At 48.5% G+C, this 72,089-nt stretch overlaps 1 protein-coding gene across 1 annotated transcript; it reads right to left on the bottom strand.

Moving 5' to 3' along the window:
• Window positions 1–9,299: 9,299 nt before the first annotated feature.
• Window positions 9,300–52,369, bottom strand: LOC140425224 (progranulin-like). The gene is made up of 6 exons (XM_072509289.1): window positions 52,047–52,369; window positions 47,379–47,519; window positions 20,273–20,491; window positions 18,259–18,513; window positions 15,099–15,350; window positions 9,300–9,782 (listed from the first exon to the last, which is right to left on the bottom strand). Exons 1-6 carry the CDS (start codon window positions 52,200–52,202, stop codon window positions 9,636–9,638), a joined length of 1,170 nt encoding a protein of 389 aa, XP_072365390.1. The 5' UTR covers window positions 52,203–52,369; the 3' UTR covers window positions 9,300–9,635.
• Between the last annotated feature and the right edge of the window lie 19,720 nt (window positions 52,370–72,089).

A 72,089-nucleotide genomic window follows, 5' to 3' on the forward strand; every position in this document is an offset into this window, starting at 1 on the left:
TCTTCCCCCAACAATGTGACAGGCTTCGATCTCATTGAGCCTGAAGCTGGAGAAGGACCCAGAACAATGCGGGTCAATCTCCTTACTAAATGTTGACCCCAAATTGCTGGCCAAAATTCTGGCCTTGAGAATAGAGTTTTGTGTACGGGGGTGATAGGGGAGGGCCAGACCGGATTTATCAAAGGCAGGCAGTTAACGGCTGTGGTAGTATGTATTGGGGGTCATGTGGGACTGGAAGCCCTAATGTCATTGGCTGACAGATCCTGGGTCCTGGTTGGCCGTTGACCTCATGCTCCGCCCTGAAGGCGAAGTATAAGAAGCCGGTGCCTTCCCCCGCAGGCCAGTTTACTATCGGGCTGCTGGGGAACAGACACGCTTAATAAAGCCTCATCGACTTCACTCTATTCGTCTCACGGAGTCTTTGTGCGCTAAAACGGCCAAAGTTAGAAGGCTCTTGAATGCAATCATGATGCCTTCCGAGGGGAGGGAGGTGGAGGTAGTGGTCACTATGGACACGGAGAAGGCCTTTGACCGGGTGGAGTGGAATTATTTGTGGGCGGTCCTGGGAAGGTTTGGGTTTGGGCAGGGCTTTGTTGACTGCGTCCGGTTGCTGTACCAGGCACCGGTGGCGAGTGTGCGGACGAACCGGGTGAGTTTGGACTACTTTAGACAGCATCGGGGGACAAGGAAGGGATGTCCACTCTCACCACTGTTGTTTGCCTTGGCTATAAAGCCATTGGCGATGGTGCTGAGAGTGTCAAAGGACTGGAAGGGTCTAGTCCGGGGTGTGTGGAGCAGAGGGTCTCATTGCATGTGGACAACCTACCCCTGTATATTTCTGACCCGTGAAGTGGGATGGGAGAGATTATGTGGATCTTAGGGGAATTTGGCCCGTTCTCGGGGTACAAATTGAATATGGAAAAAAGTGAGGTTTTTGTGATCCAGGCGAGGGGGCAGGAGAGGAGACTGGGGGAGTTGCCGTTTAAAGTGGTGGGAGGGAGTTTTCGATACTTGGGAATTCAGGTGGCACAGTAATGGGAGCAGTTGCATAAATTAAATCTGGTTCGGTTAGTTGAGCAAATGAAGAAGGATTTTCGGAGGTGGGACATGCTTCCGTTGTCACTGGCGGGGAGGGTTCAGACCGTAAAGGTGACGGTTCTCCCGAGAATTTTGTTTGTGTTCCAGTGTCTTCCTATTTTTATACCAAAAGCCTTTTTTAAGCGGGTTACTGCGGTGATCTCTGGGTTCGTGTGGGCGGGTAAAGCCCTGCGAATAAGGAAAGTGCTGCTGGAGCGGAACCGAGGTTGGATGGACGGGGAAGAGGATTGTTCCTACCGAACTTCAGGAACTATTATTGGGCGGCAAATATATCCATGATCAGGAAGTGGGTAGTCGGGGAGGGGTCGGTGTGGGGCGGGTAGAGGTGGCATCATGTAGGGGCACAAGTTTAGGAACACTGGTAACGGCACCTCTGCCATTCTCGCCAGTCCAGTAGTCTACAAGCAAGGTGGTAGTGGTGGCTCTGAGAGTTTGGGGGCAGTGGTGGAAGCATATGGGAGTGGAGGGAGCATCGGTGTGGGCTCCAAATTGAGGTAATCACCGGTTTGTCCGGGGAGGATTGATGTGGGGTTTTGGAGGTGTCAGAGATCAGGTATTGAGAGGCTGGGAGATCTGTTTAGTGATGGGAGCTTTCCTTGTTTGGAGGATCTGGAGGAGGAATTTGAACTGCCGGGAGGGAATGGGTTTCGGTATCTGCAGGTGAGGGACTTTGTAAGGAGGCAGGTTTCGACCTTTCCGCACCTACCGCCACAGGGGATACAGGACAAGGCAGTTTCTAGAACGGGGGTGGGGGAGGGGAAGGTATCAGAAATCTATAAAGAACTTATGGAGTGGCAGGGAACCCAGATAGTGGAGTTAAAATGTAAGTGGGAAGATGAGTTGGGAAAGGAGTTGGAGGCGGGTCTGTGGGAGGATTTTCTGAGCAGAGTCAACACGTCCTCATCATGTGCCAGGTTCAGCCTGATATAATTCAAGGTGGTTCACTGGGCACACATGACTGTGGCCCGGATGTGCAGGTTTTTTGGGGTAGAGGACAGGTGTGTGATGTGTGCGGGAGGACCCACAAATCATGCCCACATGGTTTGGGCATGTCCGAAGCTTAGGGGATTCTGGCAGGGATTTGCGGATGTCATGCCCACGGTGCTAAAAACGAGGGCGGCACCGAGTCCCAAGGTGTCGATCTTTGGAGTGTCGGAAGACCCAGCAGTCCAGGGGGCAAGAGAGACTGACGTTTTGGCTTTCGCCTCCTTGGTAGCCCGGAGACGGATCTTATTGACGTGGAGCCCCCGAAATCGGGGTTAAGTGTTAGCGACATGGCTGGCTTTCTCAGGCTTGAAAAAAATCAAGTTCGCCCTAAGGGGATCAGTGTTAGGGTTTGTTCGGAGGTGGCAGCCGTTTATCGACTTCTTAGGGGAAAGCTAAACTGTTAGCCAATATAATAACCGGAGGGTGGTAGGGAATAAGGGGGGTAGGGGGAGTTAGTTTAGTTTAGGCGGGTACAGTGAGAAGAGATGGACGGACTTGGGGGGCGTTATTCTCCCCCCCACCCCACGCCGGGTGGGAGAATCGCCGGGGCACCGCACGAATCGCGCCACTCCTCCCTGACCCCCGTACGCGATTCTCCCACCCCCCCGGAAACCAGCGGTGCGCGATTCGCACTGGACTGCTCGGAGAACTGACGAGCGGCGATTCTCCGGCCCGAATGGGCCGAGCGGCCGCTACAACACGATAGGTTCCGACGGCGCCGTCTGTCATGATATTTAGATCAGCATATCATGGTGCAATCAAACACACACTGATGGACATGCAATAGGACCAACCAACACAACACACATCGCAGCCAATCACCAGTGAGAGCACACGCACTATAAAAACAGGGGACACTACAGTTCCCGATCATTCCAGCAGCAGCCTGCTCAGAGCACCAAGCTCAGAGCCTGCCACTCAGACAGTCACCATGTGCTGAGTGCCTCACCCAGATAGTACTAGGACAGGGTCCACAGATTAGCTGGTAATGCACGGACCCAAGTTAGCAGTGTGCTGTTATAGTTAAGTGGTAAATAAAATTGAGTTACACCATCTCCAGCCGTGTTGGATCGTTTGTACACCAGAGCACCCAACACGACACCGTCCACCCCTGGTCGCTGCCGGCGGTAACTCTGCGGGAACGCTGGGGTGGGCGGCCTGTGGTGGGGGGGGGGGCTCCTTCATCGGGGTGGCCTCCGATGGGGTCTGGCCCGAGATCGGGGCCCACCAATCGGCGGGCCGGTCTCTCTCTTTCTCCCCCCCCCCCACCCCCCACCCCCACCCCCCACCGGCCTACCTCCTTCCGCGCACGGCCCCAGAACACTGGTGCTCTGACTGTGAGATGTGGCAGCTCCGGGAGGCTTCCAGCATCCCGGATGGCTTCATCTGCAGACAGTGCACCCAACTGGAGCTCCTCACAGACCGCATGGTTCGGTTGGAGCAGCAATTGGATGCACTTAGGAGCTTGCAGGTGGTGGAAAGCGTCATAGATCTCAGTTATATAAATGTGGTCACACCCAAGGTGCAGGCAGAGAAATGGGTGACCACCAGAAAGGGCAGGCAGTCAGTGCAGGAATCCCCTGTGGTTGTCCCCCTGTCAAACAGATATACCCCTTTGGATACTGTCGGGGGGGGGATAGCCTATCAGGGGAAAACAGCAGCAGCCAGAGCAGTGGCACCACGGCTGTCTCTGATGTTCAGAAGGGAGGGTCAAAGCGCAGAAGAGCAATAGTCATAGGGAACTCTATAGTCAGGGGCACAGATAGGCGCTTCTGTGGACGTGAAAGAGACTCCAGGATGGTATGTTGCCTCCCTGGTGCCAGGGTCCAGGATGTCTCCGAACGGGTAGAGGGCATCTTGAAGGGGGAGGGCAAACAGGCAGAGGTCGTTGTACATATTGGTACTAATGACATAGGCAGGAAGGAGCATGAGGTCCTGCAGCAGGAGTTCAGGGAGCTAGGCAGAAAGTTAAAAGACAGGACCTCTAGGGTTGTAATCTCGGGATTACTCCCTGTGCCACGTGCCAGTGAGGCTAGACATAAGAAGATAGAGCAGCTAAACACGTGGCTAAACAGCTGGTGTAGGAGGGAGGGTTTCCGTTATCTGGACCACTGGGAGCTCTTCCGGGGCAGGTGTGACCTATATAAGGACGGGTTGCATTTAAACTGGAGAGGCATAAATATCCTGGCCGCGAGGTTTGCTAGTGTCACACGGGAGGGTTTAAACTAGTATGGTAGGGGGGTGGGCACGGGAGCAATAGGTCAGAAGGTGAGAGCATTGAGGGAGAACTAGGGAATAGGGACAGTGTGGTTCTGAGGCAGAGCAGACAGGGAGAAGTTGCCGAACACAGTGGGTCTGGTGGCCTGAAGTGCATATGTTTTAATGCAAGAAGTATTACGGGTAAGGCAGATGAACTTAGAGCTTGAATTAGTACTTGGAACTATGATGTTGTTGCCATTACAGAGACCTGGTTGAGGGAAGGGCAGGATTGGCAGCTAAACGTTCCAGGGTTTAGATGTTTCATGCGGGATAGAGGGGGATGTAAAAGGGGTGGCGAAGTTGCGCTACTGGTTAGGGAGAATATCACAGCTGTACTACGGGAGGACACCCCAGAGGGCAGTGAGGCGATATGGGGAGAGATCTGGGGCGTCATTCTCCGACCCCCCGCCGGGTCGGAGAATTGCCGTTGGCCGCCGTGAATCCCGCCCCCGCCGAAGTCTCCGGTACCGGAGATTGGGCGGGGGCGGGAATCGGGTCGCGCCGGTTGGCGGGACCCTCCCGCACAATTCTCCGGCCCGGATGGGCCGAAGTCCCGCCCAGAAATTGCCTGTCCCGCCGGCGTAAATTAAAGCTGGTATTTACCGGCGGGACCAGGCGGCGTGGGCGGGCTCCGGGGTCCTGGGGGGGGCGCGGGCCGATCTGACCCCGGGGGGTGCCCCCACGGTGGCCTGGCCCGCGATCGGGGCCCACCGATCCTCGGGCGGGCCTGTGCCATGGGGGCACTCTTTCCCTTCAGCCTCCGCCACGGTCTCCACCATGGCGGAGGCAGACGTGACTCTCCCCACTGCGCATGCGCGGGAAACTGACAGCGGCCGCTGACGCTCCCGCACATGCGCCGCATTTCCGCGCCAGCTGGCGGGACAACAAACGCCATTTCCGCCAGCTGGCGGGGCGGAAATCCCTCCGGCGTCGGCCTAGCCCCTCAATGTTGGGGCTCGGCCCCCAAAGATGCGGAGCATTCCGCACCTTTGGGCCGGCGCGATGCCCGTCTGACTGGCGCCGTTTTTGCCGCCAGTCGGCCGACATCGCGCTGTTGGGGGAGAATTTTTCCCCCGGAATAAGAAGGGTGCAGTCACAATGTTGGGGGTTTACTACAGGCCTCCCAACAGCCAGCGGGAGATAGAGGAGCAGATAGGTAGACAGATTTTGGAAAAGAGTAAAAACAACAGGGTTGTGGTGATGGGAGACTTCAACTTCCCCAATATTGACTGGGACTCACTTAGTGCCAGGGGCTTAGACGGGGCGGAGTTTGTAAGGAGCATCCAGGAGGGCTTCTTAAAACAATATGTAGACAGTCCAACTAGGGAAGGGGCTGTACTGGACCTGGTATTGGGGAATGAGCCCGGCCAGGTGGTAGAAGTTTCAGTAGGGGAGCATTTCGGGAACAGTGACCACAATTCAGTAAGTTTTAAAGTGCTGGTGGACAAGGATAAGAGTGGCCCGAGGATGAATGTGCTAAATTGGGGGAAGGCTAATTATAACAATATTAGGCGGGAACTGAAGAACCTAGATTGGGGGCGGATGTTTGAGGGCAAATCAACATCTGACATGTGGGAGGCTTTCAAGTGTCAGTTGAAAGGAATTCAGGACCGGCATGTTCCTGTGAGGAAGAAGGATAAATATGGCAATTTTCGGGAACCTTGGATAACGAGAGATATTGTAGGCCTCGTCAAAAAGAAAAAGGAGGCATTTGTCAGGGCTAAAAGGCTGGGAACAGACGAAGCCTGTGTGGAATATAAGGAAAGTAGGAAGGAACCTAAGCAAGGAATCAGGAGGGCTAGAAGGGGTCACGAAAAGTAATTGGCAAATAGGGTTAAGGAAAATCCCAAGGCTTTTTACATGTACATAAAAGCAAGAGGGTAGCCAGGGAAAGGGTTGGCCCACTGAAGGATAGGCAAGGGAATCTATGTGTGGAGCCAGAGGAGATGGGCGAGGTACTAAATGAATACTTTGCATCAGTATTCACCAAAGAGAAGGAATTGGTAGATGTTGAGTCTGGAGAAGGGTGTGTAGATAGCCTGGATCAAATTGAGATCCAAAAGGACGAGGTGTTGGGCGTCTTAAAAAATATTAAGGTAGATAAGTCCCCAGGGCTTGATGGGATCTACCCCAGAATACTGAAGGAGGCTGGAGAGGAAATTGCTGAGGCCTTGACAGAAATCTTTGGATCCTCACTGTCTTCAGGTGATGTCCCGGAGGACTGGAGAATAGCCAATGTTTAAGAAGGGTTGCAAGGATAATCCAGGGAACTACAGGCCGGTGAGCCTTACTTCAGTGGTAGGGAAATTACTGGAGAGAATTCTTCGAGATCGGATCTACTCCCATTTGGAAGCAAATGGACATATTAGTGAGAGGCAGCTTTTTGTGAAGGGGAGGTCGTGTCTCACTAACTTGATAGAGTTTTTCGAGGAGGTCACAAAGATGCTTGATGCAGGTAGGGCAGAGGATGTTGTCTATATGGACTTCAGTAATGCCTTTGACAAGGTCCCTCATGGTAGACTAGTACAAAAGGTGAAGTCACACGGAATCAGGGGTGAGCTGGCAAGGTGGATACAGAACTGGCTAGGTCATAGAAGGCAGAGAGTAGCAATGGAAGGGTGCTTTTCTAATTGGAGGGCTGTGACCAGTGGTGTTCCGCAGGGATCAGTGCTGGGACCTTTGCTGTTTGTCGTATATATAAATGATTTGGAAGAAAATGTAACTGGTCTGATTAGTAAGTTTGCAGACGACACAAAGGTTGGTGGAAGTGCGGATAGCGATGAGGACTGTCAGAGGATACAGCAGGATTTAAATTGTTTGGAGACTTGGGCGGAGAGATGGCAGGTGGAGTTTAATCCGGACAAATGTGAGGTAATGCATTTTGGAAGGTCTAATGCAGGTAGGGAATAAACAGTGAATGGTAGAACCCTCAAGAGTATTGAAAGTCAGAGAGATCTAGGAGTGCAGGTCCACAGGTCACTGAAAGGGGCAACACAGGTGGAGAAGGTAGTCAAGAAGGCATACGGCATGCTTGCCTTCATTGGCCGGGGCATGGGGTATAAGAATTGGCAAGTCATGTTGCAGCTGTATAGAACCTTAGTTAGGCCACACTTGGAGTATAGTGTTCAATTCTGGTCGCCACACTACCAGAAGGATGTGGAGGCTTTAGAGTGGGTGCAGAAGAGATTTACCAGAATGTTGCCTGGTATGGGGGGGGCATTAGCTATGAGGAGCGGTTGAATAAACTCGGTTTGTTCTCACTGGAACGATGGAGGTTGAGGGGCGACCTGATAGAGGTCTACAAAATTATGAGGGGCATAGACAGAGTGGATAGTCAGAGGCTTTTCCCCAGGGTAGAGGGGTCAATTACTAGGGGGCATAGGGTTAAGATGAGAGGGGCAAGGTTTAGAGTAGATGTACGAGGCAAGTTTTTTACACAGAGGGTAGTGGGTGCCTGGAACTCACTCCCGGAGGAGGTGGTGGAAGCAGGGACGATAGGGACATTTAAGGGGCATCTTGACAAATACATGAATAGGATGGGAGTAGAGGGATATGGACCCAGGAAGTGTAGAAGATTGTCGTTTAGTCGGGCAACATGGTCGGCACAGGCTTGGAGGGCCGAAGGGCCTGTTCCTGTGCTGTACATTTCTTTGTTCTTTGTTCTTTTGTTCACTGGCTCCATGTTGGTGAGGGGCCGGCGTGCGTAAGATGTTACCCGCGCATGCGCAGGATGGCGCGGCCCACCTATGCATGCGCAGGATTGGGCTGCCTCAACTGCACATGTGCTGGTTGGTGCGGCGCCCATTTAGCACCACGTAAGAATGCTGGAGTGGCGTGAACCGCTCCAGTGCCGTGCTGGCCCCCTGTGGGAGCCAGAATAGGTTGTGGCCGGGCCCTGTTTGCACCGTTGTGAAACGCGACGGCGTTCACGACGGCGCGGACACTTGGCCTCAATATCGCAGAATCGCCCCCGGGGAGTGTGTGTTTCAATCAAGTTGACGAGATATGGTTGTTGGTTGGGAGGGTGTTACGCATTGAATTAGGTTTACATTTGTATTTGTATCTTTTGTTGTGATAAACCGTAAATGCCTTAATAAAATGTTTGTTGAAAAATAAAATCCCTTAACACCTATTTAAACAAGGTGGACCTTCTTATGGGATTTCAAACAGCAATATGGGAGTGGGAAAGTTGAAATTCTCACTGAATTCAATTATTGCCAACTCTGTTTGTGAGGCAGGGTGTGGGTACCACAGCGTAACCTGTGTTGGAACCCTGAGTGACAGACAGCAACGTCAGGATTTCCTAGCTAATCTCTTTTTGCCTGGAATCCTGAGGTTGTGGTCAATTTCAGAACATTACTGGCAGTGAACATTGATACATTGCGATCAACCCTCCCCCTGCCCACTGTCACAAAATCCAACCAGCATTTCTGCCACACAAACAGTGAAATTACAGCTACTACAACAGAATCAGTTCAAAGGAAATTTACCAGTCCATGTTTCTTTAAAAGTTGGATAAAAATGAGAGGAGCAATAAAGGGTATGATGCCCCGGGTCACTGTCCGTGTGGAGTTTGCACATTCTCCCCGTGTCTGTGTGGGTCTCAACCCCACAACCCAAAGATGTGCAGGGTAGGTGGATTATCCACGCTAAATTGCCTCTTAATTGGAAAAAATGAATTGAGCACTCTAAATTTCTAAAAGAAATTAAAGGATATGATGAGCAAACATGAGATTAGATGGACCACATGAAGAAAAACACTAATGGAGATTTGGTGGCATATTTCTGTGCTTTTGTCCTGGTTTTTTGTAATTTATTTGAAAGGGTTTAATCTCACTTTGGTGACCTTTATAATATAATGATTTATAGTATTTGTATGAATAAGAGAAGAGATAGAATATTTCAAATGAAGAAATGTAATGTTTTTCATTTAACATAATGAATTGCTCCTGCTATGTTTTGATGCTTGTTTAATAGCAATTAATAATGTGTATGTATTTTCTTCTTAAACCCTGAAAACAAGAAAAGAAAACCTTATATTTGACAAGCTGATTATATTCCTTTCATCAAATTCTAGTAAAGGAAAAATTTGGCCAATTTTCAGAAGTAGCCAAGTAAAGAATATCTTTTTTTTTAAAATTCTGATTACTGAAAAAGTCAAACAAAAATAAACAAGCAACAATCTAACAAAATCTATGCTGTTTCTACATTTAAAGCTGCAAAAGAGAACTAATAAAAGCATGCCTTCTCTGTGAACTTAAAATCAGTAGCATTACATGCCCTTGAAGGCTTTAAAAATTGTTAGATTCTTCAGCATTTTTGGCGGATGAGAGCTGGATCCAGTTGTAAAGAGGAAAATAACGATGGCAGATGTGTCTTTTCATATCGCAGTAGTGGTATCTGGGGCAGCAGTGTAGCCCGTCCCAGCAACAGTGAGCCTGGGAAGAAAATACAAGCAATATTAGTGGGACAAAATTACAGTTGAGTGATTAAAATAAAGTTTATAAATATATGGATTCTTTAATCAGATATGTTACATATACAATAAATAAACTTGAAGTAAACAGAGTGTAGTTTTGGTAAAACAGTTTTATATTTGTGACAAGGAAAACAGGAAAGATGGTCTTCAACACTTCCAAATTATTAAAAATATTTTTTTGAATTCAACCAGAAACCAATTGTTACCACACTTACTAGAACAACCAAACCAGCAAAACGTGGAAGTTGTGGACTTCTGAATGCATCAAGGGAATACCCAGCTATTCAGTAATTTTGCAAGCAGATTGTGGCAGATAGGGCCATTGGCAACAGCGATACACTAGAGCAAAGGCTGATGCACCTACAAGGAGCTGTGCACTTATCCAAACAGACTACACATAATGGGTACCTTCAAGCAATAAGAATAATCACCCATTATCCATTTAGAAACATATAAATGAAGTGACTGACAAACCTGAAAATTATGATGATGTACACAATGAGACAAAGGTACAATGAACACAATTTCACATGGTCAATCTCATGGAAAAAAATAGATGCCATCTCACCATCTAAAATGCTTGCGAAGATTCAAATGAGCTGCCCTAAGAAAGTTGGTAGCTAGTCATTATTGGTCAAGATTGATACGGGGTAAATGACAAGGTATTTGATACATGTAATGTGGGCAGCACGGTAGCATAGTGGTTAGCACAGTTGCTTCACAGCTCCAGGGTCCCAGGTTCTGTTCCCGGCTGGGTCACTGACTATGTGGAGTCTGCACGCTCTCCCTGTGTCTCCGGTTTCCTCCCACAGTCCAAAGATGTGCTGGTTAGGTGGATTGGCCATGCTAAATTGCCCTTAGTGTCCAAAAAGGTTAAGTGGGAGTTATGGGGATCGGGTAGATATGTGGGCTTGAGTAGGGTGCTCTTTGTAAGGGCCGGTGCAGACTTGATGGGCCGAATGGCCTTCTTCGGCACTGTAAATTCTATGATCTATACTGTCCCTGTGAATTCTAAATCCACAGGAAGGCCATGGCAAAACCTATTATTGTGAAACTTACAGCATTCACTAATTCCATTTCATAGTCCTGGGTGCAAATACAACCAATTCTCTTGGGTATCATGGATGTTCTACATCATTGCTACTAAAGACCCAGTCATTTCAGCTTTACTGGAATGCTGTGACCTTGCACTAGTCACAATCCAATAAATTAATCAGACTGCATAAGGCAGATCAACCTCCAAAATGACTTCTATTACCTCAGTTTACGATCTAATATTTTTTTTTGAAAAATATTTTAATTCAAATTTTCAACATTTTACAATGCACATCCCCCAACCACTCGACAACAACCAGGTCTCTAAAATGCGGAACAAACAAGTCTCATCTCTGGCGGAACCCCTCATCCGGCCCTCTCAGTGAACGTTTCACGTTCTCCAAATACAGGAACTCCATTCGGTTCCCCAGCCATGCTGAGGCATTGGAGGGAGAAGCTGACCTCCACCCCAACAGAACCTGCCTGCGAGCAATCAACAGGTCGAAGGCTAAAACATCTGCCCCCACTCCCGTCTGCTGGTTTGACACCCCGCATATGGCCTCGAAATCCACATGCAGAACCTCGGACATGGTGCTGAAAAACGACCCCCAGTATTTTGACAACTTCGTGCAGGACCAGAACATATGGACATGATTGGCTGGGGCCCTCCCACACACTTGCAACTATCTTCACCCCCGCCAATAGCCGGCTCATCCTTGCCTTCGTTAAGGTGCCCCATACACCACTTTTAAATGAATCAACCCCAGCCTGGCACACAAGGTCGAGGGGTGACCTTTTGCAGCACTTCACACCATAATCCTTCTTCCAGCCCCCACCCCAAACCTCCTCCCACTTAGCCTTAACCCCCTCCATAGACTCCTTGTCCTCCTCCATAATTCTGCTGTAGATCGTCAAAATGATCCCACTCTCCAGCCCTCTCCATCGACAGCACCTCCTCCAACAACGAGGAGGACGGTGCCAGAAAAATTCCGCACTTGTATATACCTGATGCCCTCCTCATGCTGGAGCCCATACTTCACGATCTGATATTGAAACATTAAGAATGTTTTGACAAAATTGGTAATTTTACTGCAACATTACACTTGCAGGGGAATGCAAGTCATCAATTGATCAGCCATTCAAATACAGCATTGACTTACAAGACAAATTGAAGATCAAACTAGATAAAATGAAGAAAGATGGAATCAAGATTACAAAAAGAACAAATCATAGAGAGTACGCCTCGAGCCACAACATTTAAACACAGCTTGGTAATGTTGTCCTTACAAAATACCCACATTTGAAGAATGAAATCCAAGATATGCAGGTGCAAAATTCTAATTAAGATTGATGTCAAATATTGCTATTTGTCAGTATATCACGCAGAGAAATCTCAAGAGCTTACTACATTCTGTACCCCATTCAGACAATTGCAGTTTTAAAAATCTTCCTTTTAAGCTATCTGTTGGGCTAGGATCTCTTTCAAGTTCGCATGGACCACTTTACATGAAAATGAAATGAAATGAAAATCGCTTATTGTCACAAGTAGGCTTCAATGAAGTTACTGTGAAAAGCTCCTAGTCGCCACATTCCGGCGCCTGTTCGGGGAGGCTGGTACGGGAATTGAACCGTGCTGCTGGCCTGCCTTGGTCTGCTTTCAAAGCCAGCGATTTAGCCCTGTGCTAAACCAGCCCCTTCTGTGCTAAACCAGCCCCATGTGATGAGCCGGGGTACATCTGCATTTCCAATGACACTGCTGTTGTGGGTAAAACGAAGCAAGAACATTGCCGTAATCTGCTCTTATTGGTGCAAATATGGCATGTTAGGAAGGATTGGTGTGTTACAGTCTGAAACGTGGCATCAATGTGCAGGTACATTTGCAGTGTACCACCATTTTGTTACGATGCATTTTAAACAGAAGCCATCAGTTCCTCTTCATGCAATTTAGGCCGATATCATTTCTAACTAAAGAGCATATGGAACAAGACATCAAAAAGTTGGTGACAGAAAAACAGTCAGGTGTCTGATGCAGATACATCAACTTAATAGTTAACATGATACATTTGTCATCTATTCTTTCTTTGGTAATTAAATTATTCTTTGATTTTATTTGATATTGTATTGCACGGTCACCGTTCATCAAAGTTCTTGTAACTGGAATATCTGGGTCTCATTAAATACATCTTTAATTTAATGCATATATATTTTTAAAAACAATTGATCTGGCCTGTTGCTACTTACATAGATGAAATTTGGCCCTTTAGATCATTTGAATTTGACACCCCGAGAAGTTAGTGGTCGTGGGTTTGGAAGGTGCTGCCTAAGGAGTCCTGGTGAGCTTCTGCATTACATTTTGTAGATGGTACACACTGCTGCTACTGTGTGACCCATGGTGGCGGGAGTGAATGTTTGTGGATGGTGTCGAGCTCTTGAGTATTGTTGTAGCTGCATTCACCAGGCAAGTAGAGTATTTCATCGCACTCTTAACTTGTGACTTGTAGATGGTGGACAGGCTGTGGGGAGTCAGAAGGTGAGTTAGTCACCTCAGGATTCCTAGTCTTTGACCTGATCTTGTAGCCACAGTATTTATATGGCTAGTCCAGTTAAGTTTCTGGTCAATGATAACCCCCAGAATGTTGATTGTGTGAGATTCAGTGATGATAATGCTATTGAATGTTAAGGGGCTATGGTTGGATTCTCCTTTATTGGAGATGGTCATTGTCTGGCACTTACATGGCATGAATATTACTTGTCACTTGTCAGTCAAGCCTTGATATTGTGCAGGCCTTGCTGCATTTGGATATGGACTGCTTCTGTGTCTAAAGAGTTGCAAATGGTGCTGAACATCATGCAATCATCAGCAAAAATCCCCACTTTTGACTTTAGAATGGAAGGAAGGATGAAGCAACAGCAGATAATTGGGCTTAAGACACTATCCCAAGGAACTCTGACTGTGCAGTCCTGGAAGTGAGGTGATTGACCTCCAACAACCACAACCATCTTCCTTTGTGCCAGGTTTGACTCCAACCACGAGATACTTTCCCCCCCGATTCCCATTGACTCTAGTTTTTCAAGAGCTCCATGATGCCACACTTTTTGTCAAAGATAGTCTTTCTCATCTCACATCTGGAGTTCAGATTTTTTTCCTGTGTTTGAACTAAGACTGCGATGAGGTCAGGTGCTTATAGACATACCAAGTAAGTCTACACTTCGCAATGCTACATTTGAGAGCGACATTTTAAAATGTGACAATGCATCACCACCAGAGCTTATGTTTGGCACACCAGCGTGTACCAATCTATCTATTCTTACCCTTTCTGTTCTTTTGGAAACCAGAGAGAAACTTCAAAAACCGCAAGAGAAGATTACCAATGTGCACAATAATAATGCAGGTAAAGAATTATCATGTTTACAGTTGGGCCTGTTTACATGACAACCAGACAAAGTGACAAGGAATTGTTTGGAACCAAGGTCTGTGAAGTCATTACAAACTAAAGTGCAAAAGGTGAAGTGTAACCAAGGACAAATCAGAACCATTCCAGATTCTCAACCATTGTTCAATCCTGTCGCATCTAGGGCAAGCTCTCGAATGAAACCAGGAACAACATCCAAGAATAACAACCCCATGGATCACTGTGAGCAATTAAAGACACCCCCAGACAAGGTCACCATTACAAGATCTGGGCCTACCAACTGGTTGCCTCGACACTTCAGAGGTTCATAGATTCATCTGTTCTATATACTTATGAAATGGTAACTAAACAGGAAAAAATACTTACCCTCTTTTGGGAGGAGGGAAAGTATCTTTAAAAAGAAAGGTGGATGTTATAAAATGCCATTAAGGGGTAGCAGCATGAAATCAGAAGAAGGGAAGAGGATCATGTGATCCGGTCTTAGTTTTACGTTTACCTTTGGGCAAAGCACATACTCACACCCAGCTCTGCTACTGATGTTTTCAAGTTTTCTACCTTCATAAGGCTGTTCTCATGTGCCTGATCTAAATAAATGAACTCACAACGTGTTTACCAAATCCCTTATGAGTGATTGGTGTCTCTACCATTAGAGCAACATGACAGATAGATTCATAATAAATGAGAATTGCATGGAGGCATATGAACATTGCAATTGCAATTTTCAGTTAAACTGTTTTATGATGTGGGCACTGAATGACTTCAAATTCAAATGACTGAGATAAGCAATCAGTGTTTTAACAAATACACAGTTCATGACAGTGACTTACTTGAGGGAATGGGCAACACCCCCATCCTTTGTGCCAGTTCTTGCAGCATGTGCTTCCAGCTTTACAAACATGTGTGTCATCACAATAAACCACTGGGTCACTGAGACTATTCTGGGGAACTTCTGATCCAATCTGTGCAGGTGTCTTGGTTAGCCATGGGATACTGGTACTGTCTGTTATACACCTTAACCTTTGAATATCGCATTTGGTGCCATGTGGGCAACAGTGAACACCATCTTTGCAACAAACGGCCTAATTGGAAATAAAGACCAAAGAGTTATTTTACAAGGAAGACAGGTACATTACACTTTCACTAGCTAACTGTTTGTAAAAACATGATGGCAATTATCGCAGAATGTTTACAGTGCAGAAGGAGGTAATTCGCTCACCGAGACTGCACTGGATTTTTGAAAGAGCATTTTATTTAGTGCCACTCCGTTGCTTTATCCCCATAATTTTGCATATTCTTTCTTTTCAGATAGCAATCCAAATCCCTTTTTTCCATGAATTTATAGTACTCAATTGCTTTTTTTTCCCAATTAAGGGATAATTTAGTCTGGTCAATCCACCTAACCTGCACATCTTTAGGTTGTGGGGATGAGACCCACGCAGGGACGGGGGGGTAATGTGCAAACTCCACATGGACAGTGACCCAGAGCCTGGATCGAACCCGGGCCACAGCGGCATGAAGTAGCAGTGCTAACCACTACTCCACCGTGCTACCCAGCAATCCAAATCCCTTTTTGAATACCTCGATTAAACCTATCTCCACTACACTTTCATGAATTTTGTTCCAGACTCCAACTCCTCTCTGAGTGGAAAAATTTTTCCTCACATCACTTCTACTCCTTTTGCCCATTATTTTGAATCTGTGCCTCAAGTTCTTGAAGCACTCTTGAGCGGGGACGGACAGTTTCTCACTATTTACCCTGTCCATACCCCTCAGGATTTTGAATACCTCTACCAAGTCTCCTCTCAGCCTTATTTTCTCCAAGGAAAATAGCCCCAATCTCGCCAATCTATCCTCATCACTACAGTTCTTTATCCCTGGAATCATTCTTGTGAATCTCCTCGGTACTCAGTCCAATGCCTTCACATCCTTCCTCGAGTATGGTGCCCGGAACTGGATGCAGTACTCCAGATGGGACTTATCTTATACAAGTTGAATATTTAACCATGTCAGTTTTTTTTTAGTGTAATTCCCCAAATCTCTCTTAGAACCCTGCAAGTTTAATCCCCTCAAGTGCCCACACATTTTCTGTTTGAAATCATCGATTTTCTTAATTTGCACCACTCTTGTAGGCAGTTAGTTTTCTGGGTCATTACCACTTGCTGCATAAAAAAAGTTCTCCCTCACGCCCCACTCCCTGTCTCTCTTGCCCAAAACAAACTTGTATCTCCTTGCCAATCAGCTGGCGACAGCTTTCTTCTTTTACCTTATCTTGTACACCTCCTTAACTCCGAGGAGAATAATCCAGCAGCTCCTTTCTCATCTTGTAACTCTCATCTTGAATCACTCTGGTAAATTTCCTCTGCACCCTCTCAGGAATCCTCTTTTCCTTCCTAAACTTACTGCCATGTAGTTATTAAAAATGTCCTCACATCATTCTTAACCATGAGTGCTATATCTACCAGTCTTCTGGCTTCTCCTGATATTGGGCAGATAGAGTCATCGCGTCATAGATGTTTACAGCATGGAAACAGGCCCATCGGCCCAGCTGGTCCATGCCGCCCGGTTTCTATCACTAAGCTAGTCCCACTTGCCCGCATTTGGCCCATATCCCTCTATACCCACCCTGCCCATGTAACTGTCTAACTGCTTTTTAAAGAAAAAAATTGTACCCGCCTCTATCACTGCCTCTGGCAGCCCGTTCCAGATGCTCACCACCCTCTGTGTGAAGAAGTTTCCCCTCTGGTCTCTTTTGTAACTCTCTCCTCTCACCTTAAACCTATTCCCTCTAGTTCTAGACTTCTCTACCTTTGGGAAAAGACAATAAGAAGTCTCACAACATCAGGTTAAAGTCCAACAGTTTTTTTTCGAATCACTAGCTTTCGGAGCACTGCTCCTTCCTCAGGTGAAAAGATGTCGACTATCGACCTTATCGATGCTCCTCATTATTTTACAGACCTCTCTAAGATCATCCCTAAGCTTCCTATGCTCCAGGGAAAAAAGTCCCAGCCTATACAGGCTTTCTTTATAACTCAGACCATCAAGTCCTGGTAGCATCTCAAGTCCTGATTGAAAGAATATAGCAAGCCCTTTCACTATCTCTATCCTCAATATCCTTTTCAACCTGGTATGGTAGTCGTTTGGTTCAGGCAACTTATCCATGTTTTTTCCAATACATCCTGCCCATCAATTTTCACCCCATCCATTACCCCTACGATCTCTGCTCCTACCAATATTTTGTTACAATCCTATTCCTTAGTAAACACCAATGTAAAATACTTATTAAGAATATGAAGCTTTCCCTGTGTCTCTTGCCACATATTATTCTCTTTGCCCCTAATAGGATCCATTCCAACTCTTATTTATGTGCCAGTAGAAGATTGTTAAGTTCTCTCTTGTGTCAACTGCCAAATTATTCTCTATTCTCTCTTTGCCAATTTTATTTCTCTTTTCATTTGCGCTCTCAACTTATTTCCCAAGAACTGTAGGGCATGAATAACAATTCCATGCTGCTTGGGCTGGCCTGTATCAATCAGGACAGTAATGTCTAATCACCACAGTAAACAAGTGAGAGGGCGCTGCGGGCAGTTATACTTCACGCTGACATGTTTCCACTACTAATGTTATTTTATTATAATATAAACAGAAAAAGCTGGAAAATTTCAGCAGGTCTGGCAGCATCTGTGGAGAGAGAAACAAGACGTAATGTTTGACTCTGCATGACTCTTGTTCATACAGAGTCATACAGACTCGAAACGTTAACTCTGTTTCTCCCCCCACAGATGCTGCCAGACCTGCTGAGTTTATGCAGCATTTTCTGTTTTTATTTCAGATTTCCAGAATCCACAGTGTTTTGCTTTTAATTTAATTTTATTGTTGGCTATGGCCAGAGTGGAGTTAGATCCCCTCCACAGCAGGGTTTTGTATAACATAAGATAATAAAAATGTAAATTAATTATTTATATTTTAAGAATATAGTGGGGAACATACCCTGGGATGTGGACAGCAGCTCCAATCTCCGCTCGATGATTTACAGCAGGTACTTCCAATTGGACAGGAAGACACATCATCACAGGAAATTCCTAAACTCTCACTGCTCACACTGGTGCTCAGAGCTTTTTCCTCCGTTTCCAGTGTCTTGCTTTTCATTGGAATGCTGTGATATTTCAGCGCCATAGAAGACGGAGACAAATTACCTGCATTGTCACGGGGACAGCATCTTGTGCCTTGGTAACAACAGACAGTCTAAAGGAAAATCCAGAAAAATACCACTATTATAACTTTGTGAAATTGGTTCAGGTCACTGTTTATACATCAAAACCAAGAGTTAGAGCTTACGAATGCGATCCAAACCCAGAGACCATCCTACATGATATGAATGAAATGAAATGAAAATCGCTTATTGTCACAAGCAGGCTTCAAATGAAGTAACTGTGAAACGTTCCTAGTCGCCACATTTTGGCGCCTGTTCGGGGAGGCTGCAACCAATATTGCAGGGGTCGGGTCCGTTGCCTTATTTTTAACTAGTGATGCCTCTGGATTCTCCGTTTCAGCGGCTACATTTCTCTCTGAAACGGAGAATTCCGGGGCGTTTAATATGGCAAAATCAGCGCCGAACCCTCACTGACTCCGGGACAGAATAAGGGGCTAGCAGAGGTGTTGGGCAAAACTCCCAGCTCCCGCGCCAAAAACGGCCGGAGAAAGGCCGGGTCGGTGGCGACACATGCACACGGAGAGGACCTGCAACGATCGCGCTGTATAACATTGTGCCAGCCATGCGCAGACCGACCCGTGAAATACGGTCCCACAGGCCACACCCTGGCCACCCCCCACCAGCCCTGGCGGAAGCCCCCCCCACCGGCCAGCGGCAGAGCACCCGGCCGAGTGTGGCGCCGCTGGACACAGTGCGCGGCCGCCACACCGTGTTCCCAATTGCTCAGACCACACGTCCACCGCAAGTTCAGGAACTCGGGCCATCGGGGGCGGAGCATCAGGGGAGGGTGTTCCCTGATGCGCCAACGGCGTTTCAACGGTGTGCGATGTGCGATGCGATGACGCCATTTCAGAAGGGCGGCGACTCAAAAACTGCTATTAAACCGCGCCGCCACAGATTTTGGCTTCGGAAGGAATTCTCCGCCCCATCCCCGATTCCCAAACCGGCGTCGGGAAATGGAGAATCCCACCCAGAGTTTCTGTTACATAGGTCTTTGAAATGCTCCTTCCAGCAGACTCAGACTTCCTCTCTGTTTTTCATGAGCACCTCTCCATTCTCGGTCAGCAATGGGGTGGGACCATGGGCGCTTTGGCCGCAGGTGGTCTTGCCTGGGCTAAAGCAAACTTGGGCGTCATGGTTGTCGGCCATTTGCTGGATCTACTGAGCTTTCTCCACCCATCTGTTCTTTTGGTCACGGGTTTTTTGCTGGACTTCAGCCTTCACCTGTCTATATAGCTGCTTTCTTGCTCTCAAGTTGGGCTGCTGTTTCAGATTCAGAAGTGCCTTGTGCTTGAAGTTACCTGTTCCTGTAGCTCCTGGTCATTCTCATCACACCAGTCTTAGTGTTTCCTGGTCGAGTGACCAAGTGTCTCTTCTCAGGTGCTGATCATGGAGGCCTTGAGAGTAAACCAGACACTGTGGGCACTCTACGTCTCTGGGTTACTGAGAGTCATCAGGTTGGCAGTGTGGCACTGGCTGAATAGGCCACTCTTATCAGGATTTTGAGTGCCTCGGCATTGATTTTCCTGCGGCATTGTTTCTGTTGTTCTCGCTACTTTCGGGCTATATTTTTTAAAATTATATTTTCTTTGTTGAGACTAGGGCAAAGGATTGTTGATGCTGGAGTAAAATTCCTCTTTGGACTGATCTGTGGTTTCCAGTGTTGGGCATACATGCTGAGGACTGTAGTGCACTGGTTGTGGTGTGTGTGTGTGTGTGTGTCTTTTTTACATAAGGTTATGTGAATTTTAAGGGCTTATTTACATGTAGGTGATGCAGATTTTAACTTACCGTAAGATGTGGGCAGCAGCTCCAACTTCCAGTCAGCATTTTACAACATGCCCATCCATCGGGACAGTAATGTGTATAATCGCAGTGAATTGAACTGTCACTGCTCACACTGGAGCTCCGAGCTCCTGCCTCCATTTCACGTATCTTGCTTTCCACTGGAATGCTGTGAGTCTTCCAGGATAATGGAGAGAAATCACCTGAGTCATCACTTTGAGAGCGCTAAATATAAATCCAGAAAAATATCATTGTTAAAACTTTGTAAAGACAACTCAGTAACTGTATATACATGAGAACCAAGAGTTAGAGTTAAATAATTTGCTCCAAACCAAGCAATTATCCTGTGTGATGTTGCCATACCTCAACCATTATAGCGGAAAGGTCAATTGCCTTATTTTTAATGGTGTGACGCCTCTGGTAAAATAGCTGACAAGCAGTTTCACACTCAGGCACTAGATATTGCTGTGATAGTTTTGTGCTGCCCAAGTGCTTCATTGTCAGCACTGCAACCCAATCAGTTTCCTGGGTCGGGAGCCATTACAAAATAACAGAGTTCTTGAAAACAAGTGGCGACCTCCCATTGCAATAGAGGAAAATCCCAGTTATGTTACAGCAAGAGTGTCACCCAAGTAAATAGCAGGAGACCTTAAGAGGGCAGATGCATCCCACAGACAAAATGGCCACTGCAATCTGAGGAATCATGAACTCTATTCCTATCTAATTTAAAGCTATGTAGTAGAATGAAAGGTTCCACTGGATATTCCACCATAGTCATGAATGATTAATGTTTGTCATTGTACATTAAAGTAAGGTGGAAAAAATCTATGTGGTGTTTTTTTAACTGGCATTGTGTTTTTTATAACAATTGGATGTTGGTGTCACTGTGCCCATCCCCATTTACCCTTGAACTCCATGGCTTCCTCGGCCATTTAAGAGTCAACAACATTGATGTGGTTCTGGAGTGGTTCTCCACATTTGCAGATGAGACAAAGCTGGGCGGCAGCACGAGCTGTGGGGAGTATGCAGAGTTGTGTCAGTGTGATTTGGACACGTTGAGTAAGTGGACAAATGCATGGCAGGTGCAGCATAATGTGGAGAAATGTGAGGTTGTCCAGTTTGGTAGCAAAAACAGGAAGGCAGATTAGTATTTAAATAGCTGTAGATTGAGTGGGAGGAATGTGCAATGAGAGCTGACTGTTCTAGTACACCAGTCCCTCAAAGTAAGCATGCAGGTACAGCAGGCAGCAAAGAAGGCAACTGGTGTGTTGGCCTTCATTGCAAGAGGATTTGAGTACAGGAGCAGGGATGTCTTACTACATTTATACAGGGCCTTGGTGTAATATTGGGCGTGCTTCTCCCAAGAAATGAATATGGGTATGAATTAATACCCTAAAAACAGTCTCGTTTTGGCCTGCAATGCCAAGAGTGACCCTGCCATCAAATGGGACTCTTTTTTCTCTGGTCACGGTCAGGAACGCCCTGCTGAGGCCGCATTTTTAAATACCACCCCGCTTTCTTGACCACCCTCAGACACCACACTGTGGCCTCCAGACCCCCCAATGTCCCAACTCTAGACCCCCTCACCCCACCACTTAAGGGCAGGGCATCCCCGGGCCTGATCTCTGGCATGGACAACCTGGCATCCGGGCACCTTGACACTACCAACATGGCACCATGACAGTGCCAAGGTGCCAAGCTGGCAGTGCCAAGGTGCCCAGGGAGCAGCGGGACTGCCCAGGGCCCGACCATCTAAGGGGCTCTAATGGCCGGGGAGACTCCTCCCAGATACTGTTACGCCTGGAGGGGTCTCTTTATTTAGGGATATCTGTGGGTCTCTGGTGCACCAATTTGTGCCCGAGTACTCCCGTCTGAGACGGGTGGAGCATCGCGGAGGGATGGAGCGGACTATGTCCAATCCACTAATGATATTCAAATACATGCAAATGACAGTTTTGCAAGGGCCTGCCGGCACAGGGTGCAAACTTTACTAATGCCGCCCGCGGAGACTGGAATCAGCATCAGGCACAAACCACAATTTTTACATTACACGGCATTCTCCACCCAATCGTAATTCTAGCTGCTAGAATCACAGAATCTACTGTGGTGAAGGAGGCCACTCGGCCTATCGAGTCTGCACCGGCCCTTGGAAAGACCATCCTACTTAAGCCCACACCTCCACCCTATTCCCGTAACCCCACCTAACCTTTTTGGACATTAAGGGCAATTAAGCATGGCCAATCCACCTAACCTGCACATCTTTGGACTGTGGGAAACCCACGCAGCCACAGGGAGAACGTGCAGACTCCGCACAGACAGTCACCCAAGCTGGGAATCGAACCTGGGAACCTGGAGCTGTGAAGCATCAGTGCTAACCACTGTGCTACCATGCCGCTGGTGTCAGAAGGGGGAGAATATAGCCCCAGATTTCAAAGTGAGGTTGAGGGTCCGCCACGCCCTTTGCACCCACCCCTCTTTCATGGGCATGGCCCCTTCAGGCACCCCATTGATTGTGCCAACCTGATAGTGTCAACCTGGTGCCTGGGTACTGCCTTGCCCCGAACCACCCAGGGGTTCCAATGGCCACCGCCCCTTGGCATGGCCATCATGTCTGGTCTCCGTTATTGGAGACCTGTATTAATTCATGCTGGCGTGAGGCCTGGCCGATGCAGCCAGTGACTACCCAGGGTGCTGGAGGCAATGCTCACCTTCAGCCCTCAACCTCGTGGCCTCCAGGTAACCCCACACCCCGGCGTGGGCGTCATGACTGGTTTTCATTTTCAAAAACCAGTAGTGATTCGCACAGGCGTGATGTCATGCTGCCATAGGCAGAGCATCCCCCAGGTCGAACGTTATAATAATAATAATAATCGCTTATTGTCTCAAATAGGCTTCAATGAAGTTACTGTGAAAAGCCCCTCGCCGCCACATTCCGGCACCTGTTCGGGGAGGCAGGAATAGGAATTGAACCTGCGCTGCTGGTCTTGTTCTGCATTAAAAGTCAGGTGACTTAGCCCACTGTCTCCATTTTATAATTTGTGGGCAGCATGGTATCACAATGGTTAGCACAGTTGCTGCACAGCTCCAGGGTCCCAGGTTCAATTCCCGGCTTAGGTCACTGTCTGTGCAGAGTCTGCACGTTCTCCCCGTGTCTGTGTGGGTTTCCTCCGGTTTCCTCCCACAGTCCAAAGATGTGCCGGTTAGGTGGACTGGCTATGCTCAATTTCCCTTAGTGTCCAAAAAGGTAAAGTGGGGTTGCTGGGTGGAGGTGTGGGCTTAAGTGTGATGCTCTTTCCAAGGGCCAGTGCAGACTCGATGGGCCGAATGGCCTCCTTCTGCACTGTAAATTCTGTGATATATGAATTAATGTAAATTCATGGTAATCAGGTTCATGCCCATCATGTCATCAGTGGTGGCAGGGAAGATCTCAAATCGAGATCTCGCAAGCGCAAGTCCCGTCATGGCCCTCTCGTGAGATTTAGTGTCCCATTATGGGATTTGCACCTGTGGATAATGGACCCGGAAAATCGTGCCCTGTGTCTTCCACTGGTTAGAGTTTATCCAGTCAATTCATCTGAGAAATGAAAAAATTCACATGAAAGCTCAAGGTTCATTTCAATAGCTTGTATATGGAGCCAGGTTATATAATCCTTTGGCCATGCTATTGATTATGGGTGGAGATAGTGGGAAATTCTTTATTTACTATTTATATTAAATATATTATTACATTTGTATTATTCTATATATAAATAAGATTATTTATGGTCGTGATCAATAATGCTGAATCCTCCAAAAAAATCAATCAGTGGAACTCCAAAATAGGAAAGGGTTCGAGTAACATAAAGCTACTCAAACCCTTGGCATAATATAACAAATGGATGGCTTAATGAATTGGGAATGAATTGTTGGATGAGCTACAGAGAGCATTTTAGTTCAACTGTGAAAATGTGTTAAAATACAAAAGCTAATTAAAACAGTTGGAAAAGAGAAGAGAACAAAGTGAAATAGGAATTGGAGAAACAGAAACATTTGTGAGATCAATGTTAAAAAAAGGCTTTAGCCTGAGTGCACCCTGACTTGTTCCAATAAAAAAAATCACTGAAAGACAATTAGACCACTTTGACTAAGGATTAGCATAATAGATGCTTTTGTGCTCATTGTATCAATATTTGAATATATTGTAAAGCATCTTCTGAAGTTAAAACGGAAAATGAATTGCACGAATGCTGTACAACAGCGAAATGCTATAGATTTCCATTTTGGGGAATACCTTTTCCATTTTTCTTCTCTGCAGAATGTGGAATCTAACTTGGTAATGAGGTAAATCTAATGGGAAGTGATAGTGAACCTGTATAGATTCATCTCTACTTGGAGTCAGTTTGCAGTTCTAGCCAACATATTAGAGGAAGGACATCACAACACTGGAAGGCGTGGATCAATAGTGGTTAGACCTGTTGCTTCACAGTTCCAGGTCCCAGGTGTGATTCCCAGCTTCGGTCATTGTCTGTGCGATGTCTGCACTTTCTCCCCATGAATGCGTGGGTTTCCTCCGGGTTCTCCGGTTTCCTCCCACAAGTCCCGAAAGACGTGCTATTAGGTAATTTGGGCATTCTGAATTCTCCCTCTGTGTACACAAACAGCCGCCGGAATGTAGCGACTAGGGGCTTTTCACAGTAACTTCATTGCAGTGTTAATGTAAGCCTACTTGTGACAATGAATATTATTATTATTACAATGAAAAAGCTGTGACAAGAATGAAGCATTTTTCTATCAGAATGAGATAGCTTTCTTTAATTCAGTCACAGTGCACAAAGGGTTAAAAGACAGTTTCACCCACAGAAAATCGTGCCCTTGTGTTTTTGGAATTTGTGCATGATTGACTGGCAACTAAATGGATTTAAAAGACAATGTTACGACCCCCTCAGGAGCCAAACCCTATATTGTATACGGTTCCCCACCTACACCTGAGTACGAACTCCCCAGGTGATGGGGGGGTGGGGGGGGGGGGGGCAAGAAGCCTCCCCCAAAATTGGGAGGAACCTCACAGGATATAAACCCTGACCTGGGAGCAGGTCGGTGACAGTGACCCTGCGGGGTGAGTGTGGCGACTGTAAATACAGTTAATTCACCAGTTATGTTCTATGTTTGTAAATACAGTTAATTCACCAGTTATGTTCTATGTTATTAACCCTGTGGGTTTTATCTGTGGGCCATTGTATGGCTTCACCGACAGGGGGAGATGTTGGAGGATGTTGGAGCATGTACGGGCTCCGCACATGGCTCCGCCCCTTTGAAGGAGTATAAGAGTAGCTGGCCTGTGGGGCTGTCCTCAGTATGTACCAGTCGCAGGCAGGCAAAGTTTTTTTTAAAAATATTTTATTGAAAATTTTTGGTCAACCATCACAGTACATTGTGTATCCTTTACACAACAATATAACAGTATAAATAACAATGACCTGTTTTATAAACAAAGAATAAATAATATATAACAAAAACTAAAACTAAAACTAAACGGCAACTGCCTTGTCTGAGATAAACACTTTCCAAAAATATGATTTAACAGTCCAATATACAATTATTTATAGCAACGACCTATACATATTATACATATATATTAACAACCCTGAGAGTCCTTCTGGTTCCCCCCCCCCCCCCCCCCCCCCCCCCCCCAGGCTGCTGCTGCTGCCTTCTTCTTTTCCATTCCCTCTATCTTTCTGTGAGGTATTCGACGAACGGTTGCCACCGCCTGGTGAACCCTTGAGCCGATCCCCTTAGGACGAACTTAATCCGTTCCAGCTTTATAAACCCTGCCATGTCATTTATCCAGGTCTCCACCCCCGGGGGCTTGGCTTCCTTCCACATCAACAGTATCCTGCGCCGGGCTACTAGGGACGCAAAGGCCAAAACATCGGCCTCTCTCGCCTCCTGCACTCCCGGCTCTTGTGCAACCCCAAATATAGCCAACCCCCAGCTCGGTTCGACCTGGACCCCCACTACTTTCGAAAGCACCTTTGTCACCCCCACCCAGAACCCCTGTAGTGCCGGACATGACCAGAACATGTGGGTGTGATTCGCTGGGCTTCTCGAGCATCTCGCACACCTATCCTCTACCCCCAAAAATTTACTGAGCCGTGCTCCAGTCATATGCGCCCTGCGTAACACCTTAAATTGAATCAGGCTTAGCCTGGCACACGAGGACGATGAGTTTACCCTACTTAGGGCATCCGCCCACAGCACCTCCTCAATCTCCTCCCCCAGCTCTTCTTCCCATTTCCCTTTCAGCTCATCTACCATAATCTCCCCCTCGTCCCTCATTTCCCTATATATATCTGACACCTTACCGTCCCCCACCCATGTCTTTGAGATCACTCTGTCCTGCACCTCATGCGTCGGGAGCTGCGGGAATTCCCTCACCTGTTGCCTCGCAAAAGCCCTCAGTTGCATATACCGGAATGCATTCCCTTGGGGCAACCCATATTTCTCGGTCAGCGCTCCCAGACTTGCGAACTCCCTATCCACAAACAGATCTTTCAGTTGCGTTACTCCTGCTCTTTGCCATATTCCAAATCCCCCATCCATTCTCCCCGGGGCAAACCTATGGTTATTTCTTATCGGGGACCCCACCAAGGCTCCCGTCTTTCCCCTATGCCGTCTCCACTGTCCCCAAATTTTCAAAGTCGCCACCACCACCGGGCTTGTGGTGTATTTCTTCGGTGAGAACGGCAATGGGGCCGTCACCATAGCTTGTAGGCTAGTCCCCGTACAGGACGCCCTCTCCAATCTCTTCCACGCCGCTCCCTCCTCTTCTCCCATCCACTTACTCACCATTGAGATATTGGCGGCCCAGTAGTACTCACTTAGGCTCGGTAGTGCCAGCCACCCCCTATCCCTACTACGCTGGAAGAATCCCTTCCTCACCCTCGGGGTCTTCCCGGCCCACACAAAACTCATGATACTCTTTTCAATCCTTTTGAAAAAAAGCCTTCGTGATCACCACCGGGAGGCACTGAAACACAAAGAGGAATCTCGGGAGAACTACCATTTTAACCGCCTGCACCCTCCCTGCGAGTGACAGGGATACCATGTCCCATCTCTTGAAGTCCTCCTCCATTTGTTCCACCAATCGCGTTAAATTTAACCTATGCAATGTACCCCAATTCTTGGCTATCTGGATCCCCAAGTAACGAAAGTCCCTTGTTACCTTCCTCAGCGGAAAGTCCTCTATTTCTCTGCTCTGTTCCCCTGGATGCACCACAAACAACTCACTTTTCCCCATGTTCAGTTTATATCCTGAGAATTCTCCAAACTCCCGAAGTGTCCGCATTATCTCTGGCATCCCCTCCGCCGGGTCCGCTACATATAACAACAAATCATCCGCATACAGAGATACCCGGTGTTCTTCTCCTCCTCTAAGTACTCCCCTCCACTTCTTGGAACCCCTCAATGCTATTGCCAGGGGCTCAATCGCCAGTGCAAACAATAATGGGGACAGAGGGCATCCCTGCCTTGTCCCTCTATGGAGCCGAAAGTATGCGGATCCCCGTCCATTCGTGACCACACTCGCCACTGGGGCCCTATACAACAGCTGCACCCATCCAACATACTCATCTCCAAAACCAAATCTCCTCAGCACCTCCCACAGATAATCCCACTCCACTCTATCAAATGCTTTCTCGGCATCCATCGCCACCACTATCTCCGCTTCCCCCTCTGGTGGGGGCATCATCATTGCCCCTAGCAGCCTCCGTATATTCGTATTCAGATGTCTCCCCTTCACAAACCCAGTTTGGTCCTCATGGACCACCCTCGGGACACAATCCTCTATCCTCATTGCCATTACCTTGGCCAGAATCTTAGCGTCTACATTTAGGAGGGAAATAGGTCTATAGGACCCGCATTGCAGCGGGTCCTTTTCCTTCTTTAGGAGAAGCGATATCGTTGCCTCAGACATAGTCGGGGGCAGCTGTCCCCTTTCCTTTGCCTCATTAAAGGTCCTCATCAGTAGCGGGGCGAGCAAGTCCACATATTTCCTGTAAAATTCAACTGGGAATCCATCCGGTCCCGGAGCCTTCCCCGCCTGCATGCTCCTAATTCCTTTCACTACTTCCTCTATTTCAATCTGTGCTCCCAGTCCCACCCTTTCCTGCTCCTCCACCTTGGGAAATTCCAGCCGGTCCAGAAAGCCCATCATTCTCTCCCTCCCATCCGGGGGTTGAGCTTCGTCTAATTTTTTATAAAATGCCTTGAACACTCCATTCACTCTCTCCGCTCCCCGCTCCATCTCTCCTTCCTCATCCCTCACTCCCCCTATTTCCCTCGCTGCTCCCCTTTTCCTCAATTGGTGGGCCAGCAACCTGCTCGCCTTCTCCCCATATTCGTACTGTACACCCTGTGCCTTCCTCCACTGTGCCTCTGCAGTGCTCGTAGTCAGCAAGTCAAATTCTACGTGTAGCCTTTGCCTTTCCCTGTACAGTCCCTCCTCCGGTGCCTCCGCATATTGCCTGTCCACCCTCAGAAGTTCTTGCAGCAACCGCTCCCGTTCCCTACTCTCCTGCTTTCCTTTATGTGCCCCTATTGATATCAGCTCCCCTCTAACCACTGCCTTCAGCGCCTCCCAGACCACTCCCACCTGGACCTCCCCATTATCATTGAGTTCCAAGTACTTTTCAATGCACCCACTCACCCTTAGACACACACCCTCATCTGCCATTAGTCCCATGTCCATTCTCCAGGGTGGGCGCCCTTCTGTTTCCTCCCCTATCTCCAAGTCCACCCAATGTGGAGCGTGACCCGAAATGGCTATAGCCGTATACTCCGTTCCCCTCACCTTCGGGATCAACGCCCTTCCCAAAACAAAAAATTCTATTCGCGAATAGACTTTGTGGACATAGGAGAAAAACGAGAACTCCTTACTCCTAGGTCTGCTAAATCTCCACGGGTCTACTCCTCCCATCTGCTCCATAAAATCTTTAAGCACCTTGGCTGCTGCCGGCCTCCTTCCAGTCCTGGACCTCGACCTGTCCAGCCCTGGTTCCAACACCGTATTGAAATCTCCCCCCATTACCAACTTTCGCACCTCTAGGTCCGGGATGCGTCCTAGCATACGCCTCATAAAATTGCCATCATCCCAGTTCGGGGCATATACGTTTACCAAAACCACCGTCTCCCCCTGTAGTTTGCCACTCACCATCACGTATCTGCCCCCGCTATCCGCCACTATAGTCTTTGCCTCAAACATTACCCGCTTCCCCACTAATATAGCCACCCCCCTGTTTTTCGCATCTAGCCCCGAATGGAACACCTGCCCCACCCAACCTTTGCGTAGTCTCACCTGGTCTATCAGTTTCAAGTGCGTTTCCTGTAACATAACCACGTCTGCCTTAAGTTTCTTAAGGTGTGCGAGTACCCGTGCCCTCTTTATCGGCTCGTTCAGCCCTCTCACGTTCCACGTGATCAGCTGGCTTGGGGGGCTTTTTACCCCCCCCCCCCCTTGTCGATTAGCCATCCCCTTTTTCCAGCTCCTCACCCGGTTCCCACGCAGCTGTGTCCCCCCCAGGCGGTGCCCCCCCCACCCATCCCACCCCATGCCAGCTCCCCCCTCTCCCCAGCAGCAGCAGCCCAATAATTCCCCCCTCCCACCCCCCCCGCTAGATCCCCCACTAGCGTAGTTACACCCCCCATGTTGCTCCCAGAAGTCAGCAAACTCTGGCCGACCTCGGCTTCCCCCCGTGACCTCGGCTCGCACCGTGCGACGCCCCCTCCTTCCTGCTTCCCTATTCCCGCCATGATTATCATAGCGCGGGAACCGAGCCCGCGCTTCCCCCTTGGCCCCGCCCCCAATGGCCAACGCCCCATCTCCTCCACCTCCTTTCCTCCCCCCACCACCTCCTGTGGAAGAGAGAAAAGTTACCACATCGCAGGATTAATAACATAAAACTCCTCTTTCCCCCCTTTTTACCCCCCTCTTCGCCCCCCCATACTCGCCCCACCACTTTGTTTCAAAAATTCTTTTTTTTAATAACCCGCTCATTCCAATTTTTCTTCCACGATAAAAGTCCACGCTTCATCCGCCGTCTCAAAGTAGTGGTGCCTCCCTTGATATGTGACCCACAGTCTTGCCGGTTGCAGCATTCCGAATTTTATCTTCTTTTTGTGAAGCACCGCCTTGGCCCGATTAAAGCTCGCCCTCCTTCTCGCCACCTCCGCACTCCAGTCTTGGTATACGCGGATCACCGCGTTCTCCCACTTACTGCTCCGAGTTTTTTTTGCCCATCTAAGGACCATCTCTCTATCCTTAAAACGGAGGAATCTCACCACTATGGCTCTAGGAATTTCTCCTGCTCTCGGTCCTCGCGCCATCACTCGGTATGTTCCCTCCACCTCCAGCGGACCCGCCGGGGCCTCCGCTCCCATTAACGAGTGCAGCATCGTGCTCACATATGCCCCGACGTCCGCTCCCTCCGCACCTTCAGGAAGACCAAGAATCCTTAGGTTATTCCTCCTCGCGTTGTTCTCCAGCGCCTCCAGCCTTTCCACACATCGTTTATGGTGTGCCTCGTGCATCTCCGTCTTCACCACCAGGCCCTGTATGTCGTCCTCATTCTCGGCAGCCTTTGCCTTCACGACCCGAAGCTCCCGCTCCTGGGTTTTTTGCTCCTCCTTTAGCCCTTCGATCGCCTGTAATATCGGGGCCAACAGCTCCTTCTTCATTTCCTTTTTGAGTTCTTCCACGCAGCGTTTCAAAAACTCTTGTTGTTCAGCGCCCCATATTAAACTGCCACCTTCCGACGCCATCTTGGTTTTTGCTTGCCTTCCTTGCCGCTGCTCTAAAGGATCCACCGCAATCCGGCCACCTTCCTCTCCTTTTTTCATCCGTATCCAGGGGGGATTCCCTTCTGGTTCACCGCACAGTACTTTTAGCCGTTAAAATTGCCGTTGGGGCTCTTATTAAGAGCCCAAAAGTCCGTTCCACCGGGAGCTGCCGAAACGTGCGACTCAGCTGGTCATCACCGCACCCGGAAGTCCGCAGGCAGGCAAAGTTGATAGTTAATTAAAACCACTGCTTCACTCCGACACGAGTCCTTGAGTGAATTGATGGTCGCATCAATTTAATTAGCTATCTGAACAAAAATGATTATGGAGTCAGCCCTCAAACCTGACAGACTGGAGCTCGATCCACAGGCCGCGGAGGCAAAGGAAATTATTTCACACTGGCTGCGGTGTTTCAAGGCCTACCTTGCCGCGTCATCGATGCCATCCGTCACGGATGAACAAAAATTGAGTCTCCTCCACCCACAGGTGAGTCACCGCATTTCTGTGCAACTTGAAGAGGCCACCTCAAATACCGCAGGTCTCGCAATCCTCGAGCACATCTACGTGCAGCCTGTGAACGAGGTCTATGCGCGACATATTCTCACTACTCGACACCAGCGCCCCGGCTCAGATCAAATTACGTGCGGCAGCGACTGCTCGAGAAAGGGGCCCAGGGCCTGGACGAGACGGTGAAACTGGCGACTTCACTGGAGGTCGCTTTCCAGAGCCTCACTGCATTTCCGGCCGAACACTCAACCCCCTTGTGGGCCCCAACCAGAGACTACCCCAGGCCTGTGCAGCGCGCCCACCCGCTCATCATGGGGGGGTTGCCTTGTTATTTTTGCACCCAGCCTCAACACCCTCGACAGCACTGCCCGGCCCGCAACGCGCACTGCAACAGTTGCGGCCGAAAAGGGCACTTCGCCAAGGTCTGCCTCGCCAAGCCTAAGCACGCAAACTCTCAGACCCGGACTACCGACTCTCAGGCCCGCAGACCTCGCAATGTGGCAGCGTGCCTGTCGACTCCGACTCCGCACAGCACGTGCGACTCACGGGGGCCGCCATTTTGGCCATCCTCCCCCACTTAGCCGGCCACGTGCGATCCCTGGCCGCCATCTTGAACACCATCTTCCTTGACGCCCGCCACGCTTGATCAACGGGGGCTGCCATCTTGGACGCCATCTGCTACGTCGCTCGACGCGTACGACCTGCTCGGACAGTCACTGGGGGGCAGCCCCAGCACAGCTGACCACGCCGCCGGTTACCCTCAACTCAGCGCAGTCACCTTGGACCAGGCGCGACCCAAGCATCTCAAGAGCTCAATGATGGCCATCCGGGTTAACGGGTACGAGACACCTTGCCTGTTCGACTCCGGGAGCACCGAGAGTTTCATCCACCCGGATCTGGTAAGCCGCTGCTCGCTCCCGATATTCCCGGCGCAACAAACAATTTCCCTCGTCTCCGGGTCGCACTCGGTACAAATCCGAGGGTGCACTACGATAACCTTAGCGGTACAGGGCGTTGAGTACACTAATTTCCAGCTGTACGTGCTCCAAGACCTCTGCGCCCCCCTCCTTTTAGGGCTCAATTTTCAATGTAATCTCAAGAGCCTAACGCTTAGCTTTGGCGGACCCCTGCCCCCACTCACTGTGTGCAGCCTAGCCACTCTGAAAGTCGACCCTCCTTCCCTCTTCTCTAATCTCACCGCTGATTGCAAGCCAGTAGCCACTCGCAGCAGGCGATATAGCATGCAGGACAGAATATTTATTAGGTCTGAGGTCCTGCGTCTCTTGCGGGAAGGAGTCATAGAAGCCAGCAATAGCCCCTGGAGAGCTCAGGTGGTGGTCCTCAAGACCGGGGAAAAGCTCCGGATGGTGGTTGATTACAGCCAGACCATTAACCGGTTTATGCAACTCGATGCGTACCCCCTTCCCCGGATTGCAGACATGGTCAATCAGATCGCTCACTACCGCGTGTTCTCCACGGTGGATCTGAAGTCTGCATACCACCAGCTCCCAATCCGTCCAGAGGATCGTCACTACATGGCATTTGAGGCAGACGGCCGCCTTTTTCATTTCCTTCGGGTCCCTTTTGGCATCACGAACGGGGTTTCGGTGTTCCAACGAGCAATGGACTGAATAGTGGACAAGTACGGGCTGCGGGCCACGTTTCCGTACTTGGACAACCTCACCATCTGCGGCCATGATCAGCAGAACCACGACGCCAACCTCCACCGATTTCTCCAAACCGCCCAAAAACTTAATCTCACCTACAAGGAGAAATGCGTTTTCCGCACCACCAGGCTAGCCATCCTCGGCTCTACGTCGTGAAAAACGGAGTCCTAGGGCCCGACCCTGACCGTCTGCACCCACTCCTGCAACTCCCACTCCCTCACTGTCCCAAGGCCCTCAAGAGGTGCCTTGGATTTTTTTCCCTACTACGCCCAGTGGGTCCCCAGTATGCGGACAAAGCCCGCCCACTATTTAAGGCCACCCTTTTCCCTCTGGCAGCCGAGGCCCGCCAGGCCTTCAACTGCATCAAGGCGGACATCGCCAAAGCCACGATGTGCGCGGTGGACGAATCCGTCCCCTTTCAGGCGGAGAGCGGTGCATCAGAGGTCGCTGTCGCCGCGACTCTCAATCAAGCAGGCAGACAGGTTGCGTTTTTTTCACGCACCCTCACCGCCTCTGAACTTCGACACTCTTCGGTCGAAAAAGAGTCTCAAGCCATCGTGAAAGCTGTGCGGCATTGGAGGCACTACCTCGCTGGCAGGAGGTTTACCCTCGTCACTGACCAACGATCGGTAGCCTTCATGTTCGACAATACGCAGCGGGGCAAAATCAAGAACAATAAGATCTTGAGGTGGAGAATCAAACTCTCCACCTATAATTACGATATAGTATATCGTCCTGGGAAGCTCAACAAGCCCCCAGATTCCCTGTCCCGCGGTACAAGCGCCAGTGCGCAAGAGGACCGACTACGGGCTATCCATGACGACCTCTGCCACCGCGGGGTCACCCAGCTCGCCCATTATATCAGGACCCGAACATAAGAACTAGGAGCAGGAGTAGGCCATCTGGCCCCTCGAGCCTGCTCCACCATTCAATGAGATCATGGCTGATCTTTTGTGGACTCAGCTCCACTTTCCGGCCCGAACACCATAACCCTTAATCCCTTTATTCTTCAAAAAACTATCTATCTTTATCTTAAAAACATTTAATGAAGGAGCCTCTACTGCTTCACTGGGCAAGGAATTCCATAGATTCACAACCCTTTGGGTGAAGAAGTTCCTCCTAAACTCAGTCCTAAAAGTCCTGAAAGTATTATGTCTAAGTGCCGCATTGGATCCTTATTTCATGATATTTTGAGTTACACATTTTTATAGTGCCATTTCTGAGGTCATTCACGATAACTTTGGTGGACAGACAATGAAACAATTGCTTGTACACATATCTTTTGAGGTTTCCGTTACTTTGGATGTCATTGTGGAGGAAGGAGAAAACCCCCATAATACTGACCACTCTGTAATGAGAAATTCTTATGTCAACATTTTCTTTGCACATTAGCGAATCGCAGGCCATCACCACTGGACAAAGACATTGCACCTGACCGTCCCATTCTTCCATCTCCTTTCTACTGGCTACAGAGGCTCCTGGTCCCACTTGCCACTCTATCGTTCCTATCATTCCACGAATACTCCTGCCCACACTTCCTGACTCTGCCTCTTGTCTTGGGCTGCCTTGGGTTGCCCTACTCAGGCTTTATTTCACTCTCCTCCTTGCTGCCTCGTCCTATCGTGTTGGCAGACATGCTAGTTTACGACGGACAATAGATTGAATCATACGTGTTCACTCCCTAAACACCTGGAAAGAGGATTCTTGATTCCGATCAATAAATGTGGCTTATTCTATTACTCAGCTTTCTACTTCACCACTTTGCGATTTAAAAATGTAAGTTTTACGTGGATTCCATGACATTTGAGATAGAAGGTACAGACCATTAGTAACAACTGGGCTTTAGAAACATATTGGCCACAAATCTTCTTGGTCCTGCTCCCACTTCGCTGCTTGTCCGAAAGTTCAGCAAAAACCTTTTAATTTCCGCAGCCGGGGTTTTGGTCACACTTCTGATAATGTTCATGGTGGCACAGCAAGAGCAGCTCCAAAGGCGTTCCTGACCATTGAGCTGCAGTATCTTGGGCCCAAGTTGTTCATGCAGCTATTTTTCTGCGAGTGTTTGATTCAGTGTTAAATATTGAACTATCTGGTATTCAGTGGTTTAGTAAGTAAAATATTTATTCCTGCGAGGATGTTGAATGTAGGAAGACGAGAACAGGATGCTTATAAAAACTATTGATTGTGTTCTCCAGAATCTGTCATAAAAAGTTCCTTTCTCCACTTCAATTCTCTCCCTTGCGTCATGTAGTGTAATGGGTTAATAGAAGAGTAATGACAATGAGTAATGTAGACCACGATGTAACAGTAACATCAGCAGTCATGTGCTAGACACTCAGAGAAAGGATGGAACAGTTTGTACTCATGAAAGACATAGCTACTGTTACAAAGATGTGCTTTAAAAAATAGATACAGGGTGCAATCTTCCTCAAATTGCCAAGTGTTGGATCAGGTGAGAAAAGCTGAGTGACGGACGCCTTTTCTCAACTGATTTAACGGATCTCTGCAGCTTCAAGGTGCTGGCGACGATCACATAAGCCAGCTGGAGGGGTGGCCCTAAACACGCAGGCAACGCTGGGAATAAATTAGAATGTATGCGAATCAAGCTTGTGCCCTTTCTGGTCGTGAAATTGATTAGGTCACCAGCGAGGGTGGAGGGGTGGAAGATCTCTAACTGAATCCTGTTGAAGCAAGCCCTCTTTCTGGCCGTTCTCGAGATTTAGCGGCCATGACGGGATTTGCACCCACGGCTAACTGGAATTTTGCGCCGGGCTAAAAACAGGATTGGTGTCTTTGCAATGCTCCAGTCTCCTGCTGGTTGCAGCAGAGAGCTACACATCCCGCATCCGCGGCCCCATGCAAAACCGCGATTTGCATGGATTTTAATATGATTAACAGTCTGGACCCTTGATGCTCCATCCCTCTGTGATGCACCACCCCTCTCAGGTGGGAGTAATGCGGGTGTGAATTGGTGCAAGTATTTACGAGTGGGGCCCGGGCACCATGGCCATTGAAGGAGAGCTTGAAGGTAAAGAAACTCTCATAACTTTCATGGTTTGTTGGGAAGTGTCTGCCTGGGTGCCACTCTGCCCAGAGGGTGAGAACCTTCGGCCTCCAATCCCAAGGAGACCTCCACAAGTGCTGTCCTATCTGGTCCCCGTTTGAATCTCAATGCCTTGAGTAGACCTCGGGAACGTAGATTACAGTGAGACTAGCTGTCCCACTCCAATATGCAGATTGTCAGAAAGTCATCGCACACACAATGGGCGCATTCACATCGCAATGTCTCTTGAGATTGTGTTAGATCTCGCAGGGCCATGCGAGCCGGGTTAATCCCGAAAGAGGGATCTCCCGGCAACGAGCGGGCATGCCGCAGTGCTTTTCAGGTGCATCGCGGCCGGAAAATCTCTCCCATTGTAAAGCAGTTGGTGGAATACTCAGGGAGAGGAGTGGTGTATGAGTTAATCAAACAGTAATGGCAATGAGTGATGTAGAATATGGCCGGAATTCTCCGGCCGCTGGGATTCACTTTTCCCACTGACAGCGCATCCCCATGCATGGGTCTCCTTACGGTGTGGGGTGGCTTCAATGGGAAATCCAATTGGCAAGCGGCGACATGAGAAAATCCCACCGCCAGCAAACAACGTGTGCCGAAAAATACGCAGCTGGCGGACCGGAGAATCCAACTCAGGCCAGAGGATAGACCACGCTGTATTCTATCTTTTCTATGTTGAGAGACGTACCTACTTTGTAACCCATCTTATATAGGCTAAAATTCTCCATCCGTTCACGTCAGCAGGATTTTCCGGTCCCGATGCAGTGAATGGGGTTTTGGCTGAGCGCCAAATTCTCCGTTCTTCCTGACAGCAGTGGGGGGGGGGGGGGGGGGGGGGGGGGGGGCGCGCTTGGATCAGACACTACTGGCCAGAGAGGTGATAAACCAGTTTGAGGTAACTACCCAAGTACGGCTACCATCTCTCTAGAGAGGATCATAGAATTTACAGAGCAGAAGGAGGCCATTTGGCCCATCGAGTCTGCACCGGCTCTTGGAAAGAGCACCCAACCCAAGCCCACACCTCCACCCCATCCCCGCAACCCAGTAACCCCACCTAACCCCTTTTGGACACAGAGGGCAATTTAGCTTTGGCCAATCTACCTAACCTGCACATCTTTGGACTGTGGGAGGAAACCGGAGCACCCGGAGGGAACCCACGCAGACACGGGGAGAACGTGCAGACTCCGCACAGACAGTGACCCAAGCCAGGAATCGAACCTGGGACCCTGGAACAACTGCGCTAACCACTGTGCGACCATGTCACCACGAATGCCATAAGCCAGCAGCCACACTGCCAGTATGCAAAACACTTCCCTCAGTGCACATTTTCTGAGGAAGATTTACCAAGTTGCCATCATTCTGGCTGTAACTGAGGAAGTGAACTGCAGTGATAGGGGAAGGATCAAGATAACATTAGCTATAGCCTGTTTTAACGAAAGGTCATTGACATGAAATGTTGGGTGGAATTTTCCAGTCCTTCCGGTGGTGATTTCCATGTCAGGTGGGAGAGGAAAATTCAGAGTGAGAAGTCCATGCGAGTGGGAAATTAGACTGCTTATTAGAGTGGTGTCCAGCTATCCATGTTCACTTTGCTCATGACTTCAAGGTGAGTGCAACATTCAAAACCTACCTGCGATAGCATTGTCATGTCAGCAGCGATGCCAGAGCTGCTGTGAAAGGCGAGACTGCTGGGGGTGCACACGGTGGGTGCCTCAAATGTCTAGCTAGGCTGGTCATGGTCAGTGCAGCACATCACCAGGAGGACTGCACCCAGTCTGTTGCTGTGGGTCTCAGGTTGGGCTTCATTCTACCAACAGAAAGGGACTGATGGAGGTGGGGATGGATAACAGAGGCATGAGGATATGAGGGTGAAAGGAACAGGGGAGAATGGGGCAGGAAAGATGGCAGGCAGAGGAATGATTGGGATGGGGGTGTACCTCACAGTCGGGCTGCGTGTTTAATGGCAATACTGGGCTCTGTGTACCTCACAGTCGGGCTGCGTGTTTAATGGCAGTCCTGGGCAGTCTATGCTACAGGACAAGACATGGACCACACGTTGTGTTCCTTATTTAGGGAGTGGCAAGTCCTGTGTGCTTAATGGGGATCAGGTACAGCTTGGTGTGTAGGGCGTGGTCATAGTCTCACACTCAGTGTCCTGGGGGTGACTGGCTCTGTGCTGGCTGCAGATAGGATGGTCATGGTTCGGGGAGGCAACTACAGCCTATAAATGGAGAAAAGGTAGTAAAATAGAGGCTACTCAAAGCTCTCATGGTGGTTGAGGTGGGGGTGGTGGGGTCACCTCTGTAAGTGACCATGCACACAGCCTCAAGATGGTGAGGGGTGAGGTCCACATGGGGCATGAGGACATCCACAGTGTTGGGTTTGGAGGGGAGTGCAAGAATATCCATAACAATAACAATGGGCTCTAAGGTTACTGGAGAAGGCTGGAGAATGACCAGCGGGGGATCTACCTGCACATTGCGCAGTCCCAGGATGATCGAAGCGACGCTAACAGGGATAGGCAGAGGGTTGAAGCTGGTCTGGAAGTAGAAGTGCAGCACCACCATCACCACCATTATGAAACCCCGAAGCAATGACACAGTTTAAAAATGAAACTGGAATAAAAATCTCTACAGGAGGGGTCTGAGGCAGTGTGGGAGGAGCGCAGGGATGGATTCTGGGGGATCCCTCATACTTAATGGATTCTCAGCATGAAGATGAAGGTAGAATATATATAGAACTCATAAACACTTAATTGAGAACGGAGTTGTAACAACTAAGTAATGGTCTGCTTTGACATGAGACAGTAATAGCAATGGGTTTAAATGAGAGTCGGTCTTATTGAGCATTAAAATGTCAGGAATGTAAGGCGGGAAGAGCCTTCCAAACGTTAAGGAAGCAGAGCTACTGGATATCTCCAATCTCCAAGCAGCAAATGCAAGGCAGGCATAATCTATCGTCCAAATTTGGTATTGGAAGCGTGCCTTTAGCGTTGGTGACCATGTCAGAGCCATGACATCAGACAGGGCATGGCTGGATACCTCCATCCTTGGCTCTGGACTGTTTATTGCCACCCTCAACCCTGCGTGTTGTTCGACTGCCTTTTGCTGCATCTCCAGCATGTTAGCAATGGCTGCTTCTAGAGGCTCATCACCTGACTCCGACTCAGCAGGTGGCTGTTCTCCAGCAGTCCTCCAAGTGCCAGAGTGCTGGGCTGTCACTGCCTTTGACTGCTGTGGAGATGTGTCAGTGAGGTGATCCCCAGAATGTGACCCCAAGCCCACTCTAGAACTAACACCCACCGGTGTTAAATCTAAAATTAGCTAATCCAACAGTCATTGAAACTGAACCATGACCTTCCTGATCTATGTAAACTCAGTATTACACTAGTGGCGGGGTTTTTTGGACGACGGGTTTTCGCACACTCAAGGGGAGCCCTACCTCAGAGAGCTGGCAGCTCTGTAGCCTCAGCAGTGCCAGCGGCAGCAGTGGCCAGGACTGGGGCTACAAGCAGTCACCAGAGACCTGGAACTGTTCAGTGTGGGAGGTTGAAAAACACAAAGGAGAAGTGAGGCCTATGGGGTTCTTGATGGAGAGGCCACAGGAGGAAAACCTTGTGGTAGGGAGGTGCTGTGTGTGTGTGTGTGTGTGGGGGGTGGGGGGGGGGGTGGGGGGGGGGGGGGCAAATGCAGATGGGGATAACTTGAGGGAGGTGCCCCCCTTAATGCCAGAGGCCTAATCAGAGTGGCCTGACACACTTTCTTCCTGGCTCAAACACACCTTGCCATCCTCAGAATTGAGGCGGGGGAAGGGAGCAACCCTTTGACTGGGCCTCAATTAGGTTGACAGTGGGTGGGACATCCTAGGCCTCACTTGACCCACATACAATTATGCACAGATCAGGAAGGATGAGGGAGTGGCAGGAATTATCTGGTGAACACTTTGGCAAGGACTTGCCTTTTGTGTTTAATTGTGATCCAAGGTTACCTGGTTTATCATTGTAACCTCTTCAATTCCCAGTCTGAGCACCTTCTCTGAGCTCTTAAACAGCTCCAATGAAGCTCAATGTGAGCTTCAGGAACAGTATCTTATGGGCGAGATTCAACCAAATAATTTTGAGTGTCACTTTGGGTGTGTTTGGCGAAGTGTTTCCAGCCAGCTTTTTGGGTGTGAACTAGACCTTGGCACTGCCAGGGTGCCTGGACGTGTGGCAGGGTACTGCCCTGCCCTGACCACCCTGGGGGTTTCAGTGGCCTCTGAGACCCCTAGAGTGGCCATCACGCATGGTCTCTGCTTATGGAGCCCAGTACTAATTGGTGCCCGGGTGAGGCCTTTGGTGCACCCAGTGACTCACAAAAGATGGCTGAATGTGGCCTCAAATAGGCTGTGCATATTTAAATGAGTCTAATGGGTAATTTAAATATGATTATCTGGATCATGCCCAGTGAGGGCGTGATCCAGATCGAGCCGGATGCTGCAATCATTTCATGCCCAGCGTGAACCACAATTTGGCCCTCTCCCACGATGCACCCGGCACACCCGGATTGGTGCCAGATGCAACGTGGTGGTAGAATTGCACCCTATATTTCTCCTCTTGGCAATCTTCAAGTCCCTGGTTTGAGCTTCAGTCATTTAAAACTTTTAAAAATACATATATTTTATTGCAAACATGTATCAAAACAGGTCACAGCGAACAAACACCCCGGGAAACATACTTCCCAACAATCAACTATTCAGTCTGTACATATTTTTCCTCTTTTTCACCGCCCCTCCCTCGCAATGAACAGCCCCTCAAACACGGTCACAAACATCCCCCACCTTTCCTCAAACCCCCTGAAGAGCCCCTAAACACATACTTCTTCTCCAATCGCAGGACGGCGTACAGGTCACCCAACCAAGCCGCTACCCCTGGTGGCGATGCCAACCGCCACTCCAGCAAAATTCGCCGCCGTGCAATCAGAGAGGCGAAGGCCAAGACATCGGCCTTCCTCCTCTCCATGAGCTCCGGCTTCTCTGAAATCCCAAATATCGCCACCAAAGGTCCCAGGTCCACTCCCTCCTCCACTATCCTGGCTAAGGTCACAAACACTCCCGCCCAGAATCTTCCCAATTTTTCGCAACCCCAAAACATCTAGCGCGTGATTCGCTGGCCCCCGCCCACACCTCTCACTCTCATCTGCTACCCCCTGAAAGAACCCACTCATTCTCGCCCGAGTCATATCCACCCTGTGCACCACCTTAAACTGTATCAGGCTCATCCTTGCACAAGAGGAGGTCCCGTTTACCCTTCGCAGTGACTCACTCCATACTCCCCAATTGATCTCCATTCCCAACTCCGCTTCCCATTTCTCCTTGATCTTCACCACCCGCTCACCTCCCTGCTCCCCCAACCACTTGTATATATCCCCAATTCTTCCCTCCCCTTCCACATCTGGAAGCAGCAGTTGCTTCAGCAGGGTGTATCCCGGCAACCTAGGGAACCCCCTCCAGACCTTTCACGCAAAGTCCTTAACCTGTAGATACCTGAACTCACTACCCCTTGGCAGCTCTACCCTCTCCCATAGCTCCTCCAGACTGGAAAATCCTTCCTCCAAATACAGATCCCTCACCTTGACCAGCTCCACTTCCCCCAACCTCCTGTATACACTATCCATCCCCCCCCCTCAAATTCATGATTCCCGCACAGCAGTGTTAGCACCGACATCCCTTCCACCCTAAAATGCTTCCTCAACTGATTCCATATCTTCACCGTGGATTGCACCACCAGGCACCTTGAATACCTACTCGGAGCCATTGGCAATGCTGCTGTCACCATCGCCCTCAGACTAGACCCCTTACAAGATTCCTCCTCCACCCTAACCCACTCTACCTCTTCTCCTTTCCACCACCCCCGCACATTGTCCACATTCGCCGCCCAATAATAATGAAGGAAGTTTGGCAACGCCAACCGGCTCTGCTACCTCTGCCTCTGTAGCAGGGTCCTCTCCACCTTCGGCACCGTCCCAGCCCATACAAAGTCAGAAATGATCGTGTCCACTTTCTGAGAAAGACCTTTGGTATAAAGATCGGGGGAGCTTGAAAGATAAACAGGAACCTTGGCAGAATATTCATTTTCACCACTTGGACCCTCTCCGCCAGTGTTAAGTTCAATGTATCCCACCTCTTAAGACCCTTCATGGCCTGCTCCACCAGCTTCGTTAAGTTCCACTTATGGAGCCCCGTCCATTCCCTCGCTACCTGAATCCCCCAAATACCAAAACCTATCCCTCGCTATCGTAAATGGCATCCCCCTAAATTAGCCCGCTGTGCCACCGGGAATACCGCGCTTTTCCCTACATTCGGCTTGCACCCCGAGAACCCTCCAAACCTCCCCACCAGGCCCATAATCCTTTCCATTATCTCCAACGGATCCAATACATACAGCAAGAGGTCATCGGGATAGAGCGACTCCCGATGCTCACTCTGTCCCCTCATAATCCCGCGCCACGCTACCGACGCCCTGAGAGCCATCGCCAATGGGTCTATGGCCTGCGCAAACAGCGGTGACAGCGGGCACCCTTGTCTTGTACTCATGTGTAAGTCAAAGCTTCATGAGCTCATATCATTCATCCTCACCCTCGCCCTTGGTGCCACATACAGCAACCGTACCCATGCCACAAATCTCGGCCCAAACCCAAACTTTCCCAAAACCTCGCCACTCCTTCCGATCCAATGCCTTCTCCGCGTCCATGGAAACCACCACCTCCGGTACCAGAGCCTCCGACGGATTCACCACCACATTCAACAGCCGTCTTATATTACTCGTGAGCTGCCTGCCCTTCATGAAGCCTGTTTGATCTTCTGCCACCACCCCCAGGAACACACTCCTCCATCCTCCCCGCCAACAACTTAGCCAATACTTTCACATCCGTGTTCAATAGTGATATGGGCCTATACCAGTGATTTTCAAACTGGGGGTCGCAACCCACGGATGGGTCGCAGGATGGTGTAGCATGGGTAGCCAAAAGGTCACCAAAATAATAATAATCGCCTATTGTCACAAGTAAGCTTCAATGAAGTTACTGTGAAAAGCCTCTAGTCGCCACAGCTTTGATCAAAGCTTTGACAAAGAATCATCGGACTCGAAACGTTAGCTCCTTTCTCTCCCTACAGATGCTGCCAGGCCTGCTGAGATTTTCCAGCATTTTCTCTTTCAAAATGTTGCAGGTGTATGGAATGGAATGTGTCTGCATGTTCTATATATTGGTCAGCTGAACTGTGCCCAGCATTGTTTTTCTTTAGCATGCTTTCAGTCTGTTACATATTTACCTGGGAATCGGTACTGACAGTTGTCCAGTGACATTCTGTCTGACCGTGTTTATCGTTCAACAGTTAGTTCCTGAAGTTAAAGTTTTGAGTGTAATTTCCCATCCGACGACTTGTAAGGTTTTGACCGCCAGAACATGACGTTGTTAAAACTGTGCAATACTGGCGCCTGTTAATCTTTCCAGCGCTTGAATGCAATTTTCCAAATGCGAACAATGGGTGTGAAGAAATAAAATATTCAAATAATCCTGAGTTACACCCTTCAGCAATGTGTCAGGGTGGAGCTGTCGTTTAAGGTTAAACAGCAGCTCAATTTACAAATTTCCATTCTGTGGTAAACCACTGTAGTATATAATATGTGTATTATGGTAAACTGCTACTGTATTACATGTAATGTGCTAAACCACTGCCTGATGGCTCCGCCTCCCCTCGGGCTCGGTATAACGGTGGCTGGTCTCTGCCTCTGCCCCAGTTCGGGATCAGAGGCCAGGAGGCTTTCTGTTTAGCTTATTGAAGCCTCAGTTACGTTCACTAATCGTCTTGTGTTCATGATGGTACATCAATTTAATAAGCTAAACTTCTAAGATGAATTCATCGCTCAAGCCTGATCGCCTGGACCCACAGGCAGCTGATGTCACTGCAACATTCAAGCACTGGCTAAGCTGTTTCGAAGCGTACCTTGGATCCTCCACCGAAGACGTCACCGACCTCCAAAAGCAGCAAATACTCAACGCACGGGTGAGCCCGCAAGTTTTCCTTTTCATCAGAGACTCCCCCTCGTATACGGAGGCGATAATGCTGCTGAAGGGACAATATATAAAGTCTGTAAACGAGGTGTATGCTAGGCACCTTCTTGCCACAAGGGGACAATGCCCTGGAGAATCACAAGCCGAATTCCTGCGTGCCTTGTGGGTACTCTGCCGAAACTGTGCTTGCCAGGCAGCATCGGCTACCCAACACACAGAGCTGTTGATCAGGGATGCCTATGTCGCAGGCATTAAATCAAACTACATCCATCAGCGATTGCTAGGTACATTTAGCCTCCCAGAGACAGTGCAGGTCTCAAACTCGCTGGAGGTGGCCTTCCAGAACATGGAGGCCTACACCTCTGACCATGCGGCTCCCTCATGGACCTCGTGCGCGCCGCCATCATCCGACTTGAGTGCAGCGCAAGCCTGTGCCGCACAGCAACCCGCCAACGCCGGAAGCACAAAGTGCTACTTTTGCAGCCAGGGTAAGCATCCCAAATAACGCAGCCCTGCACGGAACGCGACTTGCAACGGGGGTGGGAGGAAGGGCCACTTTGCGAAAGCCTGCCAGGCCCGATCTCTCCCTAAAACTCTTAGGCCCAGCAGCGCTGCCTGCTGCCTGTCGGGGCAGCCTCCAACTGCCGCGCCACACGGCATGTGCGACCCGTGGGCGCCGCCATCTTCGCTGCCACCCGCCATGTGCGACCCGTGGGGGCCGCCATCTTGGCCACCATCTTCGATTTTGCCCGCCACGTGCGAACCATGGGGACCATCTTTGACAACATCTCCTATGCCACCCGCCACGCGTGACCCATGGGGGCCACCATCTTGTGACCACTCTGCAGTCTCCCGGGAGCCCTGCTCACCCAGTCGTACGCTGGCTGCAGCAACCTCCGACAGGCCTACTCATCACCTTCCGAAGCTCGCCTCCATCACGCTTGACCAGTCCTGGCCTCATCACCTCACAAAATCTACGATGACCGTCCGGATCAATGGGCAGGAGACGGCCTGCCTTTTCAACTCCGGGAGCACAGACAGCTTCATACACCCAGATACGTAAGGCGCTGCTCCCTCCCAATTTTACCCGCAACCCAGAAAATCTCCCTGGCTTCCGGATCACATTCAGCTCGATGCGTATCCTCTCCCCCGCATATCTGACATGGTCAATCAGATTGTGCAGTATCGAGTCTTCTCCACAGTTGACTTGAAGTCTGCGTACCACCAGCTCCCTATCCGCCCGGAGGATCACCAATACACTGCCTTCGAGGCAGATGGCCGCCACTACCACTTCCTCAGGGTCCCCTTTGGCGGCACCAATGGGGTCTCGGTCTTCCAGCGAGAAATGGACTGAATGGTTGACCAGTACGGGCTGCGAACCATGTCCCCGTACTTAGATAATGTCACCATCTGCGGCCATGACCAGCAGGACCATGACGAAAACCTCCGGAACTTCCTCCACATCGCTAAACTCCATAACCTCACCTACAATAAGGAGAAATGCATTTTCCGCACAACTCGCCTAGCCATCCTTGGCTACGTTGTGGAAAACGGTGTCCTAGGGCCTGACCCCGACCGCATGCGCCCCCTCCTGGAACTCCCCCTCCCCCACTGCCCCAAGGCCCTGAAGAGATGCCTGGGTTTTTTTTCTTGCTATGTCCAGTGGGTCCCCAATTATGCAGACAAGGCCCATCCACTTATTAAAGCCACCATTTTTCCCCTGACGGCTGAGGCCCACCTGGCCTTCAACCGCATTAAGGCTGATATTGCCAAAGCCGCGATGCACGCTGTGGACAAATCCATTCCGTTCCAGGTGGAGGGCGATTTGTCGGACTTTGCTCTGGCCGCTACCCTCAACCAGGTGGGCAGGCCCGTGGCTTTCTTCTCCTGTACCCACCATGCCTCTGAAATTCGACACTCCTCCGTCGAAAAAGGAAGCCCAGGCCATTGTAGAAGCTGTACGACATTGGAGGCATTACCAGGCCGGCAGGCGATTCACTTTCCTCACTGACCAACAGTCGGTTGCCTTCATGTTTAACAATACACAGCGGGGTAAAATCAAGAACGATAAGATTCTGAGGTGGAGGATCAAGCTCTCCACCTACAACTACGAGACCAGTTGGGGAAATTCAGCTTGTCCAGAAACTGCCCTATGTCCCCCTCCTCTCCTCCGGGTCCGCCTCATAAAGTCCCGAATAGTACTCCCTAAATGCCTCATTTATCTTCCCTGGCTCTGACACCACATCCCCAGCCCCAGTCCATATCTCAGTCATTTTAAACTTTACCCACTCATGTTTTTGATTAACTGTTTGATGGGGGAAGTTTTTGATGTTGAGAAAAACATTCTTGACAAAATGTTTATTTGTAGCTTCGATTGACCACATAATTTAGAAGCAGGCAGTCAGGAACCAAATGAAAGTAAATATACACTCCACTACCCGCAGGTTTGAAGGAGGGGGTGACATGCAAAGTCCAGCGGGCACCATACCTGTCCATCCCAGCTCCCACGGCAGTTAGTGGGGAACAGGGGAACTGTCAGACGGCGACCTGTCCTTAGGCCCATTGGGTGACCATTGTTTTGGCCATTTAAGGGCCTCATGTAGCTGCTGTATGTATAATACCTGTGGATGGGGCAGGCTCATCCAGTCGAGAAGCCAAGGGAGCTTTAGCTGCACACCCTTACCCCCACCAAACTCATTTCCCCTCGCCCTTTAACTCTCCCCCCAGCCTCTCCCACCCAGCCTTACACCCTCACCCCCTTCACCCCCCTCAACCCGGTGGCTATAGACCCATCGACCATTCAATTGGGATTTCCGTCCCGAGAGAGGTATCTCCCAGCATTAAATGGTTGTGGAATAATTGTTGGGATCATGAGTGGGCTCCAACCGACCATTTAACTATGGGGGATAGTGACTGGCACTGGTTAAATCCAGTCATAATGGTTTGTGTAAGTAAAAGTGAATCGTGTCCAATTCATGCATGATTAAGTTACCCTTTTGTATTTAATATTTATTCCATACCTTTTCCACTGGGCAGCAGTCATAATTACCAGATTCAAGTTTACAACATGTTGATTGTTCTGGGCAAAGTCTTCCATCTGGGCACTGCAGTTTAGCAGAAGTCAAGTTTACCAGCAGCGGAACTATCATTAGTGGCCACATCTGAATAAAATAAAGACCATAAGGCAATGAGGCATCCTCAGGGAATTTATCTTATAGTTATTTTGTTCTTGGCATTTGGCTGTTTCCATCACAAAGTAAATACGAATTAACCACGCGACAAGCATATTTCAGATCATTTTGGGATGCAGCTCATTTTAGCAATCTTCCCTGGAGAAGAATTTTAAAACAGAAAGAAAGACTTGTCACAAGTAGACCTGCAAGAAAGTTATCTCTGTTAATGTGTTAATTCTCTAATTTTGCAAGATGTTAAGCATCTATGAATATGTGAATTTACACAGTAACAGTATTTGTCACAATATGTGGATATTATAAGGAACATAAAGGGTTAATGTAATGTTCGTACTCTAGTCACTAGATGGTGCTATAGAGCAACCATATAAATATCTCATGCTTCCTTGACTTCTGGGAGAGTGTGGAAGAAAGCTAGACAGAGTTGATGTGAGATAGTCGAGCTGATAGTATAGTATTGTAGAAGTGTAGCGTATTCTTTACTTATCTAATTCCTTTGTAAATGTTCAAATCTAATTAAGTGTAGTGTCATAAATTAGCTTTGTTTTTTTTTGTTTTTTTTATAAATGTTTTATTGAAAATTTTTTCCCAAACAACAATTTTTCCCCTCTTACAAAGCAAACGCAACAATAACAATACAGAAATTTTAAACAATACACAAGTAACAAAACCCCTTTATCTTTGACCTAAACTAAACCCCCCCTCCCCCCCCCCCCTCCCCCTGGGTTGCTGCTGCTGGTCATCTGTCTTCCCTCTAACGTTCCCCTAGGTAGTCGAGAAATGGCTGCCACCGCCTGGTGAACCCTTGAGCCGATCCTCTCAGGGCAAACTTTATCTGCTCCAGTTTAATGAACCCCGCCATATCATTTACCCAGGCCTCCAGTCCGGGGGGTTTCGCCTCCTTCCACATGAGTAGGATCCTGCGCCGGGCTACTAGGGACGCAAAGGCCACAACGTCGGCCTCTTTCGCCTCCTGCACTCCCGGCTCTTCCGCAACTCCAAATAGAGCTAACCCCCAGCCTGGTTTGACCCGGGCCTTCACCACCCGCGAAATCACTCCCGTCACTCCCTTCCAATACCCTTCCAGTGCCGGGCATGCCCAAAACATATGTGCGTGGTTTGCCGGGCTCCCGCCACACCTCCCACATTTGTCCTCCACTCCAAAGAACCTGCTCAATCTTGCTCCCGTTATGTGTGCTCTATGTAGCACCTTAAATTGAATCAGGCTAAGCCTGGCGCATGAGGAAGAGGAATTTACCCTGCTTAGGGCATCAGCCCACATACCCTCCTCTATCTCCTCCCCTAGTTCTTCTTCCCACTTTCCTTTTAGTTCGCCCACCGACTCCTCCCCCTCTTCCCTCATCTCTCGGTAAATCTCTGACACCTTGCCCTCTCCGACCCACACCCCTGAAAGCACCCTGTCCTGTATCCCCTGTGTCGGGAGCAATGGAAATTCCCTCACCTGTTGTCTAGTAAATGCCCTCACCTGCATATATCTCAAGAAATTTCCCCGGGGCAACTTATACTTTTCCTCCAATGCTCCCAAGCTCGCAAAAGTCCCATCTATAAATAAATCTCCCACCCTCCTAATTCCCAACTGGAACCAGCTCTGAAATCCTCCATCCATTCTTCCTGGGGCGAACCTATGGTTGTTCCTGATTGGGGACCCCACCAGGGCTCCCCGCACCCCTCTCTGTCGCCTCCACTGTCCCCAGATATTCAATGTTGCCGCCACCACCGGGTTCGTGGTAAACTTTTTAGGTGAGATCGGTAGCGGCGCCGTCACCAGCGCCTCTAAACTCGTCCCTTTACAGGACTTTCTCTCCAGTCTTTCCCACGCCGCTCCCTCACCCTCCATCATCCATTTACGTATCATTGCCACATTGGCGGCCCAATAGTAATCGCCCAAGTTCGGTAGTGCCAATCCTCCTCTGTCCCTACTACGCTGAAGGAACCCCCTCCTTACTCTCGGAACTTTCCCTGCCCACACGAAGCTCGTGATGCTCCTGTCTATTTTATTAAAAAAGGTCTTAGTGATTAGTATAGGGAGACATTGAAATACAAATAAGAACCTCGGGAGGACCATCATCTTAATTGCTTGCACCCTGCCCGCCAGCGATAGAGGCTGCATGTCCCACCTCTTGAAGTCCTCCTCCATTTGTTCTACCAACCGTGTCAGATTAAGTCTGTGCAAGGTTCCCCAGCTCCTAGCGATCTGAATCCCCAGGTATCGGAAGTTTCTTTCCACTTTCCTTAGAGGCAAGCCTTCTATCTCTCTACTCTGGTCCCCTGGATGTATCACAAATAATTCACTCTTTCCCATGTTTAGCCTATACCCCGAGAAATCCCCGAACCCCCTCAAAATTCGCATAACCTCTATCATTCCCCCCGCTGGGTCCGACACGTATAACAATAGGTCATCCGCATATAACGAGACTCGGTGTTCTTCTCCCCCTCTAATCACCCCTCTCCATTTCCTGGAGTCTCTCAACGCCATGGCCAGAGGTTCAATTGCCAACGCGAACAACAATGGAGACAGCGGGCATCCCTGTCTTGTTCCCCTATATAGTCGGAAATACTCCGATCTATGTCGACCTGTAACTACGCTTGCCGTTGGAGCCCCATAAAGAAGTCTAACCCAGCTAATAAACCCGTTCCCAAACCCAAACCTCCTTAACACTTAGCTTTGTTTTTTTTAAACACTGCTTACTGTTCTATGTCAACACTACAACTTTCACCATCCTGAAGAACAATACAAAGAACACAACAGTATTGTGCAAGGTCTGTTATGCATGCCGAGATATGTACGGTGTCGGCACATATGCACTGTGTGTGAAGACTAATCATTCTTAAAGGCACGTTGCATAGCTATCTGCATCTTCAATTTTCAGCACAGTCCAGCTTAAATCTAAACAAGACTACAGAGTTTATCATAAAGTCAAATCTACGCTTAGAGGTGCTTTGTTGAAGGCAAATGTCAGCAGGGGTGCATCAGAGCTGTTTATGAAGTTTTTCTGGAGTACTTCTGCTAAAGTTGCAGCAAATGATTGGAAAACCCCCAGCAAATCTTTAAGCTCGTTGTTTCCTTCTGCTTGCTGCGGAACTCAAGGACAGAGTACTGCTGGTACCCGCAAGCAAATGCACACATTACAGAGACCTACCTCGGTCTTACCACCTTTGCCAGCTGTCAGTATATCTTAACACAAGACAGAAAATGTAAAAGTCAACACTGAAAAGGTACAAAGTATGAGTTACAGCGCTTGGATGGTGACCAGAAATTCCCGTTTCTGCTGCAGCTCTTAACAATTGAAATCTCAAAAGGTTTCCATTTGCTGGCTTGACACCAATGTCTTGGTCCATGCAAGATCTATAGGAATACAGAGATGACTGTCTTGGTGGACTTGGAAACTCTTGTGGCAACTGCATTGAAAGCTTCAGACCACCCAAAAGCATTGCCATTGTAGTCAGTGAGCTAGTAGACAGCTAGCTCTCAAGTTGAAAGAACTTGTGAGCCATCAAACATCCCTGAACAACTGAGAGTAAATATCTTTGGGAGTAGCAGTACCAGGAGAGCTGACTCAGGTGCAAGGCTCTTTGAATGCAAGCCACAAAGAGATCGCTCATGGGCAATCAACTATTTTCATGCACATTTAACGCAGTGCTTCATCAGGGAGAATTCAAAATGTCCAAATTACCTAACAGCACATCTTTTGGTACTTGTGGGAGGAAACCGGGGCACCCGGAGGAAACCCACGCAGACACGGGGAGAATGTGCAGACGCCGCACAGACAGTGACACAAGCCGGGAATCGAACCTGGGACCCTGGAGCTGTGAAGCAACAGTGCTAACCACTGTAGAATACTGGGACACTGGGAGAGCCTACCATCTTCTTTAAAATCTGCCATGGAATCTGAGCAAAATCAATTAACCTTCCGATCCCATTTCCTTCCTGCCATGCTTTCCAAAATTGTAACACTCTCACAATACAACACTGAAATACGAAACTGTATGATGTGCCTAAACCTCTGCAGGGGGCTTCAACCTACATACACCACACTGACTCAGAGTTGAGAGCAGTACCCCAAACCAAGAATGGGGTCTGACAAATACAGTGCAGAGAAATGCCATATGATTGGAGTTAATATTTAGCTGCTAAAATCGTCAACAGTAATTTCCAGGCGAAACAATGCTAAAACTTTCATTTAAAATGAGTGTTTAATTGTTCCGAAGTGAAAGCCACAATCACTACTTTCATTTTAAACATCCAGAGTTTTCGTTTCACCCATTTAATATGAAGCCATTATGTTTTTATCTGACTAATCATTTTAGCTGATGTAGATATCAGTGTAAAATTGATGCAATTTGCTAAATAACCTAAAATAACGTCAGCATTAATATGACTTGCTTTTCATGTGAGCTGACTCTCAGCATGTTATCCACTTAAATACACACAGCCTTTGCAGTCAAACTAAAATTCAAAGAAGCAGTAATACTTACTGTGTTTGCTGATCTCTGCTGAGGCGCCAGACTAACTGAGATATGTGCTCCTATAAAGTGTTCCCTCAGTTGCGTTATCACAATGTGGATGATTAATTTCTGAAGTGAGATTGTTAGCCAATAAGATTTGAAGTTACTCATATCAAGAGGAAGCATAATAGGTCACCGCCTGTTTCAAAAAAGCGAAAACCAAATCCTGTTTCATGCTGTTCCAGTTGGGAACCAGGAAAGGAAGTTGCGTGGTTAATATTCATTGTCGTGTTATGAAAAAGGGTTTGCCAAAAAAGAGGTGGGTCTCAAGGACACGCAAAGTTGTTTAAAAATTAATTTATGGGATGCGGGCATTGCTAGCTAGGCCAGCATTTATTGCCCATCCCTAGATTTCAAAACAAAAGAGAAGAGACAGATGCCGCACCCTAAATCAACTAGCTCCTTTGCGCAGGTGAGCAGAATTCTGCAGGAAGGAATTTATGGGTTCTGTTTTAAATGTACAGATTCAATCCCATAATACCAGCAGGTAGCCACCTGCAATTTCAAGTTGAGACCTGAGCTGGAGGGCTGTTGTCAGATAATTTTCTGCCTTCAAACACCCATAGTCCACTGATCACCTGACACGACTATACTAGCGACCTATTACCTACCCACAACAATTTAGAAGCTAATAGACTCTTGGACTTTTAGTTCTGAGGTGGAGAAATCTCTCAGCTGGCCATATCTGCTGTAATATCTAGGAAGGAGTGATGCCCACGAAGCAGAGTAACTAAAGAACTATTTATTACCAATATAACTTATTTATCGAGAATGATAATAATGCTACCGATTGTCACGATATGTGGATATTGTAAAGCACATAAAGGGTTAATGTAATGTTACTACTCTGGTCACTAGATGGTGCTCTTGAGCAACCATATAAATATCACATGCCTCCTTGACCTCTGAGAGATAGATGGAAAGAGGGCAAGACAGAGTAGTTGTGAGATAGTTGAACGAATAATATAGTTTGATATTGTAGATGTGTAGTGTAATCTTTTCTGAACTAATTCCTTGGTAATATGTTCTAATCTAATTCAGTGTAGTGTAATAAATTAGCTTTGTTTATTAAACACAGCTTGCTGTTCTTTGTTAGCACTACAACCTTCATCATCCTGAACGAACTAAAACGAAGAACACAACACCAATGACATCGACTCCAGTTTCTGGACTGGCCAGGAAAATCCGCGCTCAGACCCAGGATTCTCACGCTCCGGCCCAATTGGCCAAATGGGTCAGATGACCCTTACAGAACTCTCCCCTTAAAGGGACACACTGCCACACCTACCTCAGGGAAAAAACAGCTCAGAACAGCTTGATATTCAGGTAATATTTGGGAGGGGCTGGTTTTGGGACTTTGAGGTAATTTGTTGGGATTTGTTTCTTCTTTGTTTCGGGGACTATTGTGTTGGGGCATGTGGAAGGTCTGGGTGGATGGGGCCTTTATGTTGGTTTTCTTTGTGATAGTGGGTATGTAGGGAAGGGGATGGGGACAATGCGGAGGGTTGATGATGTTGTCTGCGTTTATGAAGGAGGTGGGGGAGGGGGAGGGTGTGGGTCAGACCCATGGAGGTTTCTGCATCCACGGGACAGGGAGTATTTGTTTCTGCACTAATACATAGTGTGTATTCAATAATCAACTTTTTTATTATGGGGAATACGTTGTTATCGAGTGTGAGGAAAACAGAGTTCTCAGCGATTGTTACCCTGGACCATGCTCTGCGTTTGATGGATGTGGTGCTGGAGAAGGGACTGGCAGAGAGACCTGCGTGGAGGTTGGATTTGGGGTTGCTGGCGGACCCAAATTTTTGTACAAAGGTTGGAAAGGTGATTGAAGATTATGTGGGGTTCAATAGAAATGGAGACCTTTTGCCATCAGTGGTTTGGGAGGCACTGAATGCAGTGGTAAGGGGCGAGATCATTTCATTTAAGGCAAGTGGACAGGGAGGCAAGAGAGGAGGGGCAGAGGCTGGTAGAGGAAATCTTGGAAGTGGATGAGAAATATGCAGAGGATCCTACCCTGGAACATCTGGTGAGGAGAAAGGGACTACAGGCAAGGTGTAACCTTCTGTCCACCGGAAAGGCGGTCCAGCAGTTGGGCGAAGAGGCGATATATGAATATGGGGAGAAGGCCAGGTTTCAGGGATGGGTGGAGTGAGGGGTGATGGAAATTAAGGACTTATGTCTAGATGGGCCCTTTGCAAGTTTGGAGGAATTGGGGAAGTTTGGAATCCAGTGGAGGGAGGTTTTCAGGTATATGGAGGTGTGGGATTTCGCGAAGAGGTTTTTCCCGACTTTTCCGGTGGCACCATTCTCCTGTTGGAGGGGGTGTTGTTAGTAATGGGGCTGGACGGGAGGGGTCATCTCAGCAATGTACAGGAGGATTTTGGAGGAGGATAGGGCGTCTCTGGAGGGGTTGAGAACAAGTGGGAGGAGAGTTAGGGGCAGCACTGGAGGAGGGTTTTGTGGTGTGAGGTGTTGAGGAGGGTGAACGCCTTAACATCGTGTGTGAGGCTGGGGTTGATACAGCTAAAAATGGTACATAGAGCGCACCTGATAAAGTCAAGGATGAGCTGATTGTTTGAGGGGGGGGGGAAGGACATTTGTGAACGGTGTGGGAGAGGCCCGGCCAACCATGTACATATGTTCTGGTCCTGCCCGAAGTTGGGGAAACATTGGAGGTTGTTTTTCAGCACCATCTCGGCAATTCTGCATGTGGATTTTGAGCCCAGTCCCCTGGGGGGCATATTTTAGGAGTTGGACTTGCCAAAACTGCAGACAAGAGCAGAGGCAGATGTTTTAGCCTTAACCTCACTGATTACTCACCGGCGGGTCTTGTTGGGGTGGAGGTCAGCTTCTCTACACTGTGCCTCGGTGTGGCCCGGGGGTCTGTTGGAGTTCCTGTATTGGGAGAAGGTTACTGGGGATGTGTGTGAGGTGGTGGTGGGGTGGGGTGGGGGGGGGGGGTTGTTTTGCTTTGTTATGTGGTGTATTTAAATTGTTAAAATATTAACACTTGAATAAAAATATTTTCCAAAAAAAAGAGGGCAACCTGTCAGGGCTGAAATATGAATGACCACTGTGATGCACTGCCATCTTCAAGATCTTTGGCCTTGGCACATTACGTAATTGGCTAACATCACTCTGCGTGTTATATTTTCGGGACATGAGATCTCACACTGTCTGGGAAATGGCCCAGTCTGTGGGGTGGGCCATGAGTTGGGTTTCAATTATGGTTGAAGGCAATGTATGTATCCGAGTGTACTTCCACAATGACAACGGCTAACTTAATTTCTTTGCTTTTGTATTTCACAGAGGTTCCAGTGACACTTGCTGCCCCCCCCCCCACCCCACTCCCATCTCATCCCTCAGACATCAAGAGGACAAAGAGGTATCCGAAGAGGCAACATCACCTCTAACCAGCTCACTATCCACCAACACAGATACTAGCATTTCAGGGGGATGTGGCATGTGTATCGAGTCAGTGGCACATGGGCACTGCACCAGTATGCCGGAGGAAGTGTCAAAATCAGACACCTTGGAAGAGGGAGAACTGCCACGACGATGCTCTCCTAGGCATTGAGCTAGGTGGTCAGGAGCCAACCTTTGGAGCACAATATTTGGAACAGCAGCAGCAGATGTGCGGACATCTGGCAGGGATCCCTCAGGGAATGCGAGCTCATGTACTTCAAGTGGAGTCCATTGTGTGTAGAAGCCAGCTATTTTCTATAGGTTGAAGTAAAAAACTCACCACTATTCTTAGAATTCCCCCTATACCAAAAAAGGGTCAAGATATTCTAAATGGTGAACAGGGATTCTCACTGCCTGACTCCTATGCAGACTTAGGTGGGTGCTATTCAGTTCAAACTAGTGTTTCAAGTTATCCCCCGGCATAACCCATATCTTCATAGAAGAATTTTATCTACTTCTTAGATAAAAGCATTTATAGTAGCATCGATCCTGGGTCCCGCATTGCTAAGTAAGTATAGTAGACTTTGTAATAACCACTGTTTCAGGTTAAAACTTTAAGTTATTTTATTATTATTTTTTCTTTTAAAACATAAAATCACTGTCTTTACAGAAAAGTAAAAAGATCTTGCTTCTGGATTCTCCTGGTTGGCTGATCTGACCTTCCTGGACCTCCTTGACAATCTCTCTTCTTGATCTGTTGGTTTTCTGCCGGTTGTTTTGCGGTTCTGCTCGGTTTTCGTGTTCAGTCCTCCCCATGACCGAGATCACTCTACTAGCTGAGAGTCAGAGTGAGTGCCTGGCTGAGAGCGATTCAGGCTATTTATCACTCTTCCAACAGCCTTGCTGATTACATGATATTATTTTAAAGTATTTTCTTCTGCTCCTTAATGCAATACCCTTTCTGTCCATATTATTCCACATCTAGTTTCCATAATGTTTAACATGAGAGTGTCTTCATGTTAAGCTTGACTTTAGTTTCTCAGATCACTGGCAGGGAGGCTTCCTGCTAATTATTCTGTGGCATTCCAGCCTTTCAATCCCTTATCTTTTTTAAGCATTGTATTTTCTTGTATTCCTAAATGTTTCAAGTTATATTCTTCCCTTTTTACAATTTTACAAAAAGGTGCTGACTGCTTTTTTGAAAAGAAGCAGTTAGCTGCGGTGAATTGTCCTGTATTAAAATCAACCTTTCTCTCCAGATTTCCAGTGTGGTAGTCACCACTGATGTATTGTACTGTGTATATGCGTTTTACGGTAAGGCCCCTGTACTACAGGTACGGGGGTAGATCCCTGCCTGCTGGCTCCGCCCAGTAGGCGGAGTATAAATATGTGTGCTCTCCGTACAGCAGCCATTTCGTCAACTGCTGTAGGAGGCCACACATCTCTGTGTAATAAAGCCTCAATTACATTCTACTCTCATCTCGTCGTAATTGATAGTGCATCAATTTATTACACAGAGATTTTTCAGAGATGGATCTCCACATCAAGCCGGATCGCCTGCAGCTGCATCCTCAAGTAGACAACGCCAAAAAAGACTTCGAACATTGGCTAGCATGTTTTGAAGCATACATCAGGTCTGCTCCAGACCCAATCCCAGAAGCACAGAAGCTCCAGATTCTGTACACGCGGCTGAGCTCCAACGTTTTTCCCCTCGTCCAGGACGCGCTGACCTACGCAGAAGCCATGGCGCTACTGAAGGAGAATTACGCTCAGCGGACCAACAAAATCTACGCCAGGCATCTCCTATCCACGCGGCACCAACTTCCCGGTGAGTCTGTGGAAGATTTCTGGCGTGCCCTGCTCGCCCTAGTAAGAGACTGTGACTGCCGGGCCGTTTCGGCCACTGAACATTCGAACCTGCTGATGAGAGACGCGTTCATAACGGGCATAGCGCCTGACTACATCCGCCAGCGCCTCTTAGAGGGCGCCACGCTTGACCTCGCAGCGACCAGAAAACTAGCGCTCTCGCTTATGGTCGCCTCGCGCAACGTACAGGCCTATGCCCCCGACTGCGCGGCCCCCCCCCCCCCCGTGCATCGTGGACCCTGCCGATGGCTACCCCATCATGGACCCCATCAGCGACCGCCCCATGCAAACCCCACGCTTGCACCGCGCGGCAGCCAACCAAACCTGGGGGACCCAAATGCTACTTCTGCGGACAGTCAAAACACCCCTGGCAGCGCTGCCCGGCGCGGAGCGCGCTCTGCAAAGCCTGTGGCAAGAAGGGACATTTCGCTGCAATGTGCCAGGCCCGCTCAATCGCTGCTATTGTCCCGGCACCCCCCACGTGCGGCCAGTGGGCACCGCCATCCTCCCCTCCTCGGATCACGTGCAGCTCGTGGGCACCGCCATCTTGCTCTACTCACAACACGAGCAGCCCATGGGTGTCGCCATCTTGCCTGCCTCAGAACCAATGGGCACCGCCATCTTGCCTGCCCCAGATCACGTGCGGCCTGAGGGCGCCGCCATCTTGCCTGCCCCAGGATACGTGCAGCCCTTGGCGCTGCCATCTTACCCGCCTTAGGACCCCTGCCGGTCGGGCACCAGTCTCGACCACACAACCTCGTGGCCGCTTCGACAATGGTGAAGGTCGATGGGCATGAGATATCCTGCTCTCTGGACTGAGAGCTTCATCCACCTCGATACGGTAAGGCGCTGCTCCCTTGCGGTACACCCCGCTAACCAGAGAATCTCCCTGGCCTCCGGATCCCACTCCGTGGCGATCAGGGGGTACTGCATCGCCACTCTCACCGTCCAGGGCTTAAGAGTTCAGCGGCTTCCGCCTCTACGGCCTCCCCAACCTCTGCGCTGCCTTGCTACTCGGCCTGGACTTCCAGTGCAACCTCCAGAGCCTAACCCAGAAATTTGACGGGCCCTTACCACCACTTACTGTTTGCGGCCTCGCTACCCTTAAGGTCGACCCGCCTTCCCTTTTTGCAAACCTAACCCCGGATTGCAAACCCGTCGCCACCAGGAGCAGACGGTACAGCGCCCAGGACAGGACCTTCATCAGGTCTGAGGTCCAGCGACTGCTGTGGGAAGGTATTATCGAGGCCAGCAACAGCTCCTGGAGAGCCAAGTGGTAGTGGTGAAAACTGGGGAGAAAGACAGGATGGTCGTTGACTACAGTCAGACCATCAGCCGGTGCACGCAGCTCGACGCGTACCCCCTCCCACGCATATCTGATATGGTCAATCAGATTGCACAATACCGGGTCTTCTCGACAGTGGATCTGAAATCTGCCTACCACCAGCTTCCCATCTGTAAGGCGGACCGCCCATACACTGCGTTTGAAGCAGACGGCCGCCTTTACCATTTCCTTAGGGTTCCCTTCGGCGTCACCAACGGGAGATGGACCGAATGGTTGACCGGTATGGACTGCGGGCCACTTTCCCGTACCTGGACAACATCACCATCTGTGGCCATGACCAGCAGGACCACGACGCTAACCTTTCCAAATTTCTCCACACCCGCCACTGTCCTCAACCTAACCTACAACAAGGAGAAGTGTGTGTTCAGCACGAACCGATTAGCCATCCTTGGCTATGTGGTTCAGAACGGAGTTCTAGGGCCCGACCCCGATCACATGCGCCCCCTCATGGAACTCCCCCTCCCCCACTGCCCCAAGGCCCTCAAACGATGCCTGAGGTTCTTTTCGTATTACGCCCAGTGGGTCCCAAACTATGCAGACAAGGCCCGCCCACTCATTCAATCCACCGTTTTCCCACTGACGGCCGAGGCTCATCAGGCCTTCGACCGTATCAAGGCTAACATCGCCAAGGCCGCGATGCACGCGGTCGACGAGGCGCTCCCCTTCCAAGTCGAGAGCGATGCATCAGGTGTCGCTCTGGCCGCCACCCTCAACCAGGCAGGCAGGCCCCTGGCATTCGTTTCCCGCACCCTCCATGCCTCCGAAATTCGGCACACCTCCGTCGAAAAGGAGGCCCAAGCCATCGTTGAAGCTGTGCAACATTGTAGGCATTACCTGGCCGGCAGGAGATTCACTCTCCTCACTGACCAACGGTCGGCTGCCTTCATATTCAACAACACAGCGGGGCAAGATCAAAAACGATAAAATCTTGAGGTGGAGGATCGTGCTCTCCACCTACAATTACGAGATTTTGTATCGCCCCGGTAAGCTCAATGAGCCCCCCGATGCCCTCTCCCGAGGTACATGTGCCAGCGCACAAGTGGACCAACTCCAGACGCTGCACGACAATCTCTGTCACCCAGGAGTCACCTGCGTTTACCACTTCATTCAGGCCCGCAATCTGCCCTACTCCATCGAGGAAGTCAGGGCTATCACCAGACTCTGCCAGGTCTGCGCGGAGTGTAAACCGCACTTCTACCGGCCAGACCTTGCGTGCCTGGTGAAGGCCTCTTGCCCATTTGAACGCCTCAGCGTGGACTTCAAAGGGCCCCTCCCCTCCACCGACCGAAACACGTACTTCCTCAGTGTGGTCGACGAATATTCCCGATTCTCTTTTATCGTCCCATGCCCTGATATGACGTCTGCCACCATCATCAAAGCCCTCAACACCATCTTTGCTCTGTTCGGTTTCCCCGCCTACGTCCATAGCGACAGGGGATCCTCATTTATGAGCGATGAGCTGTGCCAGTTCCTGCTCAACAGGGGCGTTGCCTCGAGCAGGATAACCAGCTACAACCCCAGGGGCAAAGGGCAGGCGGAGCAGGAGAATGGGACGGTCCGGAGGGCCGTCCAGCTGGCCCTGTGGTCCAGAAATCTCCCGGCCTCCCTCTGGCAGGAGGTCCTCCCCGACGCACTTAACTCCATTCGGTCGCTCCTGTGCACCGCGACTAACAAAACCCCCCATGAACGTCTCTTTGCCTTCCCCAGGAAGTCCACCTCTGGGGTTTCGTTCCCATCGTGCTGGCAGCTCCAGAACCCGTTCTCCTCCGCAAGCACGTGTGGCTCCACAAGGCGGACCCATTGGTTTAGAGGGTACAGCTACTCCATGCCAACCCGCAGTACACTTACGGAGTGTACCCCGACGGCCGCCAAGACACAGTCTCCCTCAGGGACCTGGCACCAGCTGGTCCCCCCCCGCTCTGCCCAGGTGCCACCCTCCCTTCCCCCGGCGCACCCCACAGCAGCCCCCGCTCAAGGACAATCTGTCTTCTCCTTGGTCTCACATGGGGATTAAGAGGATTTTGACACGCTCCCGGAGTCACCGAAGACCAAGCCGACGCCGGAGTCACCACCAGCACTGGGGCGCTCTTGACGACAGATCAAGGCACCGGACCGCCTAAATTTGTAACATTCTCTGTGATTTTTAAAAGCAATTTGTATGTAGATAGTTCTCCACCACCCCCGCTGGACTCATTTTTAACAGGGGATGAATGTGTTAGTCACCACTGATGTATTATACTGTATATATGGGTTTTACGGTAAGGCTTCTGTACTACAGGTACGGGGGTAGATCCCTGCCTGCTGGCTCCGCCCAGTAGGTGGAGTATAAATATGTGTGCTCTCCATACAGCATCCATTTCGTCAGCTGCTGTAGGAGGCCACACATCTCTGTGTAATAAAGCCTCGATTACATCCTACTCTCGTCTCGTCGTAATTGATAGTGCATCATCCACTTTTAACTGGTGTCATTAAGTTTCTATCAATCACAAATACATTTTATTTCAAATAATTCAAACTTCAGATTCTAGCAATTCCAATCAATTGCTTGCTAAACTAATTAACTTCTATTAAAGGGTAAAAAAACTCATTCCTTTTATGTAACTTAAAACTTAACTTTTATAAAAGTTTCTCTGACTTGAACTAAAGATTCAGGTTACGCATGAGCTGCTTTGTTATCTCAAGGCTTGTGTGATAATGGCTGTCTGCATGCCAAAGAACTTTTATCTGCAGTTAACCCTTCGAGGGCGTTCTGCTATATCATTTTTTAGCATTTCATTACATTTACGTTTATAGGATCTTTTCTGTTACTTTGCTTTTTCTCATGTTCCTTGGGTTTTATCATCAGACCTTCATGTTTCAAATGACATCGTTCGCATTTTTCTTAACAAGGTAAAAGTGATAGGTAAAAGATAGCTATTTAGCATTAAGCTCCTAGTCTATTAAATACCATTTTAAAACTCACTCATAACCTCAGGCCATTTCAAAACACATATTCAGCATGCAAAACATAGCTTCAACAGAACACAAAAACAGATAGATTAAAACAGCATTCTTATTCAGCTAACAAATACATTTGCAAGATAAAGTGACCAAGGACAGGGCAGGCTCCATGACAACAGCATACAACCTAAAGGAGCCATTGTCTTAACAGTCAAGTCAGCAATAATCCAGTTCAGACTGCTTGCGATAACGGCACAGAATCGCATTCCAGAACACATACAAGAATTCATTTATGAAACATTTCAAGTTAATGCTGCACATTAAAGACAGATATGATTTAGTATAACCGTGCTAGTTCGTACAGCCATATTCCATTCATGAATCATCTATACTTTGATCTAACTTACTCGCTGTCTCTCTATTTTTCATGTTTTTATTTTTCCACTCTGACTCTTGATGTAAATGCAAGCTGTTTTGCCGTAAGTAAGAAAATCATTTCTGTATTATTTGAAAGTTAAATTGTCTACAACATTGCTCCTCTTGAGTCCTTTTGCTAGCTGGACTTATTAGAGAATAAGATTTAAATGATTCTCAATTGTAATCAATAGAGACAAATAAAAATAATCCTAATTGGTTTGGGTTAGAATCAAATAAGTTTGATTTGACGGTTAGCTGTCTGTCTTTAATGTGCAACATTAACTTGAAATGTTTCATAAATGAATTCTTGTATGTGTTCTGGAATGCAATGTAGGGGTTGCAATGCATACCCAACAATTGGAAATGTTGAAATTTTTAGCATATACCTTAGATGTGTAAAGGAATGTGTTCCTATTCAGTTCTGGTACAACATTTACAAGCCAATCAAATAACTGAAAATGAATATTACAGCAAACATTTTACAGATCTTAATATTTGTACATGCGCTTCACATGCGATGCGTGTATCCAACTTTTCTTTCCTTAGTATTACTTAAAACACTGATATACTGATTAAAAATTGATATGATTACATAATTCAGTAATAAACAATTAATCATAATAATTTCATGTATACAAATAAAATGATTATACAGTAAGAAGTTGAGTATATGATTTAGTAATAAATGGTAAAATGATTATCAAAGTTGATTATGTGATTTAGTAATAAATTATTAATAATAATTCACTAATAAATGAATAATAATGCAGTAAATAATAGTTCAACAAAAACTTTCCATTTTGATGAAATGGCTAGTGGTGCATATGAATAAATATGAACCATGTGGATTGGTGGGGCACTATGGGTAGGCATGCATTAGCCAAAGTATCTGATCAGCAATATTAGTACGTAAATGATAAGTCCAAATATGCAAAATAGGAAAAGTCCCTTAATGATGTTAATTCCTGTGCCACCCAACCAATTGGAAAGCCAACCCCAAAGAGTGTAATCAAAGGCTAAAGGCAGATATGATTTAGTATAACCGTGGTAGTTCGTATGGCCATATCTGGGAGGTGAGTAGTGTATTTAAAAAGCCTTGCCTGGTCCCGTGTCTGTTCTTCTTTTCTGTTTTATTTGTTTTTATATAAGGCGGGAACCGGAAGTTCGACCCGCGGACCTCTGGCAAGTCCCCCCCCCCCCCCACAACCAATAAATTCTGGTGGAGAGGAAACCCGAGACACTACACGTGTAGTGTCTCCCACCCGCCCTCCTCCTCAAACCTAATAATAAGACCCATTGGTGTAAGGTAAGTGCCATATTATATTATTATTATATTATTAGCATTGTGCAGGTCAAGGTTCGGAGGTGGAGGAGCAGTCTCTGTCAGCGAGAGAACCTGAGAACATCTAAGACACTCAGAAGGTAAGAAGGTAAGTAAGTGATTTTTACTTATTTTTACTTTTATACCTTTTTTCAAATTGTGTGTGTCGGGGGAAACTAAAGTGACATCACAGAAAAGCTGTGGCCAGAGTGGCTGGTTGGGATTCTAACCTAAATTTTAAAAAAAAAATTGAGTATTTGGGAACTAATTAAACATAATAACTTAATTATAATTTAGAGGATATCTAAGCCAGAGATCGGAGAGTATTATAGTTAGCTATCGCATTTCTATTAGAAATCTAGTGCTAGGAAACAGATAGTTGACAGTAACTTTGAAATTTAAAAAAAAAGTATTTTAAAAAAAAAGACAAATTTTAATTTTAATTAATTGACGCAATGTCAGTTAGAGGGGTGCTGTGCTCTGACTGTGAGATGTGGCAGGTCCGGGAGGCTTCCAGCGTCCCGGATGGCTTCATCTGCAGAAAGTGCACCCAACTGGAGCTCCTCACAGACCGCATGGTTCGGTTGGAGCAGCAATTGGATGCACTTAGGAGCATGCAGGTGGCGGAAAGCATCATAGATCGCAGTTATGTAAATGTGGTCACACCCAAGGTGCAGGCAGAGAAATGGGTGACCACCAGAAAGGGCAGGCAGTCAGTGCAGGAATCCCCTGTGGTTGTCCCCCTCTCGAACAGATATACCCCTTTGGATACTGTCGGGGGGGGATAGCCTATCAGGGGAAAACAGCAGCAGCCAGAGCAGTGGCACCACGGCTGGCTCTGATGTTCAGAAGGGAGGGTCAAAGCGCAGAAGAGTAATAGTAATAGGGGACTCTATAGTCAGGGGCACAGATAGGCGCTTCTGTGGACGTGAAAGAGACTCCAGGATGGTATGTTGCCTCCCTGGTGCCAGGGTCCAGGATGTCTCCGAACGGGTAGAGGGAATCCTGAAGGGGAGGGCAAACAGGCAGAGGTGGTTGTACATATTGGTACTAACGACATAGGCAGGAAGGGGCATGAGGTCCTGCAGCAGGAGTTCAGGGAGCTAGGCAGAAAGTTAAAAGACAGGACCTCGAGGGTTGTAATCTCGGGATTACTCCCTGTGCCACGTGCCAGTGAGGCTAGAAATAGGAAGATAGAGCAGATAAACACGTGGCTAAACAGCTGGTGTAGGAGGGAGGGTTTCCGTTATCTGGACCACTGGGAGCTCTTCCGGGGCAGGTGTGACCTGTATAAGATGGACGCGTTGCATCTAAACCGGAGAGGCATAAATATCCTGGCCGCGAGGTTTGCTAGTGTCACACGGGAGGGTTTAAACTAGTATGGCAGGGGGGTGGGCACGGGAGCAATAGGTCAGAAGGTGAGAGCATTGAGGGAGAACTAGGGAATAGGGACAGTGTGGCTCTGAGGCAGAGCAGACGGGGAGAAGTTGCTGAACACAGCTGGTCTGGTGGCCTGAAGTGCATATGTTTTAATGCAAGGAGCATTACGGGTAAGGCAGATGAACTTAGAGCTTGGATTACTACTTGGAACTATGATGTTGTTGCCATTACAGAGACCTGGTTGAGGGAAGGGCAGGATTGGCAGCTAAACGTTCCAGGATTTAGATGTTTCAGGCGGGATAGAGGGGGATGTAAAAGGGGAGGCGGAGTTGCGCTACTTGTTTGGGAGAATATCACAGCTATACTGTGAGCGGACACCTCAGAGGGCAGTGAGGCTATATGGGTAGAGATCAGGAATAAGAAGGGTGCAGTCACAATGTTGGGGGTATACTACAGGCCTCCCAAAAGCCAACGGGAGATAGAGGAGCAGATAGGTAGACAGATTTTGGAAAAGAGTAAAAACAACAGGGTTGTGGTGATGGGAGACTTCATCTTCCCCAATATTGACTGGGACTCACTTAGTGCCAGGGGCTTAGATGGGGCGGAGTTTGTAAGGAGCATCCAGGAGGGCTTCTTAAAACAATATGTAAACAGTCCAACTAGGGAAGGGGCGGTACTGGACCTGGTATTGGGGAATGAGCCCGGCCAGGTGGTAGATGTTTCAGTAGGGGAGCATTTCGGTAACAGTGACCACAATTCAGTAAGTTTTAAAGTACTGGTGGACAAGGATAAGAGTGGTCCGAGGATGAATGTGCTAAATTGGGGGAAGGCTAATTATAACAATATTAGGCGGGAACTGAAGAACATAGATTGGGGGTGGATGTTTGAGGGCAAATCAACATCTGACATGTGGGAGGCTTTCAAGTGTCAGTTGAAAGGAATACAGGACCGGCATGTTCCTGTGAGGAAGAAAGATAAATACGGCAATTTTCGGGAACCTTGGATGACGAGTGATATTGTAGGCCTCGTCAAAAAGAAAAAGGAGGCATTTGTCAGGGCTAAAAGGCTGGGAACAGACGAAGCCTGTGTGGCATATAAGGAAAGTAGGAAGGAACTTAAGCAAGGAGTCAGGAGGGCTAGAAGGGGTCACGAAAAGTCATTGGCAAATAGGGTTAAGGAAAATCCCAAGGCTTTTTACACGTACATAAAAAGCAAGAGGGTAGCCAGGGAAAGGGTTGGCCCACTGAAGGATAGGCAAGGGAATCTATTTGTGGAGCCAGAGGAAATGGGTGAGGTACTAAATGAATACTTTGCATCAGTATTCACCAAAGAGAAGTAATTGGTAGATGTTGAGTCTGGAGAAGGGGGTGTAGATAGCCTGGGTCACATTGTGATCCAAAAAGACGAGGTGTTGGGTGTCTTAAAAAATATTAAGGTAGATAAGTCCCCAGGGCCTGATGGGATCTACCCCAGAATACTGAAGGAGGCTGGAGAGGAAATTGCTGAGGCCTTGACAGAAATCTTTGGATCCTCGCTGTCTTCAGGGGATGTCCCGGAGGACTGGAGAATAGCCAATGTTGTTCCTCTGTTTAAGAAGGGTAGCAAGGATAATCCCGGGAACTACAGGCCGGTGAGCCTTACTTCAGTGGTAGGGAAATTACTGGAGAGAATTCTTAGAGACAGGATCTACTCCCATTTGGAAGCAAATGGACGTATTAGTGAGAGGCAGCACGGTTTTGTGAAGGGGAGGTCGTGTCTCACTAACTTGATAGAGTTTTTCGAGGAGGTCACTAAGATGATTGATGCAGGTAGGGCAGTAGATGTTGTCTATATGGACTTCAGTAAGGCCTTTGACAAGGTCCCTCATGGTAGACTAGTACAAAAGGTGAAGTCACACGGGATCAGGGGTGAACTGGCAAGGTGGATACAGAACTGGCTAGGCCATAGAAGGCAGAGGGTAGCAATGGAGGGATGCTTTTCTAATTGGAGGGCTGTGACCAGTGGTGTTCCACAGGGATCAGTGCTGGGACCTTTGCTCTTTGTAGTATATATAAATGATTTGGAGGAAAATGTAACTGGTCTGATTAGTAAGTTTGCAGACGACACAAAGGTTGGTGGAATTGCAGATAGCGATGAGGACTGTCTGAGGATACAGAAGGATTTAGATTGTCTGGAGACTTGGGCGGAGAGATGGCAGATGGAGTTTAATCCGGACAAATGTGAGGTAATGCATTTTGGAAGGTCTAATGCAGGTAGGGAATATACAGTGAATGGTAGAACCCTCAAGAGTATTGAAAGTCAAAGAGATCTAGGAGTACAGGTCCACAGGTCATTGAAAGGGGCAACACAGGTGGAGAAGGTAGTCAAGAAGGCATACGGCATGCTTGCCTTCATTGGCCGGGGCATTGAGTATAAGAATTGGCAAGTCATGTTGCAGCTGTATAGAACCTTAGTTAGGCCACACTTGGAGTATAGTGTTCAATTCTGGTCGCCACACTACCAGAAGGATGTGGAGGCTTTAGAGAGGGTGCAGAAGAGATTTACCAGAATGTTGCCTGGTATGGAGGGCATAAGCTATGAGGAGCGATTGAATAAACTCGGTTTGTTCTCACTGGAACGAAGGAAGTTGAGGGGAGACCTGATAGAGGTCTACAAAATTATGAGGGGCATAGACAGAGTGGATAGTCAGAGGCTTTTCCCCAGGGTAGAGGGGTCAATTACTAGGGGGCATAGGTTTAAGGTGAGAGGGGCAAGGTTTAGAGTAGATGTACGAGCCAAGTTTTTTTACGCAGAGGGTAGTGGGTACCTGGAACTCGCTACCGGAGGAGGTAGTGGAAGTAGGGACGATAGTGACATTTAAGGGGCATCTTGACAAATATATGAATAGGATGGGAATAGAAGGATACGGACCCAGGAAGTGTAGAAGATTGTAGTTTAGTCGGGCAGTATGGTCGGCGCGGGCTTGGAGGGCCGAAGGGCCTGTTCCTGTGCTGTACATTTCTTTGTTCTTTGTTCTTTGTTTATTCCATTCATGAATCATCTATACTAACTTACTTGTTGTCTCTCTATTTTTCATATTTTCACTTTTCCACTCTGACTCTTGAAGTAAATGCAAACTGTTTTGCCGTAAGCAAGAAAATATTTTCTGTATTATTTGAAAGTTATATTGTCTACAAATTGCTTCTCTTGAGTCCTTTTGCTAGCTGTATTTATTAGAGAATAAGATTTAAATGATTCTCAATTGTAATCAATAGAGACAAATAAAACGATTCTTATTTGCACCTGAGAAGTGTTAACTCATATTTCTACTGAGTTTTAGTGTTCGCAAGTGGCACTAGATCCGCATGTAGATCTCTACATTGTGGTAGTGAGATCAACCTTGTCTTGAGGCTTGAATGCATGGACCCCAACAACGTGATAATGGCCAATCTCAATACATGCAGCAGCCCCCAGAGTACCTTCACAGCATCACTGTGAAGGGTTCAACATTCAGTCTGTAGCATGGAATAGTCTGTTCGCAGTATGAGTATTAATCCCCAAGTGTCACGACACCTTGGGCGAGTGCGTGGTTGATTCCAGCCCCAACTGACCAGTAGTCACAACACAGGTAAAATTAGATTTTATTTTAATACTGAGGCCCTTGGTTTAGCTCTATAAACTACAGTCACAAGGTGTGTAACTTTAACCTAAAGTAACCTTTTTATTATGTAAAATATTATAATTAAACAGGCAGAAAATGTAATTGATGATCCACTACCCCTTTCCCAACCCACCCCTTTCCATCTCGTCCCACTTTCCACACACACACACACACACAGACTAACAACACAGCGGGGAAAGCTTGGTGGAAAGGAAAAGAAAGTATAAAATTAAAATAAAAGGAGTGCTGAGCCGGCGAGAATGGCAGAGGTGCCGTGAACAGTGCCACCAAACGCGTGTCTTTAAGGCTGCCTCCACCTGCTCCCAAACTGACCCCTCCCCCACTACCCACTTCCTGACCCTTGCTATATTCGCCGCCCAATAATAATTTATATAATTTGGAAGAGCCCTGCCCCCCCACGCCTCCATGTCCCCACCCCAGCAGCATTCACCTTTTGAAAGAATGCCTTGGGGCATAACATTCACCAGCACTGCAGGCATCCTTACAACTTCCTGCTAACCATCACGTACCTGCCCCGCTGGGCCGGCTACGATGCTGCCACCCTCAAAGGCACCCCCTTGTTGACCAGCACTGCCACCCCCCACATCTTCATATCCAACCTGAGTGGAACTTCTGCCCCACCCACCCTTTCCTCAGCCTCCCTTTCCTGGTCAGCTATACCCCTTCTTTGTCCAGCTCCCCTCGGTTCATGCCCCGCACCCCTCCGGACTCTCCCTAAGATGTCCACCGCCATCCTTCCTTGCCCAACTGCGCCACACTCACATTTCACAAGTCAGCATCCCTCCCCTCCCCTCCGCCATAACCACACAAGAAAACAACCCCTCCCCATTCCCTCCTCCTGTCGACCCCCACTTCACTCCCGTTAACTAGCCAACCAGCTAGCATGGTGGCCCCCACCTGGGGCCTCCATCTACCCCACATCCCCAAATCTGCTCTTCAACCCCACACCCCCTCCCTCCCCCCATTCTCATTAAATTAACCAACCACCTATGATGAGAGCCCACTTTCCCCACATTTCACATCTCCACAGTTCACTGTCCTCACACTCTTCCCTGTCCATGGTCTCTCATAAACTCATTCAGCTTCTCCGGTGTAACAAAATAAAACTCCCAATTTTGATCCGTGACCCACAAATGAGCAGGATATAGAACTCCAAACTTCATCCTTCCTTGTAGAGGGCAGCCTTGACCCGATTGTAAGCAGCCCGCCGCTTGACCAACTCCACCCCCAGGTCCTGGTATATTCTCAGCTCGCTCCCCTCCCAGCTGCACTTCTTTGTCTGCCTTGCCCATTACATAATTTTCTCCTTATTGAGAAAGTGAGGCAGCCTCACCACCATCGCCCTCGGTGGCTCCCCTGCCTTCGGACACCTCCTCAGTGCCCTGTACACCTGATCTACTTTGAGGAGATGGTCAAAGACCCCCTCCCCCATCAGCTTCTGCAGCATATTTGCCTGCACTCCTTCGACCGCCTCAGGTATTCCCATGATCCAGAGATTCTGCCTCCTGGAGTGATTCTAGAGATTCTCCACCTTCTCCCACAACCTCTTTTGGTTGTCAGCCACAAGCACCATCTCCTTCTCCAGCGAGGTCAGTTGGTCCTCGTGCTCCCCTTCTGGAGTGCCAGGCTCTGTGCCTCCAGCCTCTGCTCAATAGCCTCCCTAAGCGGCTCCACCACCTTCGCCAGGTCCTCTGAGGCCTCCTGCCTCTCCTGCTGGAACATGTTGTTCAAAAAAGTTCGCCAGCTGCTCTGTGGACCATTGTGCGGGCAACAATGCCCCAGCGCCTCCCGCTAATGTTTTCTGTGTCGCACTTCTCACGGTCAATTGCAGCCTATTCTTTGTTATACTCCTCATCTGATAAACCATTAACCGGCCTCACCAGAGGAGTATTGCAATCCTTCAGTGCTTATACACCATTCACCAGCAAACACCCCTCAAATTGGTGGGGAAGGACTAGAAAATTCCATCTCGAGCACGAGCCACCAGATTTGTGACCACTCACTTCATGGCCGCCGCCGGAAGTCCTAATAATTATTTATTTTTAACTGGATTTGAGAATTTAAGTTAGCGTTCAAGCAAATGGGTGGAATTTTGCAATCTGTGCAGAGTGCTGGCAGAGGCAAGAAAACTGGGGTACCAGCTCTCCAACTGCAGAGCTGAGTTTTCTCTCCAGATTCTCTGGCATCTGTGCACAGAAAACCTGAACAACTCTGGATGGCCCGGCCTCATCAGATGGAGATCCTGCGAGACAATGGACATGCGGTCAGTGAGAGGGAAGAATCATTTTCTCTGACATGAAATATTCACTTGGAACAGGTCATCTTGGTGAAGGGGCAGTGGATCCTCACCTCTGTGGCACAGAGCAACCTCGCTGTTGGTGACTGCTTTCTTCTTGCGCATCCCCACAATTTCCATGTCCCATTCCTCATAGGGGTGAGGACTCAAATCTCTGGGACTCCACCTCCTCTGTCTTGGCCCTTTCCAGTTTGTTATGGGCTAAAGATAGGGCTTTATGAATCATACGCTAGGTGGATCGGGGTCTATAGCAGGTGGCATGTGTGGGCACAGCACCTGGATATGAAGAGGTTGCGCTGGTGGGTATCAAGATGTTCTGAGGAACAAGCACGAAGATTGGGTGTGGGGAGGGTACGAGGTGTCAGCCAGGGAATTGGGGTGTGGTTTGGGATTTTGAGGGGTAGCAGGCAGAACTGATGCCAGGAGAGAGGTGGTAACTTACCCTTGTAGCTCATCTTCTTCCTACATTAGATGGCGGTCTTCCTGGTCATGATGCCCACACTCACTGCAGCTGCCACTGCCTTATCGGTGGCATTGCTGACACTGCTGCTGGTCCTCCGACCCCCTTGGGGGAACAGAGGGGCCTGCCTCTCATTAACAGCACCGAGAAGCCTGGCCAGGTCGGTATTCCCAAAGCGAGAAGTAGGTCAGCGCACTGCCACGCTTGTGTACTTGCTGGGAGTGAGTGGTGGGAGAGTGTTTAAAAGCAGTTCCCCTTTGTTAGCAGGGAGCTGCTAAGGCGCAAGTTGGGCAAATCAGATGGCGAGACAGCCAGTCATGCCAAGAATCTCGTGGGGCTCCTTTTTGGCACTGTGCCATCGAATACAGGCCGCAATCTCGCCAATGTGGCTGTCTCGAAGTACCCCGCTAAACATGACAAAACCGGACTTCGGAATTTTTCTGTTGAATTGCACCCTTACTCATTATTCGGGAAAATCACGCCCATCAACCCTGTTTCTCGCTCCACAGATGCTGCCAGACCTGCTGAGTTTATCCAGCATTTTCTGTTTTCATTCCAATTTTCAAAGTTCGCTTCACCTATTTTACAATTAATTATTGGGATGATCAATATCGTTGAGGTAAAAATAACTGGCCTCAAATTTGAGGAATTTAAGCAACAAAGATTTATATTTCAAGCAGCTGTAAGGGAGAGAAACACGCCTCAGACATTCAAGGAGCCTCTCTCAGTTCTACAAAAGTTAGAGCACGTATTAACAGTATGAACTCCCACATCTGTACTTACCTTCTTAAATTCACCACAATGTTTCTCAACAGCCCTTATCTTAACCATACTATTCCATTCGCAGATATTCCTTTTATCTCAATCTTCAGCATTTGGATATGGCTCACAATCTCTTCTTATCTCCTTCCAATGT

The sequence above is a fragment of the Scyliorhinus torazame genome, chromosome 6 (assembly GCF_047496885.1).
Source record: "Scyliorhinus torazame isolate Kashiwa2021f chromosome 6, sScyTor2.1, whole genome shotgun sequence".
Taxonomy (NCBI): domain Eukaryota; kingdom Metazoa; phylum Chordata; class Chondrichthyes; order Carcharhiniformes; family Scyliorhinidae; genus Scyliorhinus; species Scyliorhinus torazame.

Coding starts and splice junctions, on each gene's coding strand:
- LOC140425224 (XM_072509289.1), bottom strand. CDS start 52,202: ATGCTTCCTCTTGATATGAGTAACTTCAAATCTTATTGGCTAACAATC. Junction 47,520..52,046: donor AGCAGAGATCAGCAAACACA/GTAAGTATTACT, acceptor TATTTTATTCAG/ATGTGGCCACTAATGATAGT. Junction 18,514..20,272: donor GCTGCTGCCCACATCTTACG/GTAAGTTAAAAT, acceptor ATTTTCCTTTAG/ACTGTCTGTTGTTACCAAGG.